The 72,089-nt window shown below is 36.5% G+C and overlaps 1 long non-coding RNA gene across 1 annotated transcript; it reads left to right on the plus strand.

Annotated features, from left to right (window-relative positions):
- Positions 1-6,825: 6,825 nt before the first annotated feature.
- Positions 6,826-49,115, plus strand: LOC105882834 (uncharacterized). The gene is made up of 3 exons (XR_012914502.1): positions 6,826-6,977; positions 20,150-20,269; positions 48,837-49,115. It is a non-coding gene; the product is annotated as an uncharacterized LOC105882834 (long non-coding RNA).
- The last annotated feature ends 22,974 nt before the right edge of the window (positions 49,116-72,089 follow it).

Below are 72,089 nucleotides of genomic sequence, written 5' to 3' on the forward strand. Positions count from 1 at the left end.
TAGCTATCCATATTTTTAATCACTCTATAACTACTCATTTTCATGATAAACTAATTGTGTTTCAGTACCTTTAAATTCCATCACAGTAATCACTTTACAATTCATTGTGCCTTGGATGATTATTGAATGGAATTTTAATACATGGAAAAATCAAGTTATAGATTCAAATAAGTATTTTATAACACTGATAAAGTGCTTGGATTTCATATATTATAAAGATTCATGCACAAAAAGTATAAGTGACAAAAAGGATAAAATATAAATGAGTAAAAATTTCTACCTTATACTTTCTGGCCTTAGAGAACTAGTTAATATCAAAATTTTGGAAGTTCCATAATGAAGCTCTAATTTGTCGTATATTTCTCTCACTAAAGATTGTCTTTATCCCAAATGAGACACTATTTTACAAAGTATGGATTTATATTTACCATTTAAAAATTTAATTATATGAAAGTCTACTGTAGGTCACATAGTTATAAAATACATATTTCTTAGTTTTGCTACTATATGTTGAGTATTTACTACATGTCTGTTTTGTTTCATGTATATTTGCCTTTTATCATTACTATAAATATTTTTAAATATAAATTTTATTACTGATGATTTAATATTTCTGGTTTTGAAACATGAAATTCAACTTATATATTGTCTTAACTTTATAGATATCATCCAAGTTGTTCTGACATATGTAAATTAAAATTTTAATTACATTCACTAGGCTGGAGAAAGAAGGAAAGAATAACAAAGAAATATCAAAATTTGGAAGATTTATAAGAGGTTATTAATATGTGAAGACATTGTAGTAGTCTGTGTAAATATCACAGAAAATCTAATTTAAGCACAGAACCAAAAAAGCAATTTCTATAAAGTTTTTGAAAATAAAATAAATATATAAATATAAATAGCTCTTTTTCAAAGCAATTTTTAATTAGGAATATAGTACAAAAATAGTTTAAGCAGATAGCAAAAAATATAAGATCTTTATAGAGAAAATTTATTATATATTATAAAAGAAAAACTTGATAAATGTAGAAATATATGATGGTCATATTTGATAAGACTCAATATTATATGAATGTTAATGATGATAACTATTTACACTATAATTTATACACAGTCAATAAAACTCTCAGAATTTTTTGTGGCAAATGAAATTCTTATTAGGATAAAAGTACTTAAATGAAATTTAAAAATATTTATTCTACATATGAGTGATCTCAGTCAACAGTTGTTCTTCTGTGCTTGGCTCATTACACTTAATATAATGTCCTCTAGGTTCATTCATGTTGATGCAAATGAGAGAATTTGGGTTTTTATATGGTTGAGTAGCATTCCATTGTGTATATATGCCACGTTTTTTAATTCAATCATCCATTGATGGCACATAGTTGGATTCCATATCTTGGTTATTGTGAACAGTACTGCAATAGGCATGATGGTGCAGATATCTCAACATTCTAATGTCATCTTTTTGGGATATATATATTAGTAGGATTATTGGATCATATGGTTGATCTCATAGATGTAGAGAGTTGAATAGTGTTTATAAGAAGCTAGGAAGAATAGAGGGGAGAGGAAGATGAAAAGAGATTAGTCAATGGCTACAAAGTCACAGATAGGAAGAGTAAGTTCTGGAGTTCTATTGCAAAATAAGGATATTATAGTCAATAGTAATGTAGTGTATATTTCAAAATAGCTACGAGAGGATTTTGACTGTTCTCACCACAAAGAAATCACAAATGTTTCAGGTGATGAATATAATTATCCCGATTTGATCATTACATAATATATATCTATTAAAACATCATATTACACCCCATAATTATATATAATTATTATGTGTCATTTAAAAATACAAGAAAAGTTTAGAAATATCAAAAACACCAAATGATTATATATGAGAATGTTTATGAACAATTTTAACAGAAAAATACTAAAAGGAATTTAAAATCTGAAAATGGGAAATAGATAAATAGTATTATACCATGTGATGATCTAATGTAAAACAGTCCAAATGAATATGTGTATGCTAACTTCAAAAGTAACATCTACAGGAAAAATTAAATTTAAATAATGATATTCTCTAATGTCATATTTAAGATAAATAAAATTCCAAATCATATTTCAGAATATGTATATTTTTATCTTTTATTTAAGCACATATTATGGTGGTACTTACACTTCAGTTACATGAATTGCTTTTGTACAGTGTGAGTCAAACTTATAAGTGTGTATCACCCAGATAGTGTGCATTGTACCCATTAGATATGATTTCACTCATCTTCCCCTCCCTCTCTCACCAGTTTGATTTGCATTGAATTTTACTACCATACGTGCACATATGTGTTGATCAATTAGTTTCAATTTAATAGTGAGCACATATGATGTTTATTTATTCATTCTTGTGATACTTCACTTAGGAGGATGGTCTCCAGTTCCATCCAGGTTGTTATTGATACTCACCATTTTTTATGGCTGAGTAATACTCCAAGGTATACATATACCACATTTTATTAATCCACTCATGTATTGATGGGCAATTGGGCTGTTTGCACATCTTTGCAATTGTAAATTGTGCTGTTATTAATATAAACATTTCAGTGCAAGTATATTTATTACAAAGTATCTTTTTTCCCCCTTTGAGTAAATACCAAGGGATCAAATGGTAGGTCTCCTTTTAGTTCTTTGAGGTATCTCCATATTGATTTCTATAGAAGTTATAATGTTTGCAGTCCCACCAACAATGTATCAGTGTTTCTTTCTCTTTGCTTCCATGTCAGCATCTGTTGTTTTGGGACCTTTTGGTTAAAGCCATTCTGAGTAGAGGTAGGTAATTATCTCATATGGTTATCATTTGCAAATGTTTTTATTTCCCTGATGATTAGAGTCTATCTTCTTTTGAAAAGCTTCTGTTCATATCTTTAGCATAATTTTTCATGGAATTGTTTGACCTTTTCTTGCTGATTTTTTTTTTTTTTTTTTTTTTTGAGACAGAGCCTCGCTTTGTTGTCCAGGCTTGAGTGAGTGCCGTGGCATCAGCCTAGCTCACAGCAACCTCAAACTCCTGGGCTCAAGCGATCCTTCTGCCTCAGCCTCCTGAGTAGCTGGGACTACAGGCATGTGCCACCATACCCGGCTAATTTTTTTTTATATATATCAGTTGGCCAATTAATTTCTTTCTATTTATAGTAGAGACGGGGTCTCGCTCTTGCTCAGGCTGGTTTTGAAATCCTGACCTTGAGCAATCCACCCGCCACGGCCTCCCAGAGAGCTAGGATTACAGGCGTGAGCCACCATGCCCGGCCCTCTTGCTGATTTTGCTTGAGTTATTTGTAGATTCTGGTTATCAGCCATTATAAGACGTATAGCATGTGCATATTTTCCCCCATTCTGTAGGTTGTCTATTCACTCTATTGAGTGTTTCCTTGACTGAGCAGAGCCCCTCTCCGCGTCCCGCCCCGCCCCTCTCCGCGTCCTGCCCCTCTCCGCGACCCGCCCCTCTCCGCGTCCTGCCCCTCTCCACGTGCGGCCCCCCCACACTCTCCTTGTCCCACCCCCGCCCCTCTCCTTTTGTCCCCGTCCCCCTCCTTTTGTCCCCGTCCCCCCCCTCCACGTGCGGCCCCGCCCCACCCCGCCCCTCTCCATGTCCCACCCCGCCCCGCCCCTCCCCTCTCCAGCACCCACCCCCCCCTCTCCATGTCCCGCCCCGCCCCTCTCCAGCACCCACCCTGCCCCTCTCCATGTCCCGCCCCGCCCCTCTCCAGCACCCACCCTGCCCCTCTCCATGTCCCGCCCCGCCCCATGTCCTGCCCAGCCCCTCTCCAGCTCCCTCCCCGCCCCTCTCCATGTCCCACCCCGCCCCACCCCTCCCCTCTCCAGCACCCACCCCGCCCCTCTCCATGTCCCGCCCCGCCCCTCTCCAGCACCCACCCCGCCCCTCTCCAGCACCCACCCCGCCCCCTCCATGTCCCTCCCCGCCCCTCTCCAGCACCCACCCCGCCCCTCTCCATGTCCCGCCCCGCCCCTCTCCAGCACCCACCCTGCCCCTCTCCATGTCCCTCCCCGCCCTGCCCCTCTCCATGTCCCGCCCCGCCCCGCCCCGCCCCGCCCCACCCCACCCTGCCCCTCTCCAGCACCCACCCCGCCCCTCTCCATGTCCCGCCCCGCCCCGCCCCACCCCTCCCCTCTCCAGCACCCACCCCGCCCCTCTCCATGTCCCGCCCCGCCCCTCTCCAGCACCCACCCTGCCCCTCTCCATGTCCCGCCCCCCCCATGTCCTGCCCAGCCCCTCTCCAGCTCCCTCCCCGCCCCTCTCCATGTCCCACCCCGCCCCGCCCCTCCCCTCTCCAGCACCCACCCTGCCCCTCTCCATGTCCCGCCCCGCCCCTCTCCAGCACCCACCCTGCCCCTCTCCATGTCCCGCCCCGCCCCTCTCCAGCACCCACCCCGCCCCTCTCCATGTCCCGCCCCGCCCCTCTCCAGCACCCACCCTGCCCCTCTCCATGTCCCGCCTCACCCCGCCCCATGTCCTGCCCAGCCCCTCTCCAGCTCCCTCCCCGCCCCTCTCCATGTCCCACCCCGCCCCGCCCCTCCCCTCTCCTCTCCAGCACCCACCCCGCCCCTCTCCATGTCCCGCCCCGCCCCACCCCGCCCCACCCCGCCCCTCTCCAGCACCCACCCCGCCCCGCCCCTCTCCAGCACCCACCCCGCCCCTCTCCATGTCCCTCCCCGCCCCTCTCCAGCACCCACCCCGCCCCTCTCCAGCACCCGCCCCGCCCCTCTCCAGCACCCGCCCCGCCCCTCTCCATGTCCCGCCCCGCCCCTCTCCAGCACCCACCCCGCCCCTCTCCATGTCCTGCCCAGCCCCTCTCCAGCTCCCTCCCCGCCCCTCTCCAGCACCCACCCCGCCCCTCTCCATGTCCCGCCCCGCCCCTCTCCAGCACCCACCCCGCCCCTCTCCATGTCCCGCCCCGCCCCGCTCTGCGTGCAGCCCTACTCCTCTCCCCGTCCCACCCCCTTTCCACGTGCGCCCTGCCCCTGCGCCGCTGTGCATTGGACTGCGGGATGCCCGGCCTGCAGGGCCAAGACGGGACCTCACGCAGGAATGAGAACCCCAAGGACAGAGAATGAGTGGGGTCAGGGGACTCGAGGCTTTCCAGACTCAGAGTCCTGAGAGTAAGTCCTCACTCGTATTTACTCCTTCTAAAAGGAAAGATCACTGTGCATCACACAGGCACACAGTGCTCCATGGACGTCCCCGGGGAGCAAGCTCTAAGGACGCCCAACGAGTGCGGTTCCCAGTGCAGGTCACTCGGGCAAGCTTTAAAGGTCGCTGGTACAGACTGCGATACCCAGGTGCACATTAACCGCAAGGAGCCTTCTCTTGCCTAAAACAAGGTGAGGCGTGGCCCTTGCGATGTGGCAGGCCAGCTTTCCAGGGCTGGACGCTCCCATTTCAGTCCCGGAGCGCTTCCGCCCCAACGTGCTAGCGGTCTGCAAACAGCGCATGCGCATGCCGCCCGGGAGCGTTCTGGGCCGCGGCCTGCAGGCCGCCCCGGCTCTGAGCAGCCCGGGTCGGTCGCTGCCCTGGTGCTGCCCGGAGCAGGCGGAGCCGGGCCGCCCGGCACTCCCGCCTCCGCCCGTGCTTTGCCCGCCGTTCCGCAGCCGCGGGCCTGGCTCGCGCAGGGTGGCAGCGCCGCCGCCGGGTGTTGGGGTCCGGAGCTCACGGAAGGTGCCCCCGGGGTGCGGGGGCCCCACGCCCGCCTCTCTGGGTTTGCACCACGGCTGTTTTCTCTTCTCGTCTTCTTTTTCCTCAGCTTTGCAGTTTTTCTTGTTTGGGACTTTCTTCCTCTGATCCACACCTGAGCTGCAGCTGCTTTCCGCTCTCCTCAGTCGGATATTCCACCTGCGCTCCAGACAGTCCGAAAAGTGACGTCTCTAGTTGGCCATGTGGACTTTGCACCCTCCCCGGAAAAGATATATTTTTAAATAAAGAATAAAAAATACCACATTAGTGATTCCCTTTAGTGATTTCCTAAAAAATAGGAAAAAAAGTGATTAATGAAAAAAAAACTTAAAATTGAATCTGTATTTTATTAAATATTTATTTATAAATGGCAAATATAATGGATTATTCTGCATTAATTGTGTTTGGTATGCTATTTTTTGAAATGTATAGTTTCTCAGGCTTTTTAGGCATACAATATTAATTTTCAAAGTCAATGAAAAAATAGAAGTCAGACTGTTAGAAAATTATTTTTTATGATAATAATATCCTAATATTTAAACATTCTGGCAACTTGTTTACTTATATTTAATATTTGTAGGATTCAATTTTGTTTTCTTGAAGTATGTGTTTTGATGTCCTTGATATTCCAACATTTTTCATTACCATTTTATCTAGTATGATATTATTTTTACAAAAATGTCAGGTAAGCCAAATTACAAATAATAATTTGACATCTATTGTAAATATCAATCACATTTACTGTTTTAATGTCTCCACTTTATGCTAGTATATAGCAGAGGCTCAATATTCTTTTGTTTGAATACTATTATATAGTTATATATGATATCTCTTTAACATTTTTTAAAGTCATACGAACATAAGAACATTATTTTTTTATTACAGCATGTTATGGGGGTACGAATTTTAAGGTTTCAAATAATGCCCTTGCCCCCCTTCCCCCACAAGTCTGACCTTCATAGGAGACCATCCCCCAGATGGTGCACATCTCACTCATTATGATGCGGAAAATGTCCAGGTGCCGAGTAAGGGCCTATTGTCGCCTCCCCCGTAGTTCCGCATCTCTGGGGCCCAGTGCTGCACGTGGCCAGTTAGAGGCACTGCTGGGCGGGCCCCACAGCGCCTGGCCGATCTGGACCCCCACAAGCCACAGGGACCCCCGGGCTGGAATGCCCCAGGCCCACATGCCACTGCCTGTTTCCGACCACACTGCTTGCAAGATCCTGATTGGGTAATTTTTGAATCCTACTGTTTTCGATTGGATATTAAAGCTTGTTGTTGATTGGATGTTAAAGCCTGTTGCTGATTGGATGTTAAAGCTTGTAGTTGATTGGATGCTTCTTGAGCCCTACCAAGGGTATAAAAGCAGGGGCAGAAGGGCAGGAAGGGGAGAAATTTGAGACAACGGGAAGACATGAAGAGAGCTGTAACACTAGGTGTGCTGAGCCTGCTGTGGAAGAATAAAGGCTGTTCTCTGACTCTTCATGTGCCACTCGGTTCTTTCGCCGGTCAAATGAATAAGAGCTGTAACGCTCAGCTGTACACACTGCCTCAACAATTATGTATGTATATACTCCCCCCCCCATCCCCACTCCCACCTGCCCAATATCAATTAATATAGTTCTTGCATGTCCACTTAGGTGCTGATAAGTTAATACCAGTTTGCTTGTTGTTCCATTCTTGGGATACTTCACTTAGTAGTAAGGGTTCCAGGTCTATCCATGAAAATACAAGACGTGCTATATCACCATTGTTTCTTAAAGCTGAATGGTACACCACGGTATACATATACCACATTTTATTAATCCACTCATGAATTGATGGGCACTTGGGTTGTTTCCACAGATTTGCAATTGTGCTGTTATAACCATTCAACTGCAGATGTCTTTTTTGTAGAGTGTCATTTGATCTTTTGGATAGATGCTCAGTAATGGGATTGCTTGATCTAATGGTAGATCTACTTGTATCGCTTTAAGGTATCTCCATATTGCTTTCCATAGACGTTGAACTAGTTTGCAGTCCCACTAGCAGTGTAGGAGTGTTCCTATCTCTCCGCATCCACGCCAACATTTATTGTTTGGGAACTTTTTGATAAAGGCCATTCTTACTAGAGATAAGTGATATCTCATTGTAGTTTTGATGTGCATTTCCCTGATGATTAGAGATGTTGAACATTTTTTCACATGGTTGATAGCCATTATTCTGTCTTCTTTAAAAAAGTTTCTGTTCATGTCCTTTTCCCACTTTTTGATAGTGTTGTTTGATATTTTTCTTGCTGATTTGCATGAGTTCTAAGTAGATTCTAGTTATCAGCCCCTTATCACATGTGTAGGATGCAAAAATTTTCTCCCATTCTGTAGGTTGTCTGTTTACTTTCATGACTATTTCTTTGGCTGTGCACAAGCGTTGTAGTTTGATCATGTCCCATTTTTAAATTTTTGTTGCTGCTGTGATTGCCTTTGGGGTCTTCTTCATAAAATCCTGGCCTAGGCCGATGTCTAGGAGAGTGTTTCCAACATTTTCCTCTAGAATTCTAATAGTTTCATTCTTGAGGTTTAACTCTGTTATCCAGCGTGAGTTGATTTTTGTGAGAGCTGAAAGTTGTGGATCCTGCTTCAGCCTTCTACAAATGGCTATCAGGTTTTCCTGGCACTGTTTATTGAAAAGGGATTCTTTTCCCCAGTGTATGTTTTTGTCTGCTTTGTCAAAGATTAGATGGCTATATGAGGATGGTTTTATATCAGAGTTCTCAGATCTGTTCCATTGGTCAATATTCCTATTTTTGTGCCAATACCACATTGATTTAATTACTATAGCTTTGTAGTATAGTTTGATATCTGGCATATTAATGCCTCCCATTTTGTTTTTGTTGCCTAGAATTGCTCTTGATATTCGGGGTCTTCTTTGGTTCCATACGAAGCGTAAAATTATTTCTTCTATATCTGTGAAGAATGCTGATGGGATTTTAATAGGTATTGCATTGAATCTGTAGATCAGTTTGGGTAGTATAGACATTTTGATGATATTGAATCTGCCAATCTACAAGCATGGTATGGATTTCCATCTGTTTACATCCTCTGCTATTTCCTTCCTCAGTGTTTCATAGTTCTCCCTGTAGAGGTCTTTTACCTCCTTCGTTAAGTATATTCCTAGGTACTTTAATTTCTTTGTTGCTATTGTGAAGGGAATTGAATCTTTGATTTGGTTCTCAATTAGATTGTTGTTGGCATATATGAATGCCTCTGATTTCTGTGTATTGATTTTGTATCCTGAGACTTTACTAAATTCATTGATCAGATCCAGGAGTTTCTTGGTTGAATCTTTGGGATTTTCTAGTACAATATTATATCATCAGCAAACAGTGAAAGTTTGATCACTTCTGCCCCTATTTGGATACCTTTGATTCCATTTTCCTGTCTGATTGCTGTAGCCAAGACTTCCAGCACTATGTTGAACAGAAGTGGAGATAGTGGGCAGCCTTGTCTAGTTCCATTTCTAAGTGGGAATGATTTTAATTTTTCCCCATTCAGTATGATGTTGGCTATGGGTCTGTCATAAATGGCTTGTATCATTTTTAGGTATGTCCCTCTATGCCTATTTTCTTAAGTGTTAGTATCATGAAGTTGAATTTTGTCAAAAGCCTTTTCTCCATCTATTGAAAGAATCATGTGGTCTTTGTTTTGGCTTCTGTTTATGTGGTGAATTGCATTTATAGATTTACGTATGTTGAACCATCCCTGCATCCCTGGGATGAAGCCCACTTGGTCGTGGTGGATTATTTTTTTGATAAGTGTCTGGATTCGGTTAGCTAAGATTTTGTTGAAAATTTTTGCATCTATATTCATTAGGGATATTGGTCTGTAGTTTTCTTTTTTTGTCGCATCCTTTCCTGGTTTGGGAATCAGAGAAATATTCGCTTCATAAAAGGTGTCGAGGAGGTTTCCGTTCTTCTCAATTTTGTGGAATAGTTTCTGCAAGATAGCTACTAGTTCTTCTTTGTAAGTGTGGTAGAATTCAGATGTGAAGCCATCTGGACTGGGACTTTTCTTTTTAGGGAGATTTTTAATTGCTGTTTCTATTTCAGCTGTTGAGATTGGTCTGTTCAGGGAATCTATATCTTCCTGGTTGAGCCCAGGGAGGTTGTGTGTTTCTAGAAATTTGTCCATTTCCTCCGCATTTTCCAGTTTGTGTGCATAAAGATTTTTGTAGTATTCATAAATTGTATCTTGTATCTCTTTGGGATCAGTTGTGATATCTCCTTTATTGTTCCTGATGGAGCTTATTAGAGATTTCTCTTTTCTGCTGTTCGTTAGCTTAGCCAATGGTGTGTCAATTTTGTTTATTTTTTCAAAGAACCAACTTTTTGTTTTATTAATCTCCTGAATAGCTTTCCTGTTTTCAATTTCGTTTAGTTCTGATTTGATCTTGTTGATTTCACTTCTTCTGCTGGGTTTGGGGTTGGTCTGCTCTTCTTTTTCCAGCTCTTTGAGTCGTTTCATTAGATTGTCTATTTGTGATCTTCTTGTCTTTTGGTCATAGGCATTTAGGGAGATAAACTTTCCTCTCAGAACTGCTTTAGCTGTGTCCCAGAGGAGTTGATAACTTGTCTCTCCATTGTCGTTTTCTTCATAGAATTTTTTATTTCCGTCTTGATTTTTTCATTTATGAAGTAATCATTTAGTAGGAGGTTGTTTAATTTCCATGTTTTTGTGTAGAAATGTGAGTTTCTGTTAGGGTTGATTCCTAGTTTTATTCCACTGTGATCTGAGAAGGTACATGGTATGATTTCTATTTTTTTAAATTTCTTGAGATTTTCTTTGTGTCCTAGGATATGTTCCATCTTAGAGAATGTCCCGTGAGCTGATGAGAAGAACGTATATTCAGTGGATTTTGGGTAGAATGTTCTGTAAATGTCAGTCAGACCCAATTGTTCTAGAGTTTTGTTTAAGTCCATTATTTCTTTATTAATTTTCTGTTTGGAGGATCTGTCTTGTGCCGTCAGTGGGGTGTTGAAATCTCTGGCGATTATGGAGTTACTATCAATCCATTTGCTTAACTCCAGTAAGGTTTGCTTTATGAATCTGGGTGCACCTAAGTTGGGTGCATATATATTTAAAATTGTTATCTCTTCTTGTTGGACTGTGACCTTCACCAATATATAATGACCCTCTTTGTTTTTCACTACTTTTGTTGGTTTAAAAACCAAATCATCTGAAATTAGAACTGCCACACCAGCCTTCTTGTGCTTCTATTTGCTTGGAATATTGATCTCCACCCTTTTATTTTTAGTCTATATGCATCCTTGCAGGTTAGATGTGTTTCCTGAAGACAGCATATAGTGGGCCTATATTTTCTTATTCATTCAGCCAGCCTATGTCTCTTGAGTGGAGAGTTTAAGCCATTCACATTTATTGAGAGAACTGATAGGTAAGGTAGATTACTGATCATTCTGTTGGGTTGGATGTTGTTGCTATGATTTCTGTCTTGAGCCATTGTAATATCTGCCTTTAATATCTTTGTGTTTTTGTTGTTTTTATATTCGTGGGTTATTATTATGATGTTCCGTGCGTAACGCTGTTTTAAGTACTTCTTGTAGGGCTGGTCTTGTCTTGGTGAATTCTCTGAGCCTTTGCTTGTCTGAGAATGTTTTTATTTCTCCTTCATATACGAAGCTTAGTTTTGCAGGAAATAATATTCTAGGCTGGGCATTGTTTTGTTTCAAAAGAGTGAGAATGGGGCCCCAGTCTCTCCTTGCTTGTAAAGTCTCATTAGAGAAGTCTGGTGTTATTCGAATTGGCTTTCCCTTGTATGTTACTTGCTTCTTTTGTCTTACAGCTCTTAGAAGGGCCTCTTTAGTTGATACTTTGGTCAGTCTGATGACTGCATGTCGTGACGTCTTCCTGTTTGCGTTGAATCTCCCAGGGGTCCTCTGAGCTTCTTGAACTTGTATATCAAGATTTTGAGCAAGGCCTGGGAAATTTTTCTCTATTATATCTTTAAACAGCTCGTCCAACCCTTGAGTGTTGTCTTCTTCCCCTTCTGGTAAGCCTATGACCCTCACATTAGGTTTCTTCACATAATCCCACATCTCTTGTAGACTTTGCTCTTTTCTCTTGTTTCTCTGCTCTATTTCTGTGACTGATTTATTTAATTGGAGGGTGTTATCTTCAAGCTCTGAGATTCTTTCTTCTGTTTGATCTACCCTGTTCTTGAGACTTTCCACTGTATTTTGTAGTTCCTTGAATTGATTCTTCATTTCCAGGAGTTCGGTTACACTTTTCTTCATTGTGTCTATTTCTTTTCTCATATCCTGGAGGCTTTTTGTGGTTTCTTTGTGTTGGTTATTGAGTTGTTGTTGAGCTGGGTGAGCGTTCTTATGATCCACATATGAAATTCCTCTTCTGTCATATTGGTTGCCTGATTTTGGTTGGTGTCCGTTTCTAGGGGGCTGGTGCTCCTCTTTGGGGGTGTGTTTTCCATTTGGCTCCTCATATTTCCTGAGTTCTTTTGCTGATTTCTTCTCATGTCGATCAGTTGTTGTTTCTTTCCTTAAGTTATTGTTTGGGTATTCGCACACCTTATTTACTTATTGAGGCATTAGGTGGTGTCTGTTGGTGAAATTGGACCACTCCCTGTATATTGAGTCAGTGAGTGCTGTGAAAAGTCTGTGCAAGATGCCATCCCTGTCAGTAGGTGGCGTTTGCTTGGAGGAGCAGGCTATGCTGTTGATTTTGAGTCCTGTTATCAGCTCTCGTTCTGGGCGGAGCTGGGTTGGGTAAGCCTGCCCTCAGGCCATTAGCAGGGGTCAAAGTTCCGTTCTGTGCTTCCAGGGAAAGCTGTCAGGGTGGGGCTGGAATGGTCCCGCTCAGCCAGAAAGTCTGGGTGTGGGGGTGGGGCTGTGTGAGACCCGCATACTGGAGCGGGCCTCGCTTCTTTCCACCCTCCTCAAGTCCGCAGCTACTCCTGGGCCTCTGCCAGCAGGCCAGACCACAAACCACCAGGCCTCCCCAGACTGTTATGCCGGGGGGGAGGTTCCTTGCATAGGAACGCCACCTGGTTTGGGCGCACGGCCTCCTCCTTGGAGGAGGGTTGCCCTCTAGGACAACCGCCCTAGGAGCCACACACACCTCAGTAGGCTGTTCACGTATAACCCTTCTGTCCCCAGGCAATGCTAGTCCTCGGTTCAGGGGATCTGGTCTGCAGTTCCGACCTCTGGGTCCCAGAGTTCAAACTGTATCCCCACCAGGGAGAGGATATCCGGTCCCAATTCACCCACAGGGAGCCCAAGATGGGTCTATGTCTCTCAGCCTCTGAGTCGGCACCGTTCTCCTGGGAAAACCGTGCCAGCAGCACCTGGGAGGGTGGGCAGATAGGGAGCTCACAGTCTGAGTTCCCCTGAGTCAGCTGTAAGGTCCCAAAAGGGAAGGTCCCGTTTCCTGGAGGTGCCTCTGGCTGGTGGATGTATTGTCTCTCTGGGCAGCCGCGGGTAGGGTCAGCGGAGGGGAGGAGGAGGCAATATGGCGCCTGCCGCGCGGCTCGGGTCTGTGCACAGGGAGGTGCCGGGAGGAACTTGGGAACCTGGTGCCACGTCTGCTGCAGGCTCACTGCTGGCTGGCGGCGGCGGTCTCTGGGCTGGTGTCTGCAGGTCTCTCCACCCACTGGGGAACCCACCAGCAGTCCCAAATGCAGGGGAGGGGAAACAGCAAATCCACTTACCCTTGCTGCTGGTCTCCGGGCTGCTCTGGTGGTCTCAGCCTCCAGTTCTCCTCCGCGGCCTCCTCCCGTGGAGTCTCCCGGGGTCAGGTACCCCTCCTTCTGGCCCTCGTCTGCTGTATGCTTGTCTTCTTGCTTCTTTCCTCTGATTTCTGCTAGAATCTGTCTTTTCTGCAGAGACACTCTGTCTGGCAGTGTTATTCGTCCACCATCTTCGGCAGCTCCCTTGAGATTTGGCTTTTTAACATAATCCCACACTTACTGTAAACTTTGGTCTTGTCTCTTGTTTCTGTGTTCCCTTTCTTCCTCTGATTTGTTTAGAACATAGGCATAATCTTCAAGTTCTGAGATTCTTTCCTTTGCATGGTCCATCCTGTTCTTTAGGCTTTCTACTGAATTATGGAAATCCTTGCTTGTTTCCTTCATTGCCAGAATTTCTGCTTGGTTTTTCTTGATAGTCCCAATTTCTTTGGAGAAGCCTTAATTCATTTCCTATATTGTTCTTGTGGTTTCTCTATGTTATGATTCTATTTTCTCTTCAGTTCCATTTAGTTTTGTAGCAATCCATATTCGGAAATCTTCCTCTGTTAGTTTACTCATATCATGTAAGTTGGTGTCAGATGGTGTAGATTGAGCATTTTGCTTTGGAGGTGACTTTTGTCTCTGCTCCTTCATGTTTCCCATAAACTTTCACTGGTACTTTCTCATCTGGGCACTTTATTGAAGATCGGGGGTGCAGGGACTGGATTATGACCTAAAATCTGGAATTTCGGAGGGACAATCCTTAGCAGATCTGGGGATATGTGCTGTGGACATTACCTGTCTTAGAGTAGTCTGAGCCTGTTGGGTTATCTTTGACCTGTTGTCTTCACCACCTTTTAATAGAGGTTAGTGAGATTGGAACCCTTGCTTAGACTCCCAGAGTTATATCTCTCTTGTGAGTGTGATTCCCCTAACAACTACTCACATGAAGGGAGAGGCACTCTGATGAGTTATGAGGTTATTCTCTCCTTTTGTTGCTTATGGTTTGTGAGGGGAGGTCATTTATCAAGCTTTTCCAATACCTATGTAATGAGCTCTAAACCCTTAACTGTGGCAAACAGGACTGTCAGCCTTTGGTGAGTATCGTGCCTCTCCCAGGGGATCCTTGTGCCCTGTTACCTATTTAGTTGGGGAGAGATAAGCAATAGGTATCAGCAAGCTTAAGAGATTATACTTCAGAGGTTACCTGATCTGTGGCTAGAGGAGAGCTGCTAAAAAGTTATTCAGAGATCATTTGCAGCATATGTAGGACAGCTCCTGGTGGAAGATGTCTTTTGGTGCAATTTTTAGGGATTCTTGTTGAGATTCTTCTTCTCAGAATTCAAGTCTATAATTTGGCAACTTCCTGGATACCAAGGATAAGCCCTTATATTCTGCTTTTAACAGATGATCCAAACTGACTTGCTGTAGTAGGGCATCAACTCTTTTTGCTCCACCCCTCCAAGGATGGAGTTTATCTGGATGGTGTGAAGTAAAAGTCTCAGGGGTGTTGAAGAGGGCTTGCCCAGGGCCGCTGAGGGACACAGAACAGAAAGCGACCTGCCTGGCTACTCTGCTCTTGCATATGAGGGGTCAGGCCCTTCCCTATGGAATACCAGTGTCCTGGTCGCATACAAGGACCTTCTGCAACCCAGGCAGGCCTTAGCCCTAAAAGAAGACTCCCTCACTACTGCGTGTTTCCAGGGCTGGAGGCTGATCTTTTGGCTGAAGACCTTGCCTTCCAGGTCACTTCTAGGATATGGGTTCATGTCTCAGATTGGGTATCGGTTTGGAGGAGCTGTTACTAAACCCTTTCAGGGGAGAGGTCTGTGCCTTTGGTGAAAAACAGGCCAGCAATGGATACTAAGAAAATAGGAGATAGAAGACTAGCCTCTGGATTCAGCTTGAATAATGGTTTGTTTCACTACTCCGCCCGGGGGTGGAGTCTGTAGTTTGGAGAGAAGCACCTATCTCAAAACCCTAGAATGTGCTGGGGGCACAGTTGTCCCATGTCAGAGTTGGACAATCGCTCTCTTTCCTATTTCCACCCTGTTAAGGTGGGTTCTGTTCGTTAGGAGCAAAACAGAGGTGATGGGGAACAGGGTGGGATGGGGAACTGCCTGACCTCACCGGGGGACACCACCTGGGGAGCAATCTCTCTCCCTCTTCTCTCCCCTCCTTGGTGGGACTTGAGACAGTGGGATCTGCCAGGAGGCTTCACCAAGGAGCAAGCTCCTTCCCTTTTCCACTCCCTCACCAGCTGTGCTTGAGCTGCCAGGGACCACTGAGAAGCTCTGCTGAGGGGTGAAAATTATCCCTTTTCCGTGACTCACCAGTGGACCTTGGGCCACTGCAGACCCCTTGGGAAGATCCATGGAGGATGACGTTCATCCCCTCTTGCACCCCTTCACCAGCAGAGCTCAAGCTGCTGGGGTCCATGGACAAGTCCGCCAAGGGGTGGAAACTTTCCACGCAACCCTGGCGGTGGGGCTTGGGCCACTGGAGACCCCTGGGAGGGTCCGTGAAGGATGGCGCTCGCCCCCTCTTCCGCTCCCTCCCCAGCAGAGCTTGGGCCTCCTGAGTCCACCGGACAACTCAGTCAAAGGAGCAATCTGTCTCGCTTTTCTGTCCCTTCACAAGCGAGGCATAAGCCGCTGGTGTTTACAGATCTCCCAGCAAAGGCGACCTTGCACCGCGCCCTGGAGATTTCAAATTGCTTTCCACTCCTGCCTCCTCTCCAACCTGCCTGCCCATCCATGTTACCTCTTCACGCTGTCTTCAGGCCCTTCCCTGCTTGCGTGGGCGTGGAGGTCAGTGAAGGAGAAATCGTCCTCCTGTGGGAAGGATCACACAGCCGTGTGGCTGCTGCTGAGCGCGGCCAGCTTGCACTCAATCCCCGCAGTACCACTTGGATTCTCAGAACTTCACAGCAAATCCACGGAGTCACTTTCCTCCTTTTCCCAGCACTGCTGCCCCTTGAAGCTTCTCTGCAGTTCCGTGAGGCCGATCCTGTGGGAGAACTACCCACTCCAGTGATTCAGGCCGCCTTCTTCACTTCCCACTCCAAGAGCAGAGAGCCAAGAGGTCATCCCTAGTCCGCCATTTTTGACCCTTCTGAACTTTAAAATTACTATAATTAAAAGTTGATCTCATTAGGTTTAACATTTTTTTAAATCTTGTATAACTCAACTTTATTTCTGCCTGTAAGTCCCCAATCCCCTGCACCCAAATTTGTATAGACAGGTAGAAAATTTCTCTTCAGATATTCTTGCTCCTAGCCACTGCCCCATAGGTTTGGACAATAGTTCTAGGGTCTTAGGGATTATGGATTTTTCCTATCAAATGCTGCCATTTCTTAGTTCTCTTATTTTCTTTTTAAATATCAATTTAATATATGCATGGTCTTTTTTTATTATAGTGATATCCTCAAAATTCTTATAATGTACTAAAAACTCAATTTTACTTGTTCTTAGGTTGGCTTATATGATTTGAGCAACTTTAAAATAGTTGCAGTTGGGTTAACCCCCCCCCCGAACATGATAAATAAAATAAAATGATAGATTTAGAAGAACAAGTATGAATGAAAGGTATAGTTTACCAAACTTGTTAAGTTTATGTATTTGTGTGGGTTACATATATATCTCATTGAAAATATACATGTTTTCATATAAAACATAGTTTACACAGTTTATTATCATGATTTTAATATGTATTGCCATGTTAGTTTTATTTAACAAATCTTTATATAGAGTTCACCATGTGTCAGGCATTATTCTAAATACTTGATAGATACTAAGTTTCTTCATTAATCCTTATAACAACCCCATGAACTAAATACTCTTATTTCCATTTTGCACATTAGAAAATGGGATACAAAATGGTTACAGAATTTTCTTAATGTCACCCTAATAATAAAGGAAAGGACTGTGATTTGAAACCTCCAGAATATGTGCTTTTAACTACTGTACTATGCTGTTAGTTGCTTAAAAGATAAAAGTGTTCAAAATGTCAACTTGTAGTGCCCATCACTGTTTGGGGCTATTGGTATCTGAAAAGAGATGAATTTTATGACCTATCATTTTTATTTCAGGAATATACAATGAATATTTCATAAGTATGTACATTCATGCATGTTATATATACATATTCACTATAATAAAAATTGTTATGACTACAAAAAGTAGTAAATTAGAAAGGGGAGGGAGGAATGGAAGAAAGGAAGAAGAAAGTAATAGAGGAAGGGAGGGAGGAAGGGAGGGAAAAAAGAAAGGAAGGAGGGCAGTAGGGTTCCAATGATAAGACAACAGCTAACTCAATTTTGGTATAATTATAAAAAATAAAACAGATGGAAAGTGAGAAAGATTAGTGATATCATCAGTGATATACTAGTTTATCAACTCTTTGGTTAAAAAAGTTCTAATTTGTAGTATTTGCCAGTCAACACAGTGTAAATATTCCCACTGTAGCTAATTTCAAGCTCCCAATGTGAAAAATGAGATTTTTCAAGCCAATATTATCCAGCTCCAGCCCACCATTAAAATACAATTTGAAAACTAAATAGTGAGTGAAAGGGTACATTTCCTCAAGTGTATTTTGAAAACAATCATAAGTCTGGTTTGGGAGCAACATAGTTGCATATGAATTTTGGTGATCATAAATTTATCCAGAAAAATGGAAAAATTTTGAGAATGAAACATGGTGCTATTAGTAATTTTGCCTGGACAAGAGTTATAAACCAGGACTGATGGTAAATGGGGATATACACTAATACTACATATGACTCACAATTTTGATAGAACCAATTAGGTGGATTAGAAATAAAAAAGATATAGAGATGAGGTCACAATGAAATTATCAGCAGTTTAGGCATGATGAGTGATTGGATCAAGATTATCTAAAAGAGAATTGAAAAGAGCAGATCAAAAGTATCTAATACATTTATTCAATTACATAGTGGAAGGTAGCAAGAAGAAAATCAATTGAAAGGACAAGAGATTGCAATGTGACATCAGACATAGAAAAGGAAGTATTTACAATTCTCACTACAGTATTGAACTGAAGAATTTTTCCTCAGTAAAATATTAAGCATACTAGTGAAATATGTATATAAATAATTTCAGAAAGGTAGAAGTTTAATCATCTCCTGTATCATTTATATACTTGACCTGTTTTGCAAAAAGGTTCACAAAGTATAGCTGTATTAATACTGCAAACTGCTTTTGGAATGTTTTTGTTCTATGATTTAATTCAGAAAGATGACCATAGCATTGTTTTCCAAAGGTAGACAGACACTACTTTCTTTGATATCTAAAATTTTTGAGGGAGGAAATAGTCATCTGTGATTTTGTGTTAAAAAAATCTGCAACTATTCTTTTGTCAAGGTGATTATTGGTGAATTGGGCCTATTAAATTGTAAAATCATCCAATTTTCTTGTTCCTTTGGTTGTTTGCTCCAGAGCTAGCATGAGAAAGTCAGCATGGTACGCAGCAATTTTTCTTTTCTTTGCAATTGTACAAGGCAAAGGATATTCCCTTCTATTTTTCAAAGTGATGTTCTTTTTTCAGCATGAGAGTCCTTAAATCATGGAAGCTATTCAAATCATTTCCCACTTTTTGGAAAATAACATTCACATGAAGGATAATTCTAATTTATTTTGGTGATACAAATATCCCAGTAAATTACTGTGTGTTGAGGTGAATCACCTTTAGGAAGTCATTCGTAAATTACCAAAACTTAAAGTAAAAATAAAACTTTTAACTATGGTCATCTCATATATAAGGATAAGTATAGCAAGTTATCTATATGATGTGCAATGTGTACTTTTGGTCATTAAGATCTTTCAAAAATGGAGAAAATACTTGTTCATCATGGTGATATATGTGTGTGTGTATATGTATATATGAAAATCAGCATAAATGTGAAGATCTAGATTTTACTGGTAAGAAAATACAATGACAAAAAATAGGTATAATTTTTAGTAGGGATGACACATTATAGTCTTTAAAGTGACATAAATTGCCATATCAATTCCATCTCCCCAAATCAGAATTTGGGGACAATTATAATCAAGCCTTGATGATCTGATGCTATATGAGACTTACAATTATATTTTGCAACTTATTTCAGCAAATTCTTCAAGATTCATAATAACTGAATGATTTCTGTGTTATCGCAACTCTTCTTTATAGGAGCTGTTATTTGCTAATATTAAGTGAGGCTTATAAAAATGTTACTCCTACCATTAAAAAATACTGAAACATTTTCAGTCTCTTGTCTTTGTGATTAATAATTTTGGAGCCTTTACCCTCATAGCTCTTATTCTTTATTCCATCAAGTAATTTAAACATTGTTGTTTGAACTTCAACAAGATGCCCTATCTTCCTGTGTGATGGCTAGTTTTATGTCAGCTTTGCTAAGAGATGACCACACAGCTGGTAAAATGTTATTTGTGAGTGTATCTGTGAGAGTGTGTCTGAAGTCACTGGCATTTGAATGAGTGTGCTGCGTAAAGAAGATTGCCCTCACCAGTGGGAATGGGCACCATCCAATCCTTTGAGGGCCCGAAGAGAAAAAAATGTGTAAGAAGGGTGAATGATCTCTTCCTGCTTAAGTTGAGACGTCCATCTTCTACTCTAGGCTATCTTCACTCCTGGTTCTCTGACTTTCAGACTTTGGGACTTACAACATTGGCTCCCTGATTCTAGAGCCTTAACCTTCGGACAGGAACTGGTAGTTGGTCACCGGCTTGCCAAAAGCAGATCATAGGACTTCTTAGCCTTCATAATTAAGTGAGTCAGTCTTTCCTAATAAGTCTCTTTCTATATATCAATATATATTCTATTTGTCATGTTTCTCTGGAGAATACTGACTAATATACTGTGTGAAATACAAAATTGTAATTTAACGTAAGACATAGAAAAAGAAATATGTGCGATTTTCACTATAATGTCGTACCATGAAATTTTTTTCAGTGTTTCAAAGTGTTACTACTGTATACACCAAAAAGGCACAAAAATATAAGGTTATAGTGTTGTTTTTCTCCTTTATGCTAATAACTAACATGGTTTATGAGAAAGATAAAAGTATTGACATTATTTCCTCTTTTCATCAGCTTGAGTTTTCCATTTTATTCACTTCATCCTATAGGTATAATTTTAATGTAAAAATACAGTAATTGACTAACGGTACAATTCTGGTAAACATCTCTGTTAAATTATGAACTTGAAACATTTTTCAAGGAATCACATTAATATGTATACCTCATGAATTTTATGGTTATACAGTTTTTAAAAAATTGTAATCTATTTTTAATGATTCAAAGGGAGTGCTGTCTTTTTTGTAAATAAAATACTGGAAAGTGAGGAACGGATATTTGAAAAGAATATTATTAAATACCTAAAAATTAACTAATCCTTCAGAGAGAAATTACTTAATTGAATTAATTTATATATTTCCTTATTTATTTTTAACTTTCTGGCATGATTTCCATTAAGGAATCTCCCCTTGCCTATACCTGTGTTTCTCACACTTGTAATTTTGCAGATCCTATAACCATTTTGCAGTCCAACATATCTCGTAGTTTGCTGTATTACCTAGAAATTGTCAGGTTGCATCACTTTGACAAGACTGGAGATTTTACAGTGTTCTTTTCCCAGAAGGCACATAATACCTGGGTTATACTTTTTGTGTCCAATTACTGCTGCTCAATGCCCAGATCCATTAATCTATGAAGAGGTAAAAATAATAATCTTTAATTATTCATCTTTCAAGATAATGAATTATTTTGTCATAGTCAGAAGATTACTAATTAGATTATTATTTTGAATTGAAACATATTGCCAAGTTCGAGACCAGCCTGAGCAAAAGTGACACCCCGTCTCTACAAAAAATAGAAAGAAATTAATTGGCCAACTAAAAATATATAGAAAAAATTAGCCAGACATGGTGGCGCATGCCTGTAGTCCCAGCTACTCGGGAGGCTGAGGCAGGAGGATTGCTTGAGCCCAGGAGTTTGAGGTTGCTGTGGGCTAGGCTGACACCACGGCACTCTAACCTGGGCAACACAGTAAGACTCTGTCTTAAAAAAAAAAATGCTCATTTTAATTAAAGCTTAAAAAAATGCTCCTTATTTTAATTAAAGCTCAAAGTGTTCCAATTTTAGCCAATGTGAACCTCTTCAATTTTACAACTGAGTTTTTTTTGCCTAGATTCCCACTATATATGTGTATTTTTTCCTTAAATCCAGTAACTGTACTAGAATGCCTATTATTGGTGGCTATTCTTGGTTAGTATCATCATGTAAATATTGCTCTTTTAATATCTAGTTTAAAATCTTTTTTTTTAGAGGTTTTTTATTGAATTAGCTTTAATATTTATTCTATTTCTTTGAATTTTTCTTTATTTTCAAGTATTCCAATTATATTTATGCTGAATCTTTTCACTTATTATTACTATTACCACTTTGTATCAAATTTATTTATTCTTTTTTCATTTTTGAATATTTAAGCTTTTCCTCCTCTTTAACTTTACTTTTTATAATGTATTATCTGTTGTATTTGCATGCTTATGGTTTAGTTTTCATTTCTAAAATAATTATATTTTCTTTAAATTCTGATTATTTTAAATTTTTGCCATCTCTTTTTATATATTAAATAGTTGTAATTTATGTTTTTCATGTCATATAATTTCCTTAATGCTTTTCATACTCTGTGTTACGTATTTTTTTTCTTTTCTTTTTTTTCAGTATGCTTTTCTGACACGCTTTTATTATAGGTAAGGATGTTGTTTTGCTTCTCATTCTTGTTTTACTTCACTAAGTGCCTTAATGATTTGATCTTTTTACATTTATGTTTCTCATTTTTATGTAAGTTTAGTTGTCCCAAACTTAAGACAGATGATATCCTTTCTAACTATATCATAACTATGTATTTATTTCTCTCTCTCTCATATATTATATATATGTTGTCTGTACATGCTTGCCACAAAACTGTACCTTATACTGATCTATAATCATAACCAACACCATTTTACATAAAAAAGAAATACCACCCCCCAAACACATGCAACTTCCAAAATAGTCTATACTTTTTTTCTTCCTCATTTTATTTGACATTTTGATAATATTGGACACTTAACCTGTCCTCCTTGAATCTTCTTCTTTGGTTTTACTCACTTATGTAACTATACTTATATTTTTAATATGTGATGAATAGTCTTTATAATTTTTATTGTCTCTTCTCTGACAATGAATTTCCAAACTTGACCTTTTTTCAGACATCTGCTCTACACTTTCAACGTATGCATTTTCTGGTATATACATTAATTCATCTAAACTTCTATAATTAATTTTTCTCTTTCTTATTAATTCCTCAAATAGCATCACTCTTTTTTTCCTTCTCATTTCTCTAAGTGATGTCATAAATGCTCAAATCTCATAGTCATGGTTGAGTCCATATTATAGTGTCAGAAAGTATGAATGATCCTTCTTTGCTGAAATTTTTAAATTATTTTATAATTGATAGATATTTGGTGGCAGTGATACAGTGATAATCATATTCTGACCCCCTCCCACGTCCAGGCCCTCTCTTGTCCCCCTATAAAGCAGCCGTGCGCTTTAGGCAGCGCTGCTCTCACAGCCGTCTCTGGGAGAGGGCCTAACACAAATCAAAACAGTCAGAGGGTTTTTTTTTTCAGTAGAAGGTTTGTGATTTAAGGTATTCCCACTTAGCCATAAATGGAAGTTAGAAATTCAATTTAAATATTATTATTATTGATTAAACTATTATACATCAAAATAAATCCACATGTACTTACATGTACATGTAAGTTTAATTATTGCTTAAACTATTTTAATTACATGTACTTGTAAGTTTAATTATAAATAAAATAAATATATATGTAGGTACATGTACATGTAAGTACATATACATTTATTTTGATTTGTAATAGTGTAATCAATATTAATCATACATGCACACATTAAATCTCATTTAATAATTGAAGATATATAGCCATTGTATAATCCATTACTATTTGGAAAGCACAAAAAATAAAATTATATTTCAAAATATGCACCACATATAAATATTCAAGATTTATTTTTCTGCTAAATATTAATTAATGAGCATGCTACTTTTTTCACAGATAAGTCTTTATATTTTCCAGTAGAGTTCTATAATATATTGTAGTATTTTTTTCACAGTTTTGGAAAGAGTCTATGAGGCACAAATGAATGATTTAGGTTTGATCTATAAGCAAGTCTCAATGTTTATATGAAAATCTGAAATAAACAAAAGATTTAGTTGTTACAGTATAATTCAACTACTATATATATATATATATATATATATATATATATATATATATACATACCACTTCCAAAAATACACCAACAGAATTTTCAGGCAAGTCCAGTTTGGTTTCACTTAGTTGACTTTACTAATAAAGTAGACAAATGTTTTACTACATACCAAATAGCAGAAGCTGTACTTTTCATCCTGTTATGTCTGCATTCCTGAATGTTGAAAATGATGCTAATATTTATTCACATATTTTAATGAGAAAAAGTATGTTTCTTTGGGAAACACAGCTCCATGGAGAATAATAATTTTTCTATAACTGAATTTTTATTATTGAACATTAATTTAAAATGATATAATCTTTAATTTTAATTACAAATAGTGATCAATAAAATGCCCCAAATCAAAGATGACAAACACTTAGCAACCACAGGCTAAGACTCATTGTCACATGTCTACTTGGAGATCTGCTAGAAGGTATGTAATAAATTTGTGAATTTAATGGAGTTATAGAAAGGGTGTTGAACAGTTATTATTAGGAACATTTATAAAATTACCTTTTATAAATTTATAAAAACCATTTATAAATTTATCTTTAACAAAAGTAATCTTTGTTAATTTTCATATATAAGTGGCAGATATCCATATTAAATTAGCTTATATGAACAGGTGATTAAATTAGAATGCTGATTATTCTGAGGGAAAGGAATGGGGAGAGTTTGAGCTTGGTGATTACAGGAAAAATGGGACTTGGGGAAAAACATATTCCCTTCATCTATTGTCTCTTCTCCACTTATGTTATGGTTCACTTATTTCTTCATCAGTTGATCATCTAGGCATGGCAGAAGCTATGCTCCCGGTAGCACTCAGGTTCAAACTGTCCTTGTTTTACTGCCAGAGAAGAACTAAAATACCACCACCAGTAGGTTTTCATGATTTGTGGAGTGTTGGTCGGAGCTTGTTTTCCAGTAGGTCCAGTGGAGCCATGACCCATTTTAAGGATATTTTTTCAGTTCCAATCGCCCATACGCCTTAGATTAAAAAAAAGAAATCAACATAGCATCTCTGAAGAAATTCTGTTCTGAGGGACATACAGAGATTAGTGACAAAATGAAGAACTTTAAATATGCATGGATGATAATTTATCCCCTATATCTCTTTAACTCACATTTTCCCTGTGCAAGTGAGATGAGTCATGGAGAATGGCTATGTCCTATTGTAAAATTAATTTGGAATTGACAGCAATTTTATCCATGGATCTATATGTGGTATATTTCTTAAAGAAAACCACAATAGAACCAGGCATGTAATATGTACCTGTTGGCTTAGCAAATGGGTTATTTTTAATTCTTATCTTCAAAAGTAATCTTAAGCAGCAAACAGATGTGAATTGGTTATATACAAATACCATGCCATTTTGTATAAAAGAATTGAACATCCATGGACTTTGATATCCAAGGGGGCCCTGGAACTAATTCCCCATAAATACCAAGGGATGACTGTATTATATTCATGTGGTGAGGATAGCTTATGATATTTAATTTTCTTGTACTCTGTTACCTTTCTTAAGTTGATATTTCACAAAATAACATCTTTGCACAATAACTTGTTTATGACAGTAATGTATAACCATAAGAAATTCACAAATATTAAGGTATGTCCTATCATCAAGAAGTAACTGATAAAAAATAATTGAATAACCTGGTAGGTGGGATGACCACTGTATGATGTCAGGGTGATTTCTTACAGGGTGTGATTTTTTTCCCCTTAACAACTGGCTGATATGTGAGTGAAGTCTTCTTCATTACCTCTTCTGAGAATAAGGCAGGGGAGAGCAAAATCCCTTTTGCAATTATGCCTTATAATTCCTTTAAGGATATTTTGTTTCTCATTTCTGTGAACTTGGGCTTGGTAGCTTTCAATGACTTAGTATCCACGGAAGAAATGCTTGTGCCAGAGAATATAGCCATGGCTCAACTGATTTGTTAGTTAAGACTAAGGGAGATCATTTTGAATTCCTCAAGCAACATGTTCACTGAATTGGCTGGTTGATTGATTCCAAATATAGAGAAAAAATTGCATTGCTGTCTCATATAGTAATAAAGATTGTGTCTGGAATTTTGGGGGTTCACATTAGCATTTCTTAATATTTCCTTGCCTGATGATACTGGTCAATAGGAATCTGAAATATGCTGTTAAAGATAGGGCCCCTCACTATCCTGGGGTAAGGTTAAGGTTAGTTAGCTTAATTGAGGTCTGTTATATTCAAGAGATTTCAAATTTTTTTTTTTTTTTTTGTCACTTCTCCTTTGGAAATGTGAAGTAGAAACTGTCCTCCCCTTGAATTGTCTGGACCTGATGACAGCTTTGATCAATAGAATAGGAAGGAAGTAAAGCTGTATCATTTCCAAGCCCAAACATTAAGAGACTTGCAGGTTCCACTTCTTGTTCCTTGGAGAGTTCACTCTGGAGGAAGCACCTGCAATGTAAGAAGTCTGGCTGCCTTGAGAGTGCCATTGTGTTAGTAGCCCAAGCTGAGCCCAGACTTCCAACCACCCCCATTGTTATGGATGTAATTGCTCTCCCCAAAGATATATTTAATTCCTAATCTCAACTATCTTAGATTGTGACCTTTTAAAAAAAGTAAGCTCATTGCAGATATAATTTATTTAGTTGCAGTCATACTATTTAGGGTGAGTCCCTAATCCATCTGACTGACTTCCTTATAAGAAGACAATATGATGTGAAGATGCAGGAGAAGATGATCATGTGGCAATGGAAACAGTAGAGACTGGAGAAATATATCTACGAGCCAAGGAATGCTAATGTGGCCATCAAACACCATTACTTAGAAGAGGTATTCAAAGGTTCCACTGTTTTGAGAGGGAGCATGACCCTGATGACACCTAGATTTCAGATTTTTAGCTTCCAGAAATGTGAGACATTAAATGTCTGTTGTTTTTAGCCATAGAATTTGTGGAATTTTTTATGGTAGCCCTAGGAAAGTTATACAACCACCGAGGTATCAGACATGTAGGAAAACAACAGCCTGAGCCTTTTGGACTAGCCTATTTATCAACTCAGTGCCACTGAGTCTACACCACAAAGAGTAGGTTTTGTGGCTCCTAATCTTGCTGGTCTACAGTACTGCATCTCTCTTGTTGATTTATTTAAACTTACACATGCTTCGCAGAAATACTTCTATTAAACTCTCTTTAAGTAACCATTCTGACTGTGCTGAGAGTTTCCCCTTTATTTTGACTCATTTGCCATACTTTCTGAAATATCAACTGAGATAAAAATGGACCAAATGGAATAAATCCAAAATAGTAAGAAAACCTAGAGAGAGAAAGTTTTAGCAAAGCTCTGTTAGAAAGGTTGTTTCAGAGGGAGTATAGCCCTGGTGACTGCTAGATTTCAGGTGGGAAATGGAGAGAAAAAGTAGAAGAATTTGCAAACAGTTCTCAACTGTACCAAACCACAGCTAGCGTTATGACCTGTAATGAAAATCATAGACAGTATAACCCACTTGCATATATAATTTTTAGAATTCAAAGACATAACTGTAATGTAGAAAAGAAATAAAAATAATTTATTATGAAATAGTATTTTCATATGTAACTAGTCCATGTATTATAAGATGAATATGGCCCCACAAATTTCTACAATATCTTTTAATTTATGGTACCATCATTCTTATAAACCACTATTCCAAGCAAAATAACAGAAGCCTTCATCAAAGAAAGTGAAAAAGCAGCCTGGAAGAATTAATGGCCCATTGTGGAGATTGGTAGCCCAGAGTGAAGCCTGGCACGTACTGGTGTTTGCAGGCCTTGGAGCTTGAGAACATGTTTCTGCCTCTTACCATTAAGGGAAGACAATCTGCTTTAAGGGAGATTCCAACAGTGACTACAACCATTTTCAATAATGTAGAAAATCCCACAGCAACCAGTAAAAATTTTTTATGGGTAACTAACACAGTAGAGTTATGATAGAAGATTATCAGACCCCTACATGGGAAAAACAGTTTATAAAAAATGCCCACAATGAAAATATGAATTGACAAAATTACTTCAAATAATGAGAGATATTCAAACAAAGAATAACAACCAAATGCTTTAATGGATATATGAGAGAGATTCAGGGATATACAACTATCACAAAACAGGAGAAGAACATGATAGTAAAGAAACTATTAGAGCACCATAAAACATAGAATAAAAAAAAATTGCAAAAAATCAATAGACATACTGGAAGATTAAAAAATGTAAAAAATGATCACATACAGTAGAGCAAAATATAAAAAAAAGAACACATGAGAATATAAGAACACAGGTCAGTCCTATAGAAAATACATGAAATCATAAACATGTTCCAGTATTGAAGTACATCAACCTTCATTTTGCAATAACACTTGCATTACCCTCTCTTCACAATTTTGAGAAATAAATAGAATATATAAAATATGACCTGTGTCAAGAAACGTCTATAACATTTACAGCCCCAAAAATAAATAGAAAGTTTTAAAAGATTCTAAATATGAGGTGGGTAGACAAAACAACAACATGAAAAGAAATGCATAACATAAATTGTCATAATCAATTGAATAAATTTTTATTGGTACCAGAGTTTTCATAACCCCTGTTTGATTATGAAATACTATCAATCTTCTATATGTTAAAACTCTTCTCTGAATCTTCTTTTCAACATCTTGTACTATCAGTCAATCTTCTATATATTAAAACTCTTCTCTGAATCTTCTTTTCAACATCTTGCTTGGCATTAAAACTTACTATCCTTGAGATTAATTAAGGACACACTTTCTTTTGTCTAAAGAGGAGATATGTCCTCCTTTTAGTTTCTTACTACTTTATCAAGACCATCCCTTTATGCTCCTTAATGTCCTCAAGTTTTGAAGCTCATTTCATGAAACAACTACTCAGATCACTCCTTTTGGCAGTCATCTACAGTTGATTATGTCATCCACGTCATACATGAATAGAGAAAATGTCCTAGGGTATTTGTCCCTCTTTTCAATAATCATATCATAATTCTTGATGACCTCAGTATCCATGTGGGTAATTTTACTTGCTACTGGCTTCTCAGTTATTTGAATACTTCACTCCAGGGATATTATTCTCTGAACACTAACTCTACCACACATGCCTATGGTCATATTCTAGACATCATTGTTTTGATAGTTGTAACTAGAAATGGCTACATAATTTGTCAGGCCTAGTGAAAAATGAAAATTCAGTACTGCTTGCTCTAATATTAGGAAGAATTTCAAGGTGATGACAATAGAGCACTGGAAATCACAGGACACTTCTAAGTATGAGGCAATGTGTGCCTGTACTGGACTCGTGCTCATAAACCAATACTGGCTTTTACATAAACTCAATGTCAAATTTCCCCTCTTTAAACAGCTGTCCAGCTTTTTTCTCCCCTGCTTACTTTCTCTATTTTCCTGGTTCCAAGAATTACCTGATCTCACAAGTGTCTGTAATCCTTTTACTACTAGCTTTTCACTCTCTCTCACCTATTTCATGTCTGTACTTGTGTTCTTAACAAATGTTATTCCACAATTTTTGTACACACACACACACACACACACACACACACACACACATATATATAATATATATTTTTTCTAAATCTCCTAGTCTTTTTCTCCATAAGTCATATGCACATGAAAAAGACAAAACCCCTGGTAAATCTAATGCTGACTACTTTATATTTGCACCCAAACATCTAGATGCGGCTGAAGAAAAATTGCAAAGCCACTCTTACTGGCTTTAGTTTAAAATTAATGACCACAATCCGGCTCTTAGTAGTATCTTAAAATGTTGCTGTATTTTCCTGGTCATTTCATTCTAATAGGCTGCAATTCAAATTTTCTCATAGGAGTCTCACATGCAATTTGTCTAATTTTCAGTCTCAGTCAATGGCTTGCTTACCATTACACTGAGAAAATCAAGCAGTAAGGAGGGCAATTCTTTTGGTCCCATCATTGTAATCACCCTCGTACCTGTATTTTTGTCCACATATTTTGCCTTTCCTCTTGATGTAAATGAGTTGTCTATACCACTGGTTGAAACCAATTCTCCACTATTACGTACCCAGGGACATTGCTTGAGCAGTCACTTTCTCTCTTGCGGTGTCATGTTTTTATCTCTCTAGAAAATCTATCCTCTCAACATACCAACAAGTAATATTGACCATCCTAAAGCAAATGAACCAGAAGCAAACAAACAAACAAAATCCAAACAATTTATTAAAATTCCTGTTTCCCATTCTGTCTCATTTATATATTTCCTCACCTCTAAATATTGGAGTGAACTTTTCTCTTTTCTCTCTCTCTATCTCTGTCTCTGTCTCTCAGAGTGAACTTGTCTGATCTTTTGGCCTGTATATTTTCCAAAATAAATAACTCCAGCCTGTATCCCACTGTAAAAATCTTGTCTTATATATGGAATAATCAACATTTCTCCTTGAATTTCTAATAGGAGTCCCAAAATAAAATTTTTAAAATTATGCTTCTAACCTCTTCCAAAATCCTGCAATCCTATTTTCACTACAGTTTTCTATATCCTGTTGGATAAGTCTATTCTCCAATTTTCTCAAGTGAAGAATCTTATAGTCATTTTGAATTATTTCTGTCTTCACACAGCATCTAATCCAACACCAAATCTTGTTGGGTGTAAGTACACCATATATCCAGAATCTGGCTGCAGCTCACCTACTTCCCTGATAGTACTTTGGTCCAATTAAAGCATCCTTTATCACCTGGAATATTCCGGCAGTCTCCTAACTGGTTGCTCTACTTCTGTTCTTGAGCTCTTACAGTATATTTTCACCAAGACAGAGTGCTTCTCTGAAAATATATTTTGTGTCACATTTTTCCTCTGCTCAAAATTCTGCATGGATTTTACATCTCAGGAAGTGTAAAAGCCAATGTACTCATGATGGTCTGCAAATCGCTGCAAATTGCTGTGTGTCTGGGCAATCTAATACCTCCTCAACCTTACCTCTGGCTTCCTGTTCAACAACTCTGTCTTATTTGCTCTTTCTAACACATCAACTGTGCTTCTACCTTAAGGCCTCCCACTCCTGCTATTTTTCATACATGAAATATTCTTTGCTCAGATATCTAAGTGCCTCACTGACCTTCTTCTCCCATTCTTCAGGTCTCTGCTTAAATGTGACTTACCAGTGTCATATATGTATCTAGCCCCAGGAATGAGTGGGGAAAAGGGTAAAAACAATAATAATATTGAGACAATTGAGTAAATTTATTTTTCTACCTCTGTGTGCTTGCCATGTTGAACCTGGTACAAAATAGATACAGTGTACTCATCATATGGTCCAAAGTAATAATCTGAAGGAACTAAATTATGTCTAGTGGTCCAGTCCCAAAATGCTGAGAGATACTGTCTGAGCCATCCTGGACCGTTACTGTAGACTGGGCATATCTTTTCAAAATTCATGCGTTGAAATCCTAAACCCCAATGTGATAGCAGATGAGGTGATATCATGAGGGTGGATTGCTCATAAATGGGATTAGTGCCCTTATAAAGATATCCAGAGAGCTCTTCCCCTTTTGCCATGTGAGCACACAGCAAGAGGACAGCTGCTCATGGACCAGGGTGCAGGCCTTCACCAGCCACAGAATCGGCCTGCCAGCACCTTGATCTTAGAAGCCCCAGCCTCTAGAAAGGTAAGAAATGAATTTTTGTTATTTATAAGACACCTATTTTATGGCACTTTTGTCATAATAACCTAAAATGGAGTAAGATAATCATATATCAAATAACTGCTCCAGACAGTTTTGATTTGTGAATGATAATCCTGCAGTGCTGACATGCAGGCTAGCACCTCCACTCTGAGCACCCACGCACATACTTCAGAAGGCCTTAGAATGCAGATAGGTCTGTGATAAGAGATTTGACCTAACCAGGCACCATAAGATTCATTACTGCCTTTGAATTTCTCAGTAATAGTCCATATGTTAACTTCTGAGGAATAAAGAAATCATGTCACATTTGTCCTTATTCAATGACAAACAACTGAGATTTTAGTCTGACCTTCCTTTTCCCATACCTTCCCATAATATTAACCCAAAGTGTTTATTGCACTTTGAACTGAGCTGCTTTGTTTCAGATGGGAGATATAATAATTAAAGGAAGCATCCCATTATTTTAACTCTCATCAAAGCCAATTTATCTTCAGTATGCTAAAAATAACTTAGTTTCAGTGTTTATCTGATACCTCAGAACACAAAAGTTATTAGAACAAAAAAAAATACTGATTTGTTCAATGTGCAGTTATATATAATTAACTAAAGTGAGAAAATGTGTATTGATATTCTTTAAAATATCAAACTTTTTTTTTTTTTTTTTTTTTTTGAGACAGAGTCTCGCTTTGTTGTCCAGGCTAGAGTGAGTGCCGTGGCGTCAGCCTAGCTCACAGCAACCTCAAACTCCTGGGCTCGAGTGATCCTACTGCCTCAGCCTCCCAGGTAGCTGGGACTACAGGCATGCGCCACCATGCCCGGCTAATTTTTTATATATATATCAGTTGGCCAATTAATTTCTTTCTATTTATAGTAGAGACGGGGTCTCGCTCTTGCTCAGGCTGGTTTTGAACTCCTGACCTTGAGCAATCCGCCCGCCTCGGCCTCCCAAGAGCTAGGATTACAGGCGTGAGCCACAGCGCCCGGCCAATATCAAATTTTTAAAAATAGTTTTAGTTGATGAGTTCTATCGGAGGGGACGCTTATTGGGGGAGTATAAAAATTTCCTGTTCTTACAAGATTTCACCAAGATCCCAGAAGCATCTAATTGGATTCTGAGTATATAAGAACTCACGGTTCATTAATTTCGTTTATAAAAGGTTTCATGAGAAGTCTGTGATTTTTAATCCAGAATCTTCAGGATCCTATTGATTGAGAAATGTGGGCTGAAAGGGATGTCTCTTATACAAGCTAAGGCTATTAGCATAAATGTTTTTGTTCTCTAATATGTTGTCTAAAATAAGTGCTTTTAAAGTAGGTGTTTTGTAAAAGAGAGGCGAAATGTTAAATTTCTCTATATCCATTTCTGTTATTTTGTGGTCACCACTTGTGCAGATTAGTTTGACATCTGCAAATGGTCATGGTGGATGTCTATGGGATCAATCATCTGAAATTGATTTAATTTGCTTAAAACATAACCATTGGCTACTGACTTCTCACTGGTTAAACCACACACATAGTTAATTTGGTTTTTATTGCAACAATCAGTTTGTCTTTCACTATAACTTTGTAATTATCAGTTTCTTGGGGAGAAAATTCTGGTTTTACTATAGAAATCAGCTGTGCACAAGTCAGGAAATGATTATCTGTCTAGGTAGCTATCATCTGTGACAGAAATAGCCCCCGTTCAAGTGTTCTCTTGGTTCAAGTTTCCCCTTTGTACTTCAGAGTAGAGGCAGCGATAGTGTGCTGTTCCCGTGGGAAAGAGATCACGTCGCGGTAGAAACACAAGTCTGTCTGTTAGTATCACACTGACGTGCCCTGGCCTGCTCTGCTTGTTCACCAGCAATCGGAGATAGGTAGAGGGAAATCATGGTTTCGTTTCTTTCGTTTCGTTTCGTTTCGTTTCTTTTCTTTTCTTTTCTTTTCTTTTCTTTTCTTTTCTTTTCTTTTCTTTTCTTTTCTTTTCTTTTCTTTTCTTTTCTTTTCTTTTTTCTTTTCTTTTCTCTTTTCTCTTTTCTTTTCTTTTCTTTTCTCTTTTCTTTTCTTCTTTGTTTTTTTTTGTTTGTTTGTTTTGTTTTTTTGTTTTTTGTTTTTTTTGAGAGAGAGAGAGAGACAGGATCTCACTGTGTGGCCAGGCTAGTACATGATCTTATAGCTCACTATAGCCTCAAACTCTGGGCTCAACTTACCCTCCTGCCTCAGCCTGTCTGGTATCTCAGACCAGGTACTTGCCACTAAGCCTAGCTAATTTTTAAAATATTTTTAGAAGCAAGGTTTCATTATGTTGTTCAGGCTAGTCTTGAACACCTGACCCCAGGTGATCCTCTCATCTTGGCTTCCCAAAGTGATGGGATTATAGGCATGAGTCACTGTACCTGGCCTTATCATTGCATTTTTATTCAGTTTTGTTCTTTTAGAATTGATAATAGGAATTTTTCAAAACACTCTCATTTTAGACTCCTATTTAGAATAAGGTACAGTTAATCAAAGCCTTGTTAATATTTTAATTTTTCTAGACATTTTTACTAGTATTTATTAGCACAATACTAACTTAAAATGTTTTTATAATTGTCAGGAATACCTACATAAAATTGTATTGCATGTCATGTTTTATTTGTCAATCATAGAATCTCTTTAGGGCAATTTCAATAGAGTTTTGTGCTCCATTTATCATTCCGACTGAGAAAAGACTGACTGGCTTTTTATTGTCTCAGTCAGCTTTTGCTATTTATTGATCAATCTATTTATAACTGTAATATCATCAGTTTTTCAAGTTATGGTACAGTTCCAAAATGGCAAGTTTAGACCTTTCAACGGTTACTTAAGACCTTTCTGCTGATCTTTTCCTCTCAGGTTGCTGGCATTGTGCCCAGGTAGGTCCCTCCCCTGGGCCGCCACAGACTAAAGGTGCTCCCCTCTGGACGTGAGCATATCTTCTGATAGCTCTTGAGACAGTTAATTGCACTTGCTCTCTCATGATATTCCTTTTAGCTTTGTGAAAACTCAAATTATTTGAGCAGTATGTGTGTGTGTGTGGCATAGTTTTGTCTTCCAGGCAAACCTAGAAACTTAAGAAAATTTTAACTTTATAAAAATATTTCCTAGGTCATTGAGTTTATTTGCCATGGTCGTTTAAAATGTTTATTTTTCTATTCAACACTATTCAGGGACAGACCTTTCTAGCTTTTTCTTACAAGAATTCTTCTGGCTATTTATTCATTGATAAAGCTGAAACTACAGTATAAGCAATACTGTGACTTAATGGACAGACAATTCTCTCTTGAAAATACAGATATTTTATCAAGAAAAGGTGATCCTCAGATATTAGACATGTAGTCTGAGTGGATGTAATTTTAAATGTGGAGCTTCTGTCACACAAAATGTCCTTTTTTAAAAACTTTGACAGTTACTACTATGCTTGAACTTTTATACACGTTTTCCTTATTTTTAAATAAATAAAAGCAAAGATAGCATGAAATTAGTTTCCACAGTATGAAATTATTTACAGCAGCAGTCGCCCAAGTTCTCAGATAAAGGCACCGAAGTGTGTTTGTCTGAAAGAATGGGATCTATGCAGCTTGACTCCATTGCAGCTGGAGGCCGACAGCTGGTTATTGCGTGCACCTAATTTACCGGAGCGGTAAATACGGCAAGTGAAGAGATCAATTCACCAAAGGTCTATGGTTCAATAGGTTTAGCACTTCATGTTGAAAATGTGGAATAAATTAGGAAACAGCCTTTCCCATACTGCCTTAAAAATAAAAGAACCCCCACAGTGCAAAAGTCACTAAATGAAGTGTCTTTGATATAATTATGTGGATGATAAAAACCCAGTCTTGATCTGCTTTATAAAACTCTTGTAATAATATTAATGATATTCAATTATATAACAATCTCTGGACAAATGGAAAATCTATTTTTAATATTGGATTACTCCTCTTTAAAAGAAAATAAATTAATAGCATTTCCTACTACAGGACATTACAGAAAATTAAACTAATGGCTTTTCTGAGCATGTAGAAAAGACAAAAACTAATTTATAAAGGAAACAAAATCTTATATTAAAATTTAGGTTCAGGAATTTATGTTAAATTGGGACACTTAGCTAATAGTTTTGAATACAGATCTGACAATCTAAGGATTATCTTCTTTCACTGTGTAAGTGACATGTGTGTGTAAATAAAATGCAATCTAACCTCCAATTTTAAAAGAGCCATTCAAAATCTTACATATAACAGTACATATTTATCTGTTTTTCATCTACCTCACCATTAGAAACTTAAGCAGTGCAGGACACCGGTTAAGTATCATCCACAATTAATGACACTCAGATACACCATTTTTCTTCATGCTTAATAGCACATGCCTTTTATTTATTGTTGAAAATCAAGTTTATTGAAGTAAGTTGTACATTTAATAAAATACATTGCTTTTTAAGAACAGAGTTTAACAGGTTCTGACAAATGAATACAGTTGTTTGTCCATTACCAAAACACAAGATGTAGAACATGCCTGCCTATCACTTCAAAAACTTCCCTTGTGCCTCTTTGCACTTCGTTTTCCTCCCCAAAACCCATCGCTTGACTATGACCATACATTTATTGGTCCCATAGATTATCCTTAGATTCAATGTCATTGACACACAATCATACAGTAGCCTTTTGTGTCCAGCTCTTTTACATAGCATAATGCTTTAGAGATTAACTCATGTTGCATGTATCAGATTTTATTTTATTTTCCAGAAGAATTATATGATCACCTCTAAAGATGCAAACATATTTTCAAATTCTGATGTAATTTCAGCCATTTCCATTTTTCTCCTTTTAAAAAATCTTGTATATACTTTTATGGTTGTGCTTGGGGGTCAGTGTAGGTTTGAGAGAGAAACAGGGGGTGCATGTTTCTTATTAGTAATTGCTTTGTTAGCTGCCTTCAAGAAAATACATAAACTTTGCTCTTATTTTCAATTGCTTATTTTATTCAACCTAGAACTGACTGTATGATTATCCCACATAATTTTCAAAATAGCATATACATTTTTTCAGTCTAAGATCAACATAATATTTTTTTAAATACTAAGGGCTTAATGACTTTTTCAAAATGTTTCAGAGACAATCACATTATAATCTATCAAATTGTTGAGTTGCTTTCCAGGTGAAGACATCCTTTATTATTTAATATTTTTTATATTTTAATGTGCTTATTTTGAAACTTCAATTTACTACATTAAATTTAAAAATTTCTAAGATACAAACTTTGTTAATAAAAATCATTTTTTAAAAAACAAGTAAAATAAAGCACTGGTAGAAAAACTTGTTCTTAGCATAAATATAGTATTGCTTTATCTTTACTGGACATCCTAGAACTTCTATCTATAATTAAGAAACCCAGAGGAGTCAAGACAGGAACAAATCAATGCAGCTGCTGAGAATTTTTTTTTAAGTCTCACAATATATTTTTTTTTATGTTTACATGTGTCTGTTTGTGGTTTTTGTTTTTGTTTCAATGCTAAGTATTCTTTGTTGCTAGATATAATCATTAACAAATATGCACATTCAATAATAAATATGAGTGTATACTCAGAATTGCAGTATTATTTTTTGGTGCTTATATAGACACTGATCTTCCTTACCTTCATTTCCTGAAAGCTCCCAGAAGCATTGTGTTGATGAATCAACCTATCCAACCTTCCTTCCTCTCTCCCTCCCTCCCTCCTTCCCCTTGCTCCCCCTCCCTTCCTCTCTTTTCTTTCTTTCTTTCTTTCTTTCTTTCTTTCTTTCTTTCTTTCTTTCTTTCTTTCTTTCTTTCTTTCTTTCTTTCTTTCTTTCTTCCTTCCTTCCTTCCTTCCTTCCTTCCTTCCTTCCTTCCTTCCTTCCTTCCTTCCTTCCTTCCTTCCTTGCTTTCTTGCTTTCTTTCTTTCTTTCTTTTTCTTTTTCTTTCTTTCCTTCTTTCTCTTTCTTTGTCCCTCCCCTCCCCTCCCCTCCCCTTCCCTCCCCTTTTCTTCCCTTCCCTACCCTTCGCTTCCCTTCCTCCCTCTTTGCCCCCCTCCTCAAATTTTTTCCTCTTTTATTTTTTGTTTGTGTTATCTCTCTGCATGCCATCTTTGAAATCATAGTATCTTTGTTTTCATTTTGTCTTTTGGTCTTTTTGTGTATTTTATTCTGGTTTCATTTTTACTACTATTGTCAATAAAACCCTTAGGCTTCATCCCCCTTCCATTATCCTCTCTTTTATTTTTAGACCGCGTCCACCATAATGGAGTCATATATTACTTCTGCATTTATGACGTCCAAATATAAATCTCCAGTCCTAAATTTTATTTAGTATTCTGATTTTAAACTTCAAGCAGAATGTCTCCATTTGGATGTTTTAACCTCAAATTGAGCATGTATAAAATCAATTCTATGTTTACCATGAATCCCAATCTTCTCTGGGTTTCCCAATTTCTTCTTTTGATACTCTTGTCTCTTAGTTACAGAGTTTTAAAATGATGTAGCATTTTTTTTCTTTTCCCTTTATTCTGTATCACTAGGTCCAGTTGATTATTTTCTCCCAATTATTATTGTAGTTACATCTATTTTCTTCTTAGTATAGTCACCGTATTTGCCCAACTCAGGACAATGCCACCCAGGTTTGAACTATTGTAATAGACTCTTGTTCTTTTTCAACACTGCTTCAGTCTATTCTGCACATTTAATACATTCATCTTCTAAAATATCACTTTCCTTGTTCCATGCTCATGCCCACGAAATTTAAATGCTTATATTAAATGTTAAAGTTCAAACTAAGGCAATTTACTAGTAGGAGCTGGGAGTTGGCTGGCTATAAATAACAAAGAACTCAACTTTATTAAATCAGGTTTAGTGGCTAAATAATGAGTAATGGTAGTATATTTTGCTGTATGTGAACATATGGGCAGGTGAAGAAAGCAAGTAATAAATATGCCAAAACCAACTGTTATTTTTTCCAAGGTCCTAAAGATCCTACCAAATGCAACTCTTAGTTTTGGTCCATGGGACCAGGTTTTTAAATATGGTAAGAGAAGTGTGGTCATCAAGTCAAGGATGATACTGAAGAAAGAGAATATGGGGACTTAGTTAAATTATGTCAAGAAGCGATTGTTTCTATATGTTTCAAAAGTGAGTTTTACTGATTCAGACTTTCTCTTAAATGTCACCATTTACAGAAGCAACATGAAACCCCCTTATAAGTCTCCATTTATGGGCCTCTGTTTGGTCTTAATGGATAGCCCATCAGGTTAAATATAAAAGATTCAGAATATATGTCTGTTTAATTCATGGAGCGCTACAAAGTGATTTTCTGTGGCAATGCCAACACTTAATTGAGAACTCAGTTTATTTCATAGGTCAAATTTCAAAGCTGTTGAAATTATTTATAATGCTGAATGTCCATGTTTTATATTGGACCAGGTATAAAATTTATTTCCAAATCTTTTCTCCAAAAACAATTTTCATTTTTCTTCCAGTACTTAGAAAATTGCCTTTTAAATATCAAAAACTTACTTAAAGATATCTGAATATTTAACTTAATAAGTAATTCTATAATTAAAAGTGTTTTATGAACTGTCCTCATGTTATATCTAAAACAATTTCTATTCCGACAGAATTATCTACTCTAGGTAAACCATTCCTTCTGTAGCCAAGCATCTCCTAACTCAGAGTCCCTCCATGTATAATGCCTTTCTCTGTTTGCTGTTGAGTTATAGGTTACTGTGTTTGAAGTTCATCTATCTAATAAAGCCTCAGCCTATGAGCTATTTCAATGAATTCTTTCTCTTCGGAAATGCTACAGAATATTTTATCTTTAATTCTCATGTAGGTTTGACAACTACAACTATTTTTTTTATTTTTGTATTTTTTGGAGGTTTTTTTTCTTAACCTAAAAGCCTAGTTGCTGATTTTTCAAAACAGAAATACCATATATTTCTTCATCCCTTAGATAATATTCATTGTAATTTGCAGAGAGTGCTAAGAAAAAGGTTGATATATTCATGGTTGATAGATTAATCCAAGTTCCAGTATGCTATAGATCACTGCATGTTTTGGTGAAAGGTTGTTCATATCCAGAAATAAGGAAAATACGAGCCCTACATAATGCAGTAAGATGGCCATAGGGTATAATGGCAATTGCATTAGAATACAAGTCAAGATACTTAACTGCAGACTTAAGTTCTACCCACAAACTATGATAATTCACTATTTTGTCATGATTATCTTAGCAAAAACTCAAAGATTATTTAATTATATAGTATTTTATTATTCTGTGATTAGATTGTCCTATAGTTCTTTTATCTCTCAAGCTTCTTGGGTTTTAAAATTATATATCTAATACTTAAGTTGAAAAATGCCACCCTTTTCTCATTTTATCAATTGAATTAAACTTTTTATTCATATTTAAGTGAAGAATACTTCTTAATCATCTCAATTTATATATACTTGTTAAATATGTGCTGTGCACATTCCTTTTCCCACTCATTATAATTGCTTAACATATCAGTATTTACTATATTCTGATATTATTACTCATTTTATTATCTCATTAACCTTAGATAATTATCTTGCTCATTTGAATATTTAATAATGCATTTGATTGAGAAAGCTATGATTAGGAAATCAGTAAATAAAATATGAGTTCTTCCAGTATTTCTTTAAATCAACATCCATAGAGAGGTTGAAATAAAATTAAATGTTATTAGTTTTAAGATGAATGAAGTTCATTTCAAAAGCTTTGCGCTGTAGCTCCTATCTTAAAAATCTTACACATCGTTCCAAACAGAAAGATAGAGCTAAGTCCGGGCGTGGTGGCTCAAGCCTATAATCCTAGCACTCTGGGAGACCGAGGCAGGTAGATTGTTTGAGCTCAGGAGTTCAAGACCAGCCTGAGCAAGAGCGAGATCCCGTCTCTGCTAAAAATAGAAAGAAATTAGCTGGACAACTAAAAATATATAGAAAAAATTAGCCCGGCATGATGGCACATGCCTGTAGTCCCAGCTACTTGGGAGGCTGAGGCAGAAGGCTTGCTTGAGCCCAGGAGTTTGAGGTTGCTGTGAGCTAGGCTGACGCCATGGCAGTCACTGTAGCCATGGCAACAAAGTGAGACTCTGTCTCACAAAAAAAAAAAAAAAAAGAAGAAGAAGAAAAGAAAGACAGAGCTATATCTTCAAATAAATTATACCTTTAAGGTGTAATTTAATGCAAGCTAAAAGAAAACAAGCAATCAGTGTAGTGAAAGATAGCTGTAATACTGACGATCAAAGATCTCCTGTTTTTCCATAGCTCAAGTATAGAATCATTATCTGTTCATTGCTCTCTCTGATTCTAATCAGAATTTATACAAGCACAAACATTTTTAATAAAGGCAAAAACAGGTAAATGTCCAGTTAGATTCTCTACGTAAGAAATCACATTTTCTCAAGTTGAATATTTTTAAGTTTTTTTTTTCTTTCCCACATTTCTGTGACATTATAACACTCTTGTGTTACTGCTCTTTTTTCAGTTAATGATTACTCCCAATTTAGCATTACCCATGAATTTAATTATTGTGTAATTTAGCTTTACATATTATTAACTAAGATGGTAAATAAGGAAGCAGCTGTGGCAGAACAATTATAAAAAATGCTTAAACTTAGCGTCCTAATTCATTAAGAACTTATAAAGGAGAGTGTAGAAAACTAAAATATAACAATTTTCTATATCATATTTTATATGTAGCTTAAATGCATATGCAGTATTCATATAAATATGACTAATAAAAGCAATAATACAAGAAAGTAAAAATACTGCTTTTAAAACCACATATTCAACTTTCAAAGGATTACTTTTCCTAATTAAGGAAAAAAATCTGACCTAAAATCAGACCTCAAAAACAATAAAACCTAATCAAAAAGGAAAAACAAAAAAGGGATATAACCATAGGGTTAGAAAATTTTTAAAAATCAAACAAGGATAGATATATCTTACAGGATCTTTTTTTTTGTTTCATTTTAGACATAATGACATTCTGGGAAAAAAGGGAAAGGAAAAGTAGAATACATAGAGATCCCAAATTAGGTGTCTTGGACTTCTTAAAATTAAAAATACAGGTTTGACAGGTGTCATAGAGTAAAATTTGAGTGATTTTAATAAAAGGAACTTATGCATGATGAGAATTTTCAATGGGAAATTTGATAAATTCCAGCACTTGAAACTGGGTACTATATTTATTTTATAAGCAGCCGCTTCTTTTCCTCCACCACAATGCTCTGCACCCCCACCCACACTGCACCACATTCCTCTTACTATAAGAACACTTCTTACAAAAATTATAAAAAATGAAAAACAAACAAACAAAAAGGCAAACAAGAAAACTCCAGTATTTATTACTGGGACTTGTTTTCCAAATGTAAAATGAAGAATTTTGAGAACTCAAGTATCACCAAGAGTTTAAAATACTTAAGAACAGCAGCTGCCATTGATGACTTCTGCAGCAATGCCAGCAAGCAACTGATTTAATATCAGAATCCAAACTCCTCAGTTAATTTACCAATCCCCTAGGTAGACGAAACCATTCATGGGAGCCTCCCATCTGTTCCAAGAGGTCCCTATGTTTGTCATTTCTTAGATGGCTGCACACCATCCAGCTGTGACACCAACTCACAAATCAGCTGTCAGCTGTGAAGCAAAGGCATAGGAAAGTAAGTTCAACTTTGAAAATATTCTTGCTCATAAAAATGTCATATTTAAGCCTTTTATTACTAAATACTATAGTTTATCATTTACTTTATATAAACTCCTTTAAATAGCAGGTCTTATGCTACAATTATTGTAGTCTATATTGTAGTCTATATATAGGGAAAGTCTAATAATTTTGGCCCAAAGATAACCCTGTGGTTTACTAAATTTCATCAGGCTGCACAAAATAAGACAACAGCCAGAAATAGAACAGGTTTCTTTCCTTTAGATATTAATTAGAAATCTCAATTTTGCAAGCGATATTAGTGTTTTCTTATTTACCAAGGACAAATAAATAATTTTGGTAAAAAAGTAATATAGATTTACAATAAAATATGGAACCACAGAGATGAAACTTAGCTTCATTTGGAGACAGCTTTAAGAAAGAGAATGCCTGGAATAATAGATCAACAATGCTGTTATTCTGTCTTTGAAGATTCTTAAAAACTCTACCTATCCTTAAAGGTCCAGATAAATATATATTTACTCTTTAACATTTCATTAATTATGCCTAGTAATGTTAACTTCTCCATTTAGTATTATTATCAATATTACCCCCTCATAATCATTTGTTTTCTCCTTTTATTTAATTACATGCTATCTTGCATAACTGTATTAGAGTGGGATTTTTATCTTTCCAATTGCATTGCATAATCTGTTCATAAAAACACTATTGTTCAGATATTAAACTTAAATATTTTGTATTATACAATCATACCCATCATTAAAGGTCCAGATAAATATATTTTACTCTTTAACATTTCATTTATTATCTCTAGCAATGCTACCTTCTCCACTTACTGTTATTATCAATATTACCCCCCATAATAGTTTATTATCTGTGGAAAACTTATTTTATTTATTTATTTATTTGAGTGAATTTTTATGTTTCCAAAACATTGCATAATCTGGTCATAAAACACTGTTGTTTAGTCATTAAACATAAATATTTTGTATCATATGCTCCTAGGTTTCAACTATGGCTTGTATATTTACTTTCTATATCACTTTCCATCATCCTCTGTTGGCTTTAGTCTTCTCACTTGAAACTACTGTAGTTAATTATATATATATATATATATATATATATATATATATATATATCAAAGTATGGTGAATATTGAATCAAAGAATATAAAGCACTCATTGCAGTGATTTATTTTTTTAAATATTTTTTTCATTGTTTTAAATTTCAACATAATATGGGGGTACAAATGTTAAGGTTACATACATTACTATTGCCTTCCCTCCCCCTCAAGTCAGAGCTTTAAGCATGTCCATCCCCCCGACAATGCACATTGCACTTATAATGTGTATATATATATATATATATATATATATATATATATATGCCCATCCCTTCCCCCCTCCCGCCTGCCCGACATCTGATAAATGTGTTTTCTTTTTTAACATTTTGGTTAGATTTTATAACTTTGCTTTTACCTAGCAAATGTTAGAGGTATGCTCTTCCCCTCCACACTGTTCGCCACATCCCTCAGATGTGGGTCTACCCCCCGACACACTGAATCTCTGGTGAACACCACCACCCTTTGAGCGCCATACTGATAGTTGGTCAATACCAATTTGATGGCGAGTATATGTGGAGCCCATTTTTCTGATCTTGTGTCACCTCACTGTGGATAATGGGCTTAAGCTCAATCCAGGATAATATAAGCGGTGTTAGCTCACTGTCGTTTCTTAGAATTGAGTAATATTCCATTGTAAACATATAGCACATTTTAATAATCCTGTCATGAATTGATGGTCACTTGGCTTGTTTCCATGTCCTTGCAATAGTGAATTATGCTGCCAAAAACATCTGACATTGGCCACGGCAAAGAATTTTTTAAGAAGACCCCCAAAGCAATCATTGCAGCAACAAAAATAAACAAATGGGATCTGATCAAACTAAAAAGCTTCTGCTCAGCCAAGGAAACTATCATTAGAGCAAATAGACAACCTACAGAATGGGAGAAAATATTTGCTCTCTATACTTCTGATAAAGGTCTGACAATAAGTATCTATCTAGAAATCAAAAGATTTAACAAGAAAAAAATCAAACAACCCCATCAATAAATGGGCAATGGTAATAAACAGAAACTTTTCCAAAGAAGACAGAATAATGGCCAGCAAATATATAAAAAAATGCTCAACATCTCCAATCATTGCAGAAATGCGAATGAAAACCACAATGAGATATCATCTAACCCCAGTGAGATTCGTCTGTATCAAGAAATCCCAAAACAACAAATGCTGGCAAGGATGTGGAGAGATAGGAACACTCTTACACTGCTGGTGGGACTGCAAATTAGTACAACCTTTGTGGAAAGAATTTGGAGATACCTCAAACAACTAAAAACAGAAATACCATTCGACCCAGCAATAGCATTATTAGGCATCTACCCAAAAGAGCATAAGACATTCTATTATAAAGACATCTGCAGTGATTTATTTTTATTTATTTATTTATTTTGAGACAGAGTCTCACTCTGTTGCCCTGGCTAGAGTGCCGTGGCATCAGCATAGCTCACAGCAACCTCAAACTCCTGGGCTCAAGTGATCCTCCTGCCTCAGCCTCCCTAGTGGCTGGGACTATAGGCATGCTTCACCATGCCCGGCTAATTTTTTCTATATATTTTTAGTTGTCCAGCTAATTTCTTTCTATTTTTAGTAGAGACAGGGTCTCGCTCTTGCTCAGGCTGGTTTCGAACTCCCGAGCTCAAATGATTCTTCCGCCTTGGCCTCCCACAGTGCTGGAATTACAGGAGTAGGCCACCACACCCGGCTCACATTGTAGTGTTTTAAAGACAATAAATAGCTACCCAATCAAAAATAGCTATTACTGTGTGGGTGATATCAAGCAACACTTGGCCTGAGACCCTATTCAACATTCATCACAATGCATCATTTGACACATTTCAGTAATTCCTGCCTGAAAATACTCAAAATAATGCTAAAGAAACTAATAATCTAAAATGGGGTCAACAACCCTTATTTCAGTGATCATGACATGGAGACTAAGAGACACCAAATTGCTCTTGAGGTTCCACCATATGTGATACCACAGAGGACACAGTGGCAAAAGTGAGCTGTCGGAGCTTCCCACCCTTCCCAGTGGGAAATAGCTTTTATTTATGCAGGCCTCTGTGTCCAGAACTCTGATACACTGTCTTCCCTCTGTCAGGACTTTGGCAGATGTCTATTCTGCTGTATTTTCCAGCTGATAGTTTTTCTTGCTCACCCTTTCTAAATACATCATGTTGGAGAGGAAAAGGTAAGCATGTAAGAAAGAAAAATATGTTTCTTTATATCATCCCTGTCACATCAATTTCTACCAGAAAATGCACACACGTGTGTGTATATATATTTATATATATGTGTGTGTGTGTTTATATATATACACACACATATATACGTGTATATATATATATATATATACACACTATATAATATACATAGAGAGTATATATATATATATATATATATATATATATATATATATATACTCTCTCCCTTTTTTTGCATAGTTCAGTTGTTTGGTTCTCTAAGACTAGAGTATCTTTCTGGTGACCCTTCTTCCATAGTTCCTGTTCTCATCCAACCCCCACTACCATTGTTGCCTCCTTTTGTCCTCAGAACACAAACAGAACATAAATCAATTGCATTTTTATATACTAATAACAGTCAAGCTAAAAGTCACATCCAGGACACAATGCCATTCACAATAGCTACAAAGAAAATGAAATACCAAGAATATACTTAACAAAGGAGGGGAAATATCTCTAAAAGGACAACTATAAATCACTGATGAAAGAAATTGTAGATGATACAAACAAACAGAAAAATATCCCTTGCTCATGGATTGGCAGAATCAACATCGTTAAAATGTGTATACTGCCCAAAACAATTTACAGATGCAACACAAATGTTACACTGAATAACATTATTTACATGTAACATGTATACTGTATTATATATAAAGGCATGCTTTTCTCTTGTCTGTGGTAAATTTTCAGATCAGTAAAGAAAACAGCAAATAATGTATTCAAGATTCTCTTCTCTAAACCTTAAATAAGTATGAGTGAAAACCATACACCAAACACAAAAAATATTCTATTCATCATTCTCTTTTCCATGCCCTTGATTTGATGGTCTCTAACAATAATCCTGAATTAATTGCTGAGTTTTAAATATATGTGTTCAATTACTTTTATCTATATTTAACACTAGCCTATTGATATCATTCACTTTAAAGAGTCTTAGCCTGGAGAATATTTCCCAGTATATCATGGATTTCCATATTTAGTTTTCATACTTTTTCACTATACACAATAAATTAGGTGCATTGTTTTATTCACACATGACTGCATTACAATTCAAAGACCTTGGTAGCACTTTAGAATTACAATGAAATCATCATGAGGACCTGGTATTCACGGCCTTATTTCTCTAAACTGTCACTAAACCATGCCAAGTAGAGGGGAGCATACACATAAATGCATGCATTAAATACAAACTTATTTCAGATTTACTCTGTAGGTGTGTGGAAAAAATGGTGAACTAGAATTTAAGAGTGAGATTTTAAAAGAACAAATCCACAGCTAACATCATACTAAATGGGGAGAAGCTGAAAGTTTTTCCTCTAAGAACTGGAACAAGAGAAGGATGCCTACTCTCAGCACTCTTCAACATAGTACTGGGAATTATAGACAGAGCAATTAGGCAATAGAAAGAAAGAAAAAGCACCCAAATTGGAAAGGAAGAAGTCAAATTGCATATAGCCATATTACATACATCATGAGAGAAACCTCGTAGATATAGAGAGAAACCTAAACACTGAACTAGAAACTCTTAGAACTATTAAATGAATTCAGTAAAAATGTAGGATACAAAATCAATATGTGAAAATCTGTGGCATTTCTATATGCAAACAACACACTAGCTGAAAAAGATATCAGGAAAATATTCCCACATGTGATACCTAGAAAAAAAATACCTAGGAATAAATTTAACTAAGGAGATGAAAGACCTCTACAGGAAAAACTGCAAAACACTGATGAAAGAAATTGCAGAAGATACAAACAAATGGAAAAACATCTCATGTTCACAGATCAGAAGAATTAATATTGTTAAAATGATCATACTACACAAAGCAATCTAAAGATTCAATACAATCCTTATCAACATATCAGTGCCCTTCATTACAGGAACAGGGGTAAAAGAAAAGGTAAATAGTGAAATTTTGGTCAGTCTGATGACTGCATGTCATGACGTCTTCCTGTTTGCATTGAATCTCCCAGGGGTCCTCTGAGCTTCTTGAACTTGTATATCGAAATTTTGAGAAAGGCCTGGGAAATTTTCCTCTATTATATCTTCAAATAGCTTGTCCAACCCGTGAGTGTTGTCTTCTTCCCCTTCTGGTAAGCCTATGACCCTCACATTAGGTTTCTTCACATAATCCCACATCTCTTGTAGGCTTTGCTCTTTTCTCTTGTTTCTCTGCTCTATTTCTGTGACTGATTTATTTAATTGGAGGGTGTTATCTTCAAGCTCTGAGATTCTTTCTTCTGTTGGATCTATCCTGTTCTTGAGACTTTCCCCTGTATTTTGTAGTTCCCTGAATTGATTCTTCATTTCTAGGAGTTCGGTTAAACTTTTCTTCATTGTGTCTATTTCTTTAGTGAACTTTTTTTCCAGATCCTAGAGGCTTTTTGTGGTTTCTTTGTGTTGATTATTGAGTTGTTCTTGCAGATCAGTGAGTGTTCTTATCATCCACATATAAAATTCCTCTTCTGTCATTTTGGTTGTCTGATTTTGGCTGGTGTCTGTTTCTAGGGGGCTGGTGCTCCTCTTTGGGGGTGTGTTTTCCATTTGGTTCTTCATATTTCCTGAGTTCCTTCGCTGATTTCTTCCCTTGTCGATCAGTTGTTGTTTCTTTACTTTAGGTTTTTGTTTGGGTATTCACATGCCTTGCTTAGTTTCTGGGCCGGTAAGTGGTGTCTGTGGGTGAGATTTGACCACTCCCTGTATAATGAGTCTGTAGGTGTCATGAAAAGGGTGTGCAAGATGCTCTCCCTGTCAGTAGGTGGTGCTTGCTTGGAGGAACAGGCTATGCTGTTGTTTTTATGTCCTGTTATCAGCTTTTGTTCTATTATTCTTAAGTGTTGCTTCTTTTTTTTTTTTTTTTTTTTTTTCACCCAGCTCTTCACAACTGTAAGTGTTGCTTCTTAAACATATCGACATCATTCTTCTTCATTCATATTGTTTTAGAAAATGGCCAGAGCCTAGAATTTATACATCCTCCAATTGCATTTTCCTTTTTTCTAATAATGAAAATTGATGAATAAAAGTATCAATATTTTTCTTTATCTGGAGATACTCTTGCCATTCACCATTTGGCAATAACTAATCTGTGAAATATGCCTTGGAAATTATAATTAGGTGAACATGACATAACCAGGCTTAGGATTTACTGGTGCCAGGAAATAATTTAAATACATATTTAAAAATGAATAACAAAGCTTATGAAATTCAGTGGTATTTATATCATTGGATTTTTAAAAACTTCCTACATCTTTATTATCTCTTTCAGATAATGCATTTTTAGTGCAGAAATAAAAATGAAAACATAGGTGGATATTATCAGTCTCAATCATCTTGGTCACAACCAAATCATGTGCAAGAAGTACAAGGGGCATCCAGAACATATCCAGACCTATAGACAGGTAACTTTCTTTAGGTTATTCTTCAAATAGTCAATAGAAGGTATCCAGTCTTATTTAGAGATGTGAATCCTTTCAAGAAGAAGAATATCACCAAAAGAGGTGATAACTATGCATGAAATATCTGAGGAATGATAATTACAACTAACAATCTCTTCATTGGAAAATAAAGAGATATGTTGAAAAAAACCTTTTTACATAATGCATGATTCTTAGAAGCTTTAACCTTTCTTTCGCTTCATTGGAAAGAGAAAATATTACCTTGACTCCTGCTAAAGGACTAAAGGATTGTGATTGAGTCTCATTAGCTAATAATATATGCTAATGAGAAACTTATATAATTGTGAACATGGTAGAGAACAACATGATAATTGATGGTAATTAAATTTTGCCTCCACCTAATCACCCCTTTCTAGTAAGATGATTATGCCTCTTATCCTTTGTCATGTGAATCCTTGGAGGTAAAGTATATTTACTGTCCATTGGCAGTGTCATTCATGGACTAATTATACTTGAGTGAAAGTTCCAGGCTTACAACAAAAGAATTTGAATTCTACTATGTGTGGATGACATAAAGAAGACAAAGTCCCTTCAAACTGGAAATTCTGAAACTTTGCATCTAAAATTAAAGAAAATGAACTGATGAATCATTTTATATCATCTACTCTTATCATTTCAGCACAAATATGAGGGTGATGTCAAAATCTACATTAATTATCTACAGTGTTTTAAAATTATTTTAGATGTTATTTTATTTGAATTTCCCTAATTATCCAAAATTTAGTTCAATTATCTCCTTATTTCAAATTATCTTTTGCCTATATTTTATATCAATTAATTACTTCATTAGACTAAGCTTGTTAAAGAAACAGTACTATGTCCAAAAGAAAGGTTCTTAATCTTAGAGAGGTCACCTCTTAGAAGGGCACCCTCAGCAGCTTCATCTGCTATATTCCCTTGGTTGGGTCTCCCCAATATTTGTTAAATCTGTCCCATATACTGCAGCTTTCATTTCACTGCCTGCTTTTATGATTTTATTATGTTTTAATATTTATTTTATTAGACTTTTTATGACTCTCTTATAGTCATTATTATGTATAATTCAGTTGCAGACTCTCAGGATTCATTTTCCTAAAACTAAAACCTATATGCATCTACTAACATAGGGTAATGGCCAAACATATTCTATAATCAGGACTTAACGACTTTTATGCCTCAAATTATTATAATTTTTATGAAAAATGATAGGAAAACACCAGAAAATAGGCAAAAATACAAGTTCCCTTAATATAGTGAAGTTAATAAATTAAAACAATAATAGCAGTTAACATTTATGTAGTGCTCACACTTTATGAGACACTGCTTTAAGTATTTTTAATGATTAATATATTTAAACCAAAGTAATATATTTAATATTAAATATAAATATTTAAGTAATATATTTAAAGCAAAGTAACTATGAAAGCACATATTAGTAGTAGTAGTAGTGATTGTGATAGTAGTTGTAGCATTTGCATTTTACAGAGAATAAATAAAATATTGGTAAGGAATGACATTAATGTGAGTCAATGGTAACATAGTTTTGTAGACATATGTCTTTTTTGTTTCTGTGGAGGCTCAAGTTCTCCTGTCGTAAATTCCATTGGAAATATGCACATACTTTTTGGAGTGAGAATTCCATCAGGTGTTTATAAGAAATTGGTGTCTTTTTAAAAGTGTTAGAGAAGAGGTGACTTTGTACTCCTGTTACTATTGTAAAAGGCTTTTAGGGATTTTCACTACTTGTCTGGTGGAAATGTACAAGTTATAATCAATTGACATGATTGTCTATCACGAGTACATCTTGCCCTGGGAGTATTCACATCTATCATCCTCCCTAACATGAAAAATTGTCCAAATCATTCCAGCATAGCCTAAAGCAAAGACTGCAGGCTGGTGTTGTAGGTCATCTCCATGCGTCAGTGGGGTATGACATTTGCACACCAGGAACGATTTCAGGCCTGCTTTATGTCCCTATACACACAAAACTGAAGTCCTGCCATCCTATAACCACTGTCTACTGTATTGGACTTGTCACACAGGTTTCCTCACAGTCACAAACTTTTTCTGTGGATGCAGAATGATCATATTGTACACTTGAATTTCTTCTAGCTCTTCCTGTGGAGTTGTTTCCTCTCACCTCCTTAGGAGAGACCTAATTATCTTAAGGAGATAGCATGTCCATAATTAGTCAGACAATTCCTTCTTTGCCTTCCGTAGAACTTTTTCAAAAAAAATTAATCACATCCTTTAACTCAGTGGATTGTAATTATTTCTTCAACTGTCTTTCTTAACAACTGCAACAGGATCTCTTCAAGGCAAAAGTCATTTCTAATTGATCTTAGTACTCTTGGTTCTTATTACAATTCCTGGCATATTATAATTGTTCACTAAATGTGGCTAGTCATTTTCTTAAAGGATTATGTATTTAAATATCAATAAAATTCTTATATAAATTCAATTATCATGAGCCAGTATATGATTCCACGATACCATATATTTTGGTGAAAGTTTGGAGTTTTGGTTTTGGTTTTGTATATAAAACATATTGCTCCTATTTAATTTTTGGCATAGTAATAAGAATTAGACAAAAGAATACTAAATTATTTTTATGGTGTAATAAAATAGAATACCTTGAAGATTCAGTATAAACTACTTTAGCATTTCTTATTCTGTTGAAATTTGGTTGCATTGTTAAAATTTCTTTTAATTAAAATATCTTTTAATTAAAACAATTAGATGTGATCTCAATCAAGTTGACTACAGATGCAGTATCTCCCATGCTGACATCATAGCTAAAGTTTTACTGTGTAAATATACTTGGGAAATTTAAAACTTTTTCAACATATTGTATCATGAACCGATGGAAGTGTCAGATAACAAAGTCTATTGAGAATATTTTTGTTTATTTGAATCAATCCCTTCTCCTGATTTATTACCCAGAATTATTACTCTGACTTGTTACCCTTTATAATGCTTTCTATAGCATCAGAAAGAATTATTCTGATCAAGGTCTAGTTCTTTAATATTCTACAACTGCCTGACCTAAAAAGAGAGAGAAGACAATCCAACGGCATTCCCTTCAGGACGTTGGAGCACTGGGGTTGCCCTAAAAGACGTGGCAGAGGTTCCACAAGGGAGTACCCAAACCTTCTGGAGAAGGAGACAGGTGTGATTCCAAAGAAAGAAGTACTAAACATGAGGGTAATCAGTCCAAAGCATTTATTAGGGGACCTTAGAGCAGTGCAGCGTATTTTCCAAATAGACAATGAGAGAAAGGAATGTTCTATGCAGGTACGTCTGTAAGAGGGTCTTGGTGTGCGGGGTTTTTATGAGAGTTTAGGGAATTTGGTTCAAGGCTGTGGCTAGTTTCTTTCAGTGTTTTAGTCAACAACCTAAACACCTTTGTCAGTGCCTGGGAAAGGTGAAGGCCCAGGCTTGGATTCAAGCCTGCCGGGATGATCACACAGCTCTCTGGGTCACAGAGTAACCAAGGCACCCCATGTTCCTCCATCAAGACAAGAGGAAAAGCAGGGAGACATGAGGCAGCCTACAAATAAATAAGAACCTGGTCCAGGTGTAACACAAATTAAATTCAAATGCTGTGTCAGCAGACTCTTTTGAAAGATACTTTTTTGTTCTCTATTTGTAAAAATGATACCTTTCCTAAGTGTTGTTTTGAGGATTAACAATAGTAGTTAATGTTAATTGAGAATTTATATTATGTAATTTAATTTAATTTTAGCAATAATCCTCTGGATTTGGCAATATAATTATTCTTATTTTACAGATGAGAAGTTGGAAGTTTCTCAAGGTTTAAGCAATAGGCCCAAGGTCATGCAGCTAATAAAGAATGACTGTCAGGAATTTGGGGCACGTGAGCCTAACTCAATTTAAAAATCGATCAAAATTATTAGTAAGAATTACAAAATAAAATTTGTAATTGTTATTGTTACTACCAAAACTATTTAAATTGATTAAACACAATAAGACAAAATAATAAAATAATAATAATCACAGCCAAGGTTCAAATCTGTTACCCAGCATGAGTTAATTTTTGTGAGAGATGAAAGGTGTGGATCTTGTTTCAGTCTTCTCCATGTGGCTATCCAGTTTTCCCAGCACCATTTATTGAAAAGGGATTCTTTTCCCCAATGTATGTTTTTGTCTGCTTTGTCAAAGATTAGATGGCTATATGAGGATGGTTTTATATCTGGGCTTTCTGTTCTGTTCCACTGGTCAATGTCCCTGTTGTTGTGCTTGTCCCAAGCTGTGTTAATTACTATAACCTTGTAGTATATTTTGAAATCTGGTAAATTGATACCTCCCATTTTGTTTTTATTGCCTGGGATTGCTTTTGCTATACGGGGTCTTCTCCAGTTCCATACAAAGGTTACTAAATGTGGACTTTTCTATTTTTCCTTTCAGTTCTATTAGGTTTTACTTTCCATATTTGTTAGCTTTATCTTTGTTTTGTGGATACTCATATACATTTTTTTATATCTTTCTCGCAGATAGACACTTATGCCATTATAGATTTTCTTTTTCCCTCTCTCTTTTTTCTCCCTCATATTTTTTGCTGTGCATTCTAATTTATTTGATAATATAGTCATTATCACTTTCTTTTGATTAATATTTGTATGATGTATATTTTCTATGCTTTACTTTTGAAGAGAATTTATTTTAGAAAACATATATTCAAGTCATATTTTGTCATCCCCTATCAATATCTGTCTTTAATTGATGTCTGCAGATCATGTCCATTTAAGGTGACTAATGATAGGCTAGTTCCCTCTGTTATTCCTTTCTGTTTCCTTTTCCTGATATACTCTAGCCATTCTGTTAGGGTTTGTCTGCTGGTAAAAAAATTCTTAGTTTTGTTTGCTTGCTTGCTTGTTTTGAGACAGAGTCTTACACTGTTGCCCTGATCACTGCAGCCTCAAACATCTAGGCTCAGAAGATCTTCCTGCCTCAGTCTCCTCAGCATCTGGGACTACAGGCACATGCCACTACGCCCCGCTAATTTTTCTATTTTTAGTAGAGAAGGATCTTACTCTTGCTTCAGCTGGTCTCAAACTCCTGAGCTCAAGCAATCCTCCTGCCGTAGCCTCCCAGAGTGCCAGGATTACAGGAGTGAGCCACTGTGCCCTGCCTAAAAGACATAATTATTTGAGACCTATGCTAACAAAAAAAGTTAATTTTATGATTGTAGAAACTATCTTTACATGTACTATTTCCTCTAATTTCACAAGAATCCAGCCTATTTTTCATCCTCTTTAGGCAATGAGGATCTCATTATTCAGACCACCTACAGATGGTATGATTGAAATTCTGAAACTGTGCATAATCACTTCATGATTTTGATCTTTTTATGCAAATCTCTAGACATTATACTTAAAACATACCTAGAAAGTTCAGTTTTAGTCCTAAATTGTTCACATTTTATGTATGCCCTACACATTGTTAGTAAGCCTATCTGCTCTCAAGTATTAAAAATTACACTAAACATTCTATGCTTGACAACTTATTTCATGAAGTTAGGGTATCTGGTAATATTATCCTTTGGAAATACTGGTTTTAAAAATATACCTTTTGATTGATTTAAAGTCTCAACATTTCCAAATTCACATTACCCTCTGTTTTATTTTGTCAATGTACTATTAGTTTGCAAATTAGTGTTTCCTTTCTTTTTTACCTCGATGAGATGAGAATATTATTCAACATAGAAATTTATCTATATATTATGCAGAATTAGATTAATATTAAAAACAATTTCATATGTTGATATAGCAAATTATTCTTTGAAATGAGAAAAATATATTTAAAAATTCAAAAGTATAATAAATTAATATTCTTATTTTTGTAATTTATTTAATTATAAGAGGTAGTCTTGTGAAATTTTACCCTTTAAAAGATTTTTTAAATTAATGATAAATAATAAACCTAATATTATTTTGCTACAAAATATTTTGAAAGTTGGTAATTTTATACAATAAAGATTATAATGTGAATAGCAGTTATACTGCAAATTTAATTATATTTAAAGTTAAACCCAGCATGATTTTCTCTAATGAAGTCCATATTATGAATCTGACATAGCCAATGACACTTTTTATAATAATTGCTAAAGTAAAATAATAAAATTAATGCATTTAAAACATATAGAAGTCAATGTGCCTGTTCTTGTGCTAGTACCAAGATATTTTAATTACTATAGCCTTATAGTATAGTTTTAATTCTGGTAAATTGGAACAGAACCAAGAACCCATATATAAAACCATCCTCATATAGCCAACTAATCTTTGACAAAGCAGACAAAAACATACACTGGGGAAAAGAAACCTTATTCAATAAATGATGCTGGGAAAACTGGATAGCCACATGGAGAAGACTGAAACAGGACCCACACCTTTCACCTCTCACAAAAATCAACTCATGCTGGGTAACAGACTTGAACCTTAGGTGTGAAACTATTAGAATTCTAGAGGAAAACGTTAGAAATACTCTTCTAGACATTGGCCTAGGCAAAGAATTTATGAAGAAGACCCCCAAAGGCAATCAAAGCAGCAATAAAAATAAATGAAATTTATTAAATCAAATTAAAAAGCTTCTGCACAGCCAAAGAAACTGTCACGAGAGTAAACAGACAGTCCACAGAATGGGAGAAAATTTTCAAAAGCTACACATCCAATAAAGGGCTGATAACTAGAATCTATTTAGAACTCATGAAAATAGCAAGGAAAAATCAAATAACCCTATCAAAAGTGGGCAAAGGACATGAACAGAAATTTTTCAGAAGAAGACAGAATAATGGCCAACAAACATATGAAAAAAATGCTCAACATCTCTAACCATCAGGGAAATGAAAATCAAAACTGCAATGAGATATCACCTATCTCCAGTAAGAATGGCCTTTATCAAAAAGTCCCCAAACAGTAAATATTGGCGTGGATGTGGAAAGATAAGAACACTGCTACACTGCTGGTGGGACTGCAACCTAGTTCAACCTCTGTAGAAAGCAATATGGAGATACTTCAAAGCGATACAAGTAGATCTACCATTTGATCCAGCAATCCTGCTACTGGGCATCTACCCAAAAGATCAAAAGTCACTTTATGTAAAAGACACCTGCACTCGAATGTTTATAGCAGCACAATTCACAATTGCAAAGTTGTGGAAACAACCCAAGTGCCCATTAATTCATGAGTGAATTAATAAAATGTGGTATATGTATACCATGGAGTACTATTCAGCTTTAAGAAACAATGGTGATGTAGCACCTCTTGTATTTTCCTGGATAGAGCTGGAACCCATTCTACATAGTGAAGTATCCCAAGAATGGAAAACCAAGCACCACATGTACTCACCAGCAAATTGGTATTAACTGATCAACACCTCAGTGGACATATAGGTGTCGGGAGCTGTCCCGGACACAGGAGAGTTAAAGTGCGGTTGCTGCCCGGAACACTGGGGTCCTTGAGACATAGCACCTGGCTATTTGACTCAGAGCTCTGACATTCTTGGCCTTTCTTCTAGCTCACGGAGGGTGCTGGAGATAGCAGTAGCAGTTATAGAAGGTCACTGAAGTAATCCTGTGCACACAGCCCTCGTAGCTTATAGCGCCCCCTAGGCCCTGCACATTCCTTTCCCAGAATTGTTAATTACGCTTGGGTGCTGTTTTCCTTGAACTGTCTGAATGGTCATAGTTGAGTATTTGTAGCTTTTTTGATATCAGAAGAAAGTTAAGTTGTAGAAAGGAAAGCAAGGAAAGGGGCTATCAAAGTGACGCATAGTTGAGAAAAAACAAGAACTGTTTTGCTCTCTGGTTTAATGAAGACATGTATCACCTGTTCCTTTGCATTTCACTTCTCCTTTGTTCTTATCTGTATAAATACAGCAACTGAAATAAACGAGGCGCGGCAGTCACCAAGGACTCCATCCTCCCGTCCCCATCTTTTTGTTGTCTCTTCATTTCTCAGTCTCGCCCCCTAACTCCAGGTGCCACCCATCGCCGGCTGGCTCCAGCATATAGGAATAACATTTATCGGCTGTTGGGCTACTGGGAGGGGGGAGGAGGGGATGGGTATATACAAACACAATGAGTGAGATTTGCAACATTTGCGGATGGTCATGCTTGAAGCCCTGACTCAAGGGGTATGGGGGGCATGGCAATATACACTAACCCTAACCCTAACCCCCATAATATGCTGAAATAAAAAAAAAATCATAGAAGTCAAATGTGATTGATTTTACTTTAAATTATATTATAATGTTAAGTATAATTTGTTTTATTTTTCAGATAATCTATGCAACAACTAAAAAAAAATTATTCCATTAGTACCATAATTCCAATAAGTTTGGAAAACATGCATTTTGTTTAATTGTTTATGGCCATTTATCTGTGAAACAAAACTTTCATATACTGAATTGGAATATGAAGAGATATATATGAATTAACATAGAACTAGGTATGGTGCTCCAAGAATAATGATGAATGAAAATATATTCATGTTAGAACAAATTATAAATTTTATTTGAAAATACCTTCCAAGTTTTCAAATAGCCCAAATGGGAGAGAATATATGGAGCAATAATAATATTTCTTGATAGCCAATATTCTGCTGGATTATAAACTAGACTGTTTTTATGCATTAGCTAATGTAATGCTTAAAATAATTTTGTGAGATAAATGTTGTTATTTAAATTATAGGCTATTTAAATAAAGTCATGGCAAATTCACAGTCTTTTAAGTATCATGTGACCTAGAATTTCAACCTAGAGGATCTGACTTTAGGAAGAGAACTTTACAATAAATAAAGCTATTTATAACAAGAGCTACTCTTACTTTATTAAAAAAGCAAGCTAAAATATTTCTTCAAAGGATGTCAAAGTCAAATGGCAGAAGTGTTATCTGCAGATGTAAATTTCAATTTATTTACTGTCAATGTCCGAGCAATACTTAACATCTGCCCACTGTTTTCTTCTGCCAAAGATTTATCTTTCTGTTCCTATTTCTCCTATTTTCTGAAATATATTGTATATGTATAATCCCAATTTCACATACTTAAGCATATATAAGAACAGACACAATTTCCATTTGTGTTGTTATTTAGTCCAATAGACCATTGCTTGAATTTTTGTAACTGTACATCATAGAACATATATATCTCTATCCAGGTTTTGGGTAATGTGTATATGAGAAAAGTTATATTTCACTTCAATATATAATTAAATATTAAATATATATAGAAAAATTTAGAATTGTTTTTCAAATTCAGTTGATGACAACTAGTAATTATGTATAGCTATTGTAAAACTCATTGTGTATCTATAAAAATTTTTCTATCTTGGATACCATTGGCTTTAAGAGAGGCATCACAGTGTTACCCTAAGTGTAAAAATTTTCTATAACTTTGTGCTTATTCAGAACACATTTCAACATTGCATTGCATATTTAATTCATACTTTTGTTAATGTGTTTGTTGAGTATCAAATAAAATGTGTTGAATAAACTTGTGGAGAAGAAAGCAGAGGAAAAAGAGAATATTGTAAACATTCTAAACAATTGTAGCAACATATTAATACCTTGGTGGTCAGAGAACTATAGTTTAAGCATTTTACACAAGAATATTCAATACAATAGATGGTATGTGTGTGTGCATCTTTTTGGAAGTAGAATGAAGATTTTGTGTCGATGTGTACATTAACTGTTGGAAAATAGCATTTCAGTTAACATTTTTGTAGCAAAATCTTAAGTGTCAGTGACAATTTGCTAATGCTTATTAAGAAGTGCCCTGTTATGTTATTTTCAGAGTTCCAGTGGGTCAGTATAATTTTTTAGCTTTTTACACATTCTGTTAATTTTTCAGACAAATTTATTTAAACAATAAAATTGTTTTTAAATCCTTTGAGAATGAATTTATAATTGGCAATTAAATATAATCAAATATTGATATATTTTATACTTATGACCTATAAGAATAAATATAAATTTTAATGGAATGCTTCTTCTATTCTTCACACTTTCATTTATACATAGGTATTGAACAAGTGTTTTGTTTCATTGTGATAAAAATGACAAAAATTAAAAACATCTTTCAAAACAGAGACATAAGTTATTAAATTAATATTTTGTGGAAAAATGATCATTGAAGCCTTTGTGGCTTTTGGTTTTTGTATGTATATATGTGGATGTGGCAATTATTAGGGTATAAACATTACACCATGCTAAATATCCTGGAAGACGATTTCATTGTAATTATTTTACTTTTAACCTATATAATATTAATTTTTTCTTACACAGCCAAAAATATTAAAAAGAAGTATAATTTTGACAATGATTAATTTGCAATCAATTCATAGGATTAAAATAATTTTCATAAAATAATCACTGTTGCATTTTTTTCTATTTCTTGCAAAAACGTTGCATAGATTGGCTTTGGAAAATATATTTTGTAGATATTCAGAAAATTCCATAATACTAGTTAGAAAAACTCTGCAAATATGTCTTAAGAGAAAAATATATACTCCCTCTCACACACAATGTTTGCAGTGCTAAATGCAGTACACCATTAATTTGACAGATAGTATTGCCTATTTTGCTTTTATAAATTTCCATTAAATTTGAGGCCATAACTGTTCCCACACTTGTACAATAGAAGTTGGCTATTTAAGTTGATATTAATTGTTTTTTGTCTTTTAACTATTATGATTAAGTAAATTGAGAATTCTCTGGGAGTGGTGGCTTATGACTATAATCTCAGCACCAAAAGTAACATAGCTATCTTATTTTGCTCATATGACTACTGTTATTAACAGAGCTTCACTATAAATTATTATTGTGAGATTAACAGAGTTTTCCATTATTTTTATTAAAACATTTGAAAATATTTTATATACTATCTATTACTATTCTCAATTTAAGTTCTGATCCTGTTGCTTTATTAATAATTTGCATCTTATACAGATTTTCTTTTGTCAAGGTAAAATGAATGACAGAAATGAAAAGAATTACTTAAATTAAATTTTTGTTGAAAGTGCCAAAGTACAAAACTGTAACAAAAAGAACATGACTATGGACTAGCCAGGTATGAAAGAGGACATGGTAAATTACATTTATAAAAAAGGAAAAGAAAAGCATTTGGATGTTTTACATAATTGTACATGAGCTTGACTTTTCATCAGTGAAATAATGAATAATGAAAATTAGATATGTGGAATAATGAAATGTGGATGAATTACTAAATGGGTAATGTTTGGAATTGTATTTTAAGTGCCTTTGACCACTGTTTTATTCTCTCATCATAAAATTGAATGAGTGTTGTACTTGTTATAAGTATAGTTTCTCCTTTTATAAAATACTATGACTTTGTATTTTAACACTATTAAGAGAATTGCTTTTATGTAAGCTCCCAACTAACTGATATCTTGCAAGATGACTCATGGTGGGCTTTGGAAGAATTCTTACCCACTTGCTAACTCTGGCTGCCAATTTCATGTATTCATTTAAGCCCTTCCTGAATACTTATTACATTTCAAAAAGTGTAATGCAATAAAGGCAAAATTGGTTATCCAGAGTTAGTTTTGGATATCGAGGGGTAAAAGAAAAGGTAAATAGTGAAATTTTGTGGTAAATATTCAGTAGCCAGACAATTTAACACTGTAATTAGGCCTTTCTTCCTTATTAAAGCAAATCTATAATAAATAGTTTAGACACAAGATTCTGCATACAGTTCTCAAGCTGTGCAGCACTTCTCAAATTGGTCTGTTGTCTGGACTGTACCTGTAAACGAGGACGTTGGCATAATCAAGTCTTGCCCTTGGTGTGGATCGCCTTAAAATGATGAGTTTAAAGACTTGGACCCTCTTCGAGGCTGTTTTAATTTTAGTTTGCTACCCATCATAAAACACGTGCAGAGGTTTATTAGACATAGGACATGGAAATATGTAAATGTGGTGTAGAAGTAAACTTACATGGTTGTTGGCATGTGGAGTTATGAGTTATAATCCTTGAGTTATAATATGGTTTTTCCATAAGTCAGTGGTATAAAACACTGGGTTTAGATGTCTCAATTAGATTAGTTACTCATTCTGTATGGATTACACTGAACAACCAACATCGCAGCATCACAATTGCCTCTACAATAAAGTCCGAAAATATTGGGACATGGTTACAATCTCATATAACCTTAATCTGTACAATTTATCCTATGATTATGTGCTGATATGGAAGTTAAAACAAATCAAATCAAGAAGAAGGGGTGGAGAAAGATGGTCAAATAGAACTCTCCAGTGATCATTCCCCCACAGAAACACCAAATTGAACAGCTAGGGTGCATATTATCTGTATTGGTAATAAGGAAAAAATACTTGCATTAATCTGCAAATGCTACCATAACAAAATACCGCAGGCTAATTGGCTTAAACAACAAAAGTTTAGCTTTTTACAGTTCTAGAGGCAGGAAGGTGGCCTCTGGGTTGGTTTTTGATGAGCTATCTCCTTGGCTTATAGATAGATGGCCACCTTTTCCTTGTTTCCTTGCATGGCCTTTTCTCTGTGCATGTGTACTTCTGGTGTCTCTTCCTCTTCTTGTAAGGACACCAGTCCTGTTGAATTAGGGCCCTAACTGTATGACCTTATTTAACCTTAATTTCCTCCTTAATGCCCTATCTCAAAATACAGTCACCTCGGGAGTCAGGGCCTCAACATGTGAGTGTTGAGGAGGGCCATGATTCAGTCCATGACAATGCTCAAACACAGCGCTATTACTTGAGACAGTTGGTCATATTCAAAGTTAAGAAATGCAATTGAAAAGAACACTGAGTTTTATCACTCAGAAAAGAGACACAATTTCTATTTGCAGATAATTTTAGAAAAAATAAGAGAATATAATGTCAATTTCAAAGGAAATTCAAAAGTCAAACATTGCTATTCTAGAATATCTATTTGTTGTTAGGCACATACAATAGTCCCCCTTATCCACAGTTTCAAATTCCATGGTTTTAGTTACTCCTAGTCAGCTGTGGCCCAAAAAATAGGTGAGTACTTGAGAGACCACATTCACATAACTTTTACTACAATCTATTATGAAAATTGTTTTATTTCATTTTAAGTTGTTGTTAATCTCTTATTGTGTCTAATTTATAAATTAAATTTTCCATAAGTATGTTTGTATAGGACAAAAAATAGTATATAAAGGGTTCAGTACTATCCATGGTTTCTGGTGTCCACTGAAGGTCTTAGAACTCATCTTCTACGGATAAGATGGGACTACGGTATAGGTTTATAATTGTTACAGCATCTTGATGAATTGACACTTTTATAAATATATGATGCCATTCTTTTTTTTGTGACAGTTTTTTTACTTAAAGGTTATTTCTTACGATAATAATATAGTCAGCTAAGCTCCGTTTTGTTATTATTTGCATGAAATATTTTTTTCCATCCTATCACTTTCAGACTATTTGTGTCTTTGGATATAATATGTGTCCATTGTACACAGAAAAGAATTGGATGATGTATATATTTATTTTGCTATCTACTCCACCAATCTCTGCCTTATAATTGAAGATATTAATCTTTTAGATTTAGCCTGATCACTGAGGAGGAAAGACTAACTTCTGCCATTTTGCTTTGTATTCTATATATCATATCTTTTTGGTTTTCAATTACTTCATTACTGCCTTCTTTTGTATTTAATTGATATTTTTGTAGTGTATCTTTTTATTGCTTTCTTATTTCCTTTTCTATATATTTTTAAATTACTTTCTAGTGGTCACCCTAAGGATTACAATAAAGCTCTTAAAGTTATGACAAAGTATTTTTATCTTCAATATTATACAAAACTGTGCTCCTATACAGATCCATACCTCCCCTGTGGTTGTCACCTGACATCTTAATACACTGTGCTCTCATTAACATAAGTCTATATTTGTTTCATGCATTTGTCTTTTCAATCATACAGAGAAAATCAGAGAACTTTCAAACTAAAAATGCAATAATTCTTGCGTTTATATTTATCTGTGTGGTTACCTTTGCCAATGTTCTCTATTTCTCCACACAGCTTCAAGTTACTATACAGTGTTCATTTTCATCTTGAGAACTCCCTTTTGCAATTCTTTTTTTTTTTTTTATTTCGGCATATTATGGGGGTACAGATTTTAAGGTTTCAATAAATGCCCTTCCCCCCTCCCCCCACAAGTCTGAGTCTCCAGCATGACCATCCCTCAGATGGTGCGCATATCACTCGCTATGTATGTATATACCCGCCCCCCCTCCCCCCCAATACCCTATTACTGTAGTACCTATGTGTCCACTTAGGTGCTACTTAGTTAATACCAGTTTGATAGAGAATATATCTGGTGCTTGTTTTCCCATTCTTGGGATACGTCACTTAGTAATATGGGTTCCAGCTCTAACCAGGAAAATATAAGATGTGCTATATCATCATTGTTTCTTAGAGCTGAATAGTACTCCATGGTATACATATACCACATTTTATTAATCCATTCTTGAATTGATGGGCACTTGGGCTGTTTCCACAGCCTTGCAATTATGAATTGAGCTGCTATAAACATTTGAGTGCAGGTGTCTTTTTTGTAGAGTGTCATTGGATCATTCGGGTAGATGCCCAGTAATGGGATTGCTGGATCAAATGGTAGATTCACTTGTATCGCTTTAAGGTATCTCCATGTTGCTTTCCACAGAGGTTGAACTAGTTTGCAGTCCCACCAGCAGTGTAGGAGAGTTCCTCTCTCTCCACATCCACGCCAGCATTTGTTATTTGGAGACTTTTTGATAAAGGCCATTCTCACTGGAGTTAAGTAATATCTCATTGTGGTTTTGATTTGCATTTCCCTGATGATTAGAGATGTTGAGCATTTTTTCATATGTTTGTTGGCCATTCTTCTGTCTTCTTTAGAAAAGTTTCTGTTCAATTCCTTTGCCCACTTTTTAATAGGGTTATTTTATTTTTTCCTCTGGATTTTCATCAGTTCTAAGTATCTTCTAGTTACCAGTCCATTATCGGATGCATAGGATGCAAAAATTTTCTCCCATTCCGTAGGTTGTCTGTTTACTTTCATGACTATTTCTTTGGCTGTGCAGAAGCTTTGTAGTTTGATCATGTCCCATTTACTTATTTTTGTTGCTGCTGTGATTGCCTTTGGGGACTTCTTCACAAACTCTTTGCCTAGGCCGATGATTTTTGTGAGAGGTGAAAAGGTGTGGGTCCTCTTTTAGCCTTCTACAGGTGGCTATCCAGTTTTCCCAGCACCATTTATTGAAAAGGGATTCTTTTCCCCAGCGTATGTTTTTGTCTGCTTTGTCAAAGATTAGATGGCTATATGAGGATGGTTTTATATCAGGATTCTCACATCTGTTCCACTGGTCAATAATCTTATTTTTGTGCCAATACCAAATTGTTTTAATTACAACAGCTTTGTAGTATAGTTTGATATCTGGCATATTAATACCTCCCAATTTGTTTTTGTTGCCTAGAATTGCTTTTGGTATTCGGGGTCTTCTTTGGTTCCATATGAAGCATAAAATTATTTTTTCTATATCTATGAAGAATGCTGATGGGATTTTAATAGGTATTGCATTGAATCTGTAGATCAGTTTGGGTGGTATAGACATTTTGATGATGTTAAGTCTGCCAATCCATGAGCATGGTATGGATTTCTATCTGTTTACATCCTCTGCTATTTTCTTCCTCAGTGTTTCATAGTTCTCCCTGTAGAGGTCTTTTATGTCCTTGGTTAAGTATATTCCTAGGTACTTTAATTTCTTTGTTGCTATTGTGAAGGGAATTGAGTCTTTGATTTGGTTCTCAATTAGATTGTTGTTGGCGTATATGAATGCCTCTGATTTCTGTGTATTGATTTTGTATCCTGAGACAATACTAAATTCATTGATGAGTTCCAGGAGTTTCTTGGTTGAATATTTGGGGTTTTCTAGATATAATATCATATCATCAGCAAACAGTGACTGTTTGATCTCTTCTGCCCCTATTTGGATACCATGAATTCCACTTTCCTGTCTGATTGATGTAGTCAAGACTTCCAGCACTATGTTGAACAGAAGTGGAGATAGTGGGCAGCCTTGTCAGGTTCCAGTTCTAAGTGGGAATGATTTCAATTTTTCCCCATTCTGTATGATGTTGGCTATGGGTCTGTCATATATGGCTTGTATCAGTTTTAGATATGTCCCTTCTATGCCTATTTTCTTAAGTCTTCGTATCATGAAAGGATGTTGAATTGTCACAAAAGCTTTTTCTGCATCTATTGAAAGAATCATGTGGTCCTTGTTTTTGCTTCTGTTCATATGGTGAATTGCATTTATAGATTTACGTATTTTGAACCATCCCTGCATCCCTGGGATGAAGCCCACTTGGTCGTGATGGATTATTTTTTTGATAAGCGTCTGGATTCGGTTAGCTAAGATTTTGTTGAAAATTTTTGCATCTATATTCATTAGGGATATTGGTCTGTAGCTTTCTTTTTTTGTTGCATCCTTTCCTGGTTTTGGTATCAGAGTAATATTCGCTTCATAAAAGATGTCGGGAAGGTTTCTGTTCTTCTCGATGTTGTGGAATAGTTTCTGCAAGATAGGTACTAGTTCTTCTTTGTAAGTGTGGTAAAATTTGGGTGTGAAGCCATCTGGACCGGGACTTTTTTTTTTTCTAGGGGACTGGTGGTCCTCTTTGGGGGGGTGTTTTCCGTTTGGTTCTTCATATTTCCTGAGTTCCTTCGCTGATTTCTTCTCATGTTCATCAATTATTGTTTCTTTACTTTAGGTTTTTGTTTGGGTATTCACACACCTGGTTTAGTTTCTGAGGCGTTAGGTGGTGTCTGTGGGTGAGATTCGACCACTTCCTGTATAATGAGTCAGTGGGTGCTGTGAAAAAGCCATTCAGGATGCCGTCCCTGTCAGTAGGTGGCGCTTGCTTGGAGGAACAGGTATGCTGTTGATTTTGTGTCCTGTTATCAGCTCTTGTTCTGGGCAGAGCTGCATTGGGTAAGCCTGCCCTCAGGCACCACCAATGCCATTAGCAGGGGTCAAAGTTCTGTTCTCTGCTTTGAGGAAAAGGTGTCAGCAAGGGGCTGGAATGGTCCTGCTCAGCCAGAAAGTCTGCGTGTGGGGGTGGGGCTGTCTGAGACCTTCAGTCTGGAGCGGGCCTCCCTTCTTTCCACCCTCCCCAACTCTGCAGCTACTCCTCAGCCTCTGCCAGCAGGCCAGACCACACACCACCTGGCTTTCCCAGATTGTGATGCCGGTGGGGAGGTTCCCTATGCAGGAACGCCACCTGGGCTGGGCGTATGGCCTCCTTTTGGGAGGTGGTTGCCCTCTAGGACGCTGATCTGCCCCTGAAGGCACACACACCTCAGTAGACTGTTCAGGTATATCCCTTCTGTGCCCTGGGCAATGCTAGACCTCGGTGCACGGGATCTGGTCCGCAGGTCTGACCTCTGGGTCCCAGATTTCAATCTGTATCCCCACCAGGGAGAGGAGTTCCGGTCCCAATTCCCCCACAGGGAGCCCAAGCTGGGTCTATGTCTCTCAGCCTCTGAGTCTGCACCCTTCTCCTGGGATCACCGTGCCAGCAGCACCTGGGAGAGCTGGCGGGTAGGGAGCTCACAGTCTGAGTTCCCCTGAGTCAGGTGTAGGGTCCCAAAAGGGAAGGTCCTCTTCCCTGGAGGTGCCTCCGGCTGGTGGCTGTATTGTCTCTCTGGGCAGCCGCGGGTAGGGTCGGCGGAGGGGAGGAGGAGGCAATATGGCACCTGCCGCACGGCTTGGGTCTGTGCACACGGAGGTGCTGGGAGGGAGTTGGGAGCCTGGTGCCGTGTTGGTACTGGCTCACCGCTAGCTGGTGGTGGCCGTCTCTGGGCTGGTGTCTGCAGGTCTCTCTACCCACTGGGGAGCCCACCAGCAGTCCCAAATGCAGGGGAGTGGAAACGGCAAATCCACCTACCCTTCTTGCTGGTCTCCGGGCTGCTCTGGCGGTCTCAGCTTCCAGTTCTCCGCAGCCTCCTCCCCTGCAGTCTCCCGGGGTCTCAGGTACCCCTCCTTCCCCTGTTTCTTAATTTATATACAACTGAGGGCAATCGTTTTCTAACACTTATCCCCACATAAGTACTTGACAATAAAAGCATTCGATGCCATGATCGCGGTAAAGAAAGAATGTGTCTGGGGCGACTGAGTGGCACAGCAGCATCACCAGAAATCCTGCGTCAGCTGTTAAGTGGCAGCAAAGCGAGCAGTGGCAGGCTTTCAGTCTCGTGTTGTGTTTTGATTAAAATATTACTATATGCTCTATTTTACATTTTGTAGGTGAGAAGAAACATCAGAAGCAGTTGAGGGACCAGGAAGCGGACTGTAGGGATGAGGAAGCATTCTGCTAGTCGGCTCTTTGAGAGATTCCTCCACAGTCATCTTCCTCAACAATCATTCGTGTATTAGATTTTGCAAACCAAATCTGTGGTTTTATAAACTGACATGATTTCTTGTTCTCTTATGAACACAAGCTGCTCCAGTCCTTTACATTTAATTTTACTCATTAAATTTTGAAGATACTACCAACTAAAATGCAATATGAAATGATTGACTACAAAGTGATTACATATATAATAAAAAAACAAAACCTTATTAACTCTAGTTCTTATAATAACTTGTAATTTTCAAAAACATGCCTTAGCTTTGGCTATTAAAATGAAGTACCTTAGACTAGGTGGTTTATAAACAACAGAAATATGTTTCTCACAGTTCTGGATACTGGAAGTACGAAATCAGGTGTTAACACAGATGAGTTCCACTGAGGGCCCCATTCCAGGTTGCAAACTGCCGTCTTCTCAATTTTTCTCATGGGGAAAGAAAGAAGAGTTCTTTAGGCTCCTTTTTATAAGACATTAATCCCATTTATGAAGTTTTCATCCTCATGACCTAATTGCCTCTCAAAGGCCCACCTCCTAACAAGATCACGTTGGGGGTTAGGATTTCACCATATGAATGGGGGCACAAATACTCACTGTATAATAATGCTATTATTTTAAAATTATTTCTGGTGATTTTCATTCTATATCACGTGAATATTTTGTGTTATGAGCTATACATTTGGATATAAAAAATACATGAATCTTTCTCATGAGAAATAATTGAATTTTGACTACACAAATCTTTTTATGTGATTGATCAACACAACGGCTATTTATCCACACAATGGATAATTTTTATATTGCATATAAACATTGGAAACAAAATTTAATTTAATATTTGGATTACATCCACATTGTTTATGAAAAATTCTTATTTTGGAAAGAAATATAGAATACATTCTAAACTACATAATATATACCATCAAAAGCCCTTATCTTAATACTTGGGGCTATTTTTTATGACCTTTTTTCTCTTTTTATATTTTATTCTACTCTCTTTTTTCTATACTTAATGTGATCTAAATCTAATCCTCAAATCTTATCAGTTCTTCAGTTCTCATCTCAATTCTATCTTCTTCAGCTTTCACAGTTATTCCTAGGCATCTGTATCTTTCTCTTTTTATATTCCATAGATAGCATTTCACAAATATCAATACTATGAATTTAGAAATTTGATATTTTCAATCTGTCACATTTTTATGTACTAGCATGTGTTCTCAAGTTTTTCCCTGCTATATCCATTCTAATGTTGTTAACTTTTGTATCATTTAGGATTCCTTCAAATAAATGAACCATAAAATAAGGAAAAATATATTAAAATTGAACATATTTTGCCTCAAAAAAGAGAACATATTTTGCCTCAAAATTGAACATATTTTGCCTAAAAAATATTGAACATATTTTGCCTCTAAAGTGGAAATTGGCTTTATGGTTGGTCAGTCTTGTAGCCTAGTTACACGCATAGGGATTTCAGTTCTTTCCATCATTTCATTCTGCCATCTACAATGTTGGCTTCTTGTTAAGTTTCAATCTCCTCATAATTTTTTGTATAATATTTACCAGTATTTTATAGGCCAATCTTTCTCATTCAATTTTTTAAAAGACTGCTTATTAATGGTAAATAGTTGCTCATCTACTAAGTAAGTAAATTTGGGTACTGAGGAAATGTTTCCCACACCTCACCAGTTGGATAGGACTATATCTCTCTATTCCTGCATCCGTTTCTGCTAAAAAGGAATGCCATTAAAACATTAAGCCCACATTCTCCACAAAATACAAACAAAAAGATACCAGAAAACGGGTTGTCCTAAATGTTTTGTAGCTGTTGTTGTTGTGGAAGTTTGTAATGAATAGAATGGTTTGAATTTGAGCAGTCAACCATAATGTTCATTTTCACTGCCTCAAAGCCCAGATGTGGTCAAGGTGATAAGTTGAGCTGTCTTCTAATTTACTATTTTGTAATATTTGAGATACAAAATATATTGCTAAGATAGAACTGTTTAGTTTTCCTAATTTAGCCTAATGTCAATGACATAAACTTTTATGGAAACTAGAAAATTATGTATTTATTTAAACTGTGGTGATAATCATATTAGAAATGCAGCATGCCCATAATGTGTATTGTAGTAGACATTATATTACAATAAATTGGAAATGATATAATGTCTAATCTTTTTTAAATAACATTATGAAAACTGAATTTTGAAGGCAAATTGCTTTTCTGGAGGAATGATAGAATATACTTGAGAATATTTCTTGGCCTTAAAAAACAGGAAATAACATGAAAGAATACAAAAAACTTAATATGCTTTCTTGAATCTGTACTTGTCATAGAGCCTAGTCCCTCTATGGTTCATCATATTACCTTACTAGTTATTTATAAGTGGAAAATATTTATTTTTCCTTACTTTGTCCTTTTTCTCATTAAGGAATGGCATTACATCAGCCTATTGTATTAACTGGATAACGGGGATATGCGGTGAAGGAGTAGCCTAAACATTTTGTATGCAAACCGAAGTGACGAACCAGAAAGAGCAGAAAGAAAATAAACTATGTTAGCATGAGAGGGAGAGATTCCAGAGAGGCACATACGAGTTTATTAATCAATCTGCATTTCACAATCCACCTGTCATGGTCATATTTTGAATGACAGTGAAATAACATGTAAGATAGTCACTTTCGTCTTGTTATCCTTTTTTCTATAATCTCTTCCATATCTACAATTTTTGAAATTTCAAGAATGAGGGATAAATTAGCATAACTGTGTATGTGGGAAATAGTTGCTCATCTACTAAGTAAGTAAATTTACTTCAGTTCTGATTCTCTTCTTTTGGTGGGAGCATAACTGAGTTGGTATATATTCTCATTAATGCACTATCCCTCAGAGAGATGAAAAATATTCAACTTGCAGGGTTAATTTTTTGAATATTATTTGGGGAAATATAAAGTAATTTGTACTAAGGTTGTTTTCAACACAGATCTGACAATAATTATCCAATAGCTAAGAAAGGTAAACTAATTTCATTTGAAATTATAGGTAGTCAGAAATAAGAGCCTTGAGAATTGTCTGAAGTAGAGTAAAATATGGCTAAAATATAAGAAAAATAGAAAATGAAGAAAATTCCTATCAATTCTATTTTATATATAAAGAAAAAGTTAATTGTTATCTCTCAATATTTTATAATTAAGCAACCTGAAAATCTATATATTTGAAAATGTATTTTACATATAAATTTCTCTGAAAACAATAATTCGTTTTATTATTGTTAGAAATTAATAAAACAATAATAAAAATAAAATGATCTATTGTAAAGTTTCTAACACAGATTTTATACTCTGAGTAAAATTACCTTTCCTAAGTCAAGGTACTAGCCTTTTATTCCAAATAAGACAAGTAAACACATTTCATTTTACTCCTCTAATCAAAGACACACACACACACACACACACACATAGGAAAAAAAATAACCTGTAGACAAAGCCTTTAGTCATGTTGAAGAAGCTGATGAAAGGTAGAAAAAAGAAGGTGGACTATGCTAACCTAGACCTGGCTTAAAATTTAAGGAATGAGCCAGTAATTTGTTTCCTGAGACTATTTTCCCTGCCTCCTTAAATATTCCAGCTTGAGCACTAGGGAAATCCAGGAAATTCCAATAAAGAAAAACAAAAAATAGTCCAATGTGAAGCCTGCTCTCTCTAGACAAAAGATTTTTTAAAAAAGAGGTGAAACAGCACTATAACAATTCTTATTTATACTAACTAGTTCTCAAGGTAAACAGCACCTAAAAAGCCATGCCCCCTTTCCTATAATAATGGGTGCTAAATTGGCAGAGCCAGTGAGTTGAACCCTGCCTTGCAACTCCTCTTCCACATAAACAGCAGTGAGGAGGTATCCTTTCTCAACACAGATTGTTTTTCCATCCCTTAATATTTTGAAATAAAAAATTAAAAGACAAAACAAACAAAGATTGTAGACAGAGTTCTGACTGTTATCGCCACCTTTGTAATATAGAGGAAGTAACTTTCTCCTGTGGTGCCTGTTAACAGAACTCTGACTTGCCATACCAAGAACCAGGATGATCTCAAATTAGATGTGGAAAGCCAAAAGTAGTCATCGGTATCACTATGTCACAGATGTTGAAATTATCTGACAAATAATTTAAAATAGTCCTCAGAAAAATGGACCAATAGGAAATAAAATACAACCTCTTGAAACATATTCCAATATATAAATATTAAGAAGGAAATATGATATATAAAGAAGAATCAAATGGAAATTTTTAAAATGTAAAATACAATAACCAAAATAAAAGCTCATAGGAGGAACTCAATAGTACAGTGAATATGACAGAAAAAAATAGAGGGATTTTAAAATAGCTAAACAGAAATTAGCCAATCTGAAAAAACAGAATGGAAAAATAGCTATGAAAAATAAACTGAGAATCAAGGATTTATGAGACCATAACACAAGATCTAAAATTTGTGTTTTTAAAGTTATAGAAGGATATGAAATAAAAATATCAGTCTGAAAATATATTTTAAAAATAATGACTAATACCTTTCCAACTTTGATGAAAGGCATAAGTCTACACATTCAGAAGCTTAGTGAACCTCCAAGAGTATAAATCCAAAGAAATCTACATCTAGATACG

Source organism: Microcebus murinus, chromosome 23 (genome assembly GCF_040939455.1).
Source record: "Microcebus murinus isolate Inina chromosome 23, M.murinus_Inina_mat1.0, whole genome shotgun sequence".
In the NCBI taxonomy this organism is placed as follows: domain Eukaryota; kingdom Metazoa; phylum Chordata; class Mammalia; order Primates; family Cheirogaleidae; genus Microcebus; species Microcebus murinus.